Source organism: Dasypus novemcinctus, chromosome 18 (assembly GCF_030445035.2).
Source record: "Dasypus novemcinctus isolate mDasNov1 chromosome 18, mDasNov1.1.hap2, whole genome shotgun sequence".
NCBI classification, from domain to species: Eukaryota; Metazoa; Chordata; class Mammalia; order Cingulata; family Dasypodidae; genus Dasypus; species Dasypus novemcinctus.
The window spans coordinates 81,076,367-81,148,455 of NC_080690.1; the positions used below are offsets into that span (position 1 = coordinate 81,076,367).

Sequence of the window (72,089 nt, forward strand, 5' to 3'; positions counted from 1 at the left end):
CTCCCCATACTTCTGTGGAGCTTCCTCCTGTCTCGACCTCACTCCTCTTCTCAGCCATCCAAAGCGTCCTTTCTCGTCCCCTGCCCCCCTCCTTTTTTGCTTGAACCCCCATTGCGTTGCAGATTGGGCCGCCCCAGGTCAGCCCGCCCCGTTAACATCGGCCTCTCTTGCGCCCGTGGAGACTTTGGCCTTCTTATTGTCCTTGCCTATGTCTCCACCACTCCCGATGCTGCCACCACCACCGCCGCTGGTGCCCTGACGCAACTTGTCCTCACAGCTGCGATCCTCCAGACCATCACACAGTCTGCCTCGGCCACTCTTCGCCTCCAAGAAGAGATCAACTACCTGTAACGCGCTGTCATCCTGGACTTTTAACAGCAGATGGACCTTATAGCCACCGAGATCAACGAGAATTGGACATTGGCCACCCTTGCTTGCAACGGCAAGATACCGCCCCCCAAATTGTACATTTATATCCCTGTCATACTCACCTCCCTCTTCAGCCCCGCTTCCCTCATTGCTTACTGCCCTTGGGCCTCGGCTACTTGTTGCTGCTGCCATCCTGGCCCTTATTTGAAAAAAAGGGGGAAATGCAGTCACCCCCCGGGCTGAAGTGTGGTTTGCTGGCCTGGCAGGGGAGCGGCCGCAGTAGGCCTAATTCCTAGCCACTGCCCCCATAATAGGGTGGCTGGTCGGTCTCACCACCACCCCTGAAGGGAGCTCGGCATGGGTGCAGAGTGCCCTCCGGTCTCCCCTTCTCGGCAGCCATGCTTCCGCGGCCGCCCCTCCTCCCAGATAGCGCCACATGATGCCTTATGAGGCAACACCCTTCTTCTTTCTCCCTGTGCAGGCGCAGGGCGGAAAATTCCAGTCTGCCCTTTCCACCCCCCACAGCAGCAACAGCCAGGCACAAGGCAGGAAACTCAAGTCTGCCCTCTACCCCAGCAACAGCAGCCACAAATCCCTAAACCCTGCCACTTCCCCCGGCAACAGCAACAGCCAATCCCTAATCACCACCCCTCCCCCTTCCAGTACCTCCCACCGACCTTTCTCCCCAGTAACTGCTTGCAGCAACCAATCAGAACATGGCATAAGCTTCGACCAATCAGCCTTCCCCAGCCCCTATAAAACAGTAGCCACTTCCTCAATAAAGTTGGACCTGCGTGTTCACCTCGTCTCCACGGTAGTTCTTCTGCTGTGCGCCCTCCAGTCCTGAGAGCCCCCGACAAGGGCCTGGCCTCCCTTGTCCCCAGTTCGTCGCCTGCTTCTCCAGGCGACCCCTTCATCGCCGGCTTTGCCGGGCGACCCCGTCAGCCGAACCGCGCAACCCCTGTGAGACCGACCCCTCATCTGCTGCTGGACCGACCCCTCGTCCCAAGCCGGACCGACCCCTCGTCCACAGCCAGACCCCACCGCCACCGACAGAGCAAGCCGCCGCATTTCTTCATATCCATCCACACTTTCTAGCCATGGTGAGCGATCCCAGGTGACCACAGACTGGACCCAGCTGGGGTCTCCTCTGGAATGGATCAGGCTGATGACCTTCAACAACCAATTTGTTCTTAGAAAAGAAAGAGTGCTGCCTACGTCAATCTGACCTTTGGCCCTGCCACCACATCTTAGAGGCACTTTACTCTTTCAGAGATGATGCCCACGCCCATATATCCAATTATGTTGATGTTCCTCATTTTCCTTCCTCAGCAGCATTTGGTCAGTTCTCCACACTCGAAACACCTTGCTGGGCATCCCCTGCTCCCGCTGCTCCATCTTCTTTGCTCCCTCCTCTTTAGACACACAACACTTGCCCCCTAACCAGTTTCTCTTCTTCCATATCCAGAGCTGGGGTGAATTTGAGCATGAGGATTTCAGAGTTGACCGAGAAAAGATTTGACCCCTAGATGGAAGTAACACAAAAGCTATACTCAGGGCCACTGCTCCACAAGTTTGTGTGAGGGGCAAGCTCCTGCAGCCAGAAGTTCCTGGAGGCTAGCCCCACTGCAGAGAGGATGCAAGCCAGGGGAAACCCCACCCTCCAAGGGGAGAGCATAAAAGAAGGGACCTGTTGCTGTGCTGGAGACAGCCCTGTGGGGAGCAGCGGGCAGGAAGCTCTTGGCCTTAGAGGTGCTGCTCTTACCTTATCAATGGTAAATGGTTGTTGGGCAGGTGAACCCCACGGCTCAAAGTTCCTTGTCTGGGTTGTTTTTAGAGGAATGTAAATTTAGCACCAGGGGCCTTTTGAAAACTGCTGATCCCTTAGGGGGTTAGGGCTGCAGGTTATCCCTGTGAACCCACCCAGCCTCACCCTGTTGCTCTCCTCCCCATCCTCCGCAGGACCAGGGTCCTTAGCTTTACAACTCCTTGAATATGTTTTTTTTTCCCCCTAGGCTTTTCTACACACATCTTCCCCTCCTTCATCTAGCAATCTAACATTCCTTCTTGAAATCTCAGGGTAGAAATACTTCACTCACTCTCCTCACCAAACACCCCCTTGTGATCACAAGCATCAGCTTCAGGATTCTCTCCACAAGGCCCCGTATGATGTCAGGTCTTTTGGATTATGGGGGACTCTCTCTGCCCTTGGAGTCAACAGGATGCCCCTCTGACCACCAACAGCCAAAGGGGAGCAGAGAGCAGGCCCTGGTGACATCGGCCCCCAGCCTTCCTCAGTTTAGGATCCTGCTTCCTTACCTGACTTGGGGTAAGAAAGTGTAATGACATCTTCATCCTCCACCACAAATTCATCCCACAGAAGCCCCAGGTTTTCAAGAGTGCCTATATGGAAAGGAATCCCATCTACCAACATATGACCAGCATCCATCTGGAATGCATCCCGCCCAGCCTTCTGGCAGCTCCGGTGTCAGCAGTCCTGGAAGCAGCTGCTGGCCTTTCACTGGAGCTGAGGGAGCTGAGCTCTTAAGAGAGTGGGAGCTTGGCACAAACCAATCTGTACCTTGCTGAGGTTGCCTTGCTGGGCCAAGGACACGGAAATACCAAGGGGGACAGGACATGGCTCTCTAATGACAGCTTGAGTAATCATTAGCTAACAAAGTAGTTTCAGAGGATGGAGGTGTTGTGTTTAAAATAAAGCAAACAGACTAAAAAAGGGGTGCAGAACAGGTTTATTGAGCTGAAGTTGCATTCACACAGGTACAGCAGCGACAGAGCTTCCTGCTTGAAGGGGTGAGCTGGGGAGCAGCTTATATGACTCCTTGAAACAAAGGGAAAGGGGAAGGAGAAAGGGGGCATGGTTTATGGTAACTTTGGGGGCCATAGGCACTGTTTGAACGGGTGTCCTTGATCATTTATTAGCAAGCAGGATGTTGATGTAAGAGGGTGGCCATTGGGTGAGGACAAGCAGACTTTGCTGATGAAGGCTTGAAGTCTTTTCTTTTAAAGAATTATTTTTTCTTTCTTTCTGCCTCCATCCCTTGTGTGTGCTCACTGTCTGCTCTCTGTTTGTGCATTATGTGCTCATCTTCTTTTATTTAAGGAGTCTACCGGGAACCAAACCTGGGAACTTCCATGTGGAAGGAAGGCACTTAATCACCCGAACCACCTCTGCTCCCTGCTTGTTGTGTCTCTCGTTGTGTTTTCCTCCTTGTGTCTCTTCATTGCATCATCTTGTTGTGCCAGCTTGCTATCTTGCTCATCTACTTTAAGAGGCACTGGGAACCAAGCCCTGGAACTCCCATGTGGTAGGCAGGTGCCCAATTCCTTGAACCACATCCACTTCCCATCAAACTCTTTGTTACAGTTCTTTCTCCCAGGCTGGGGCAGGGATTTTTATCGGCACCACAAAGGATCATTGGTATGTCAGCCTGCTTCAGCTCACCTTTGCTCCTTCTTTATAATTTCCTGGATAAAATGGAAGCTCAAGCAAATCAAGATGGTCAGTGAAATCATTGGTCATTCCAACTTCACATTCCCTCCTTTTGGTTGAGGGAGTCTTTGAGTCCCCAAAGACCAGGTAACACTAGTTTGGGGCTTTTTGTGGACTGATTCTCTAGAGCAGGGGTTCCTCACCATTTTTGTTCCATGGACCCCTTTGCCAGTCAGGTGAAAATCTCAGACCTCTTACTAACTCCACACTGCGCTGTGTATTATGTAATAAACATATCACACCCACACCAACACGTCCCGACAAGAACAGTTTTTTGAATTTCAGTTCAAACTCATGGACCCCTGGTTAAGAACACTTGCTCTAAAGCTACAGGCGACTGGAGAAGTCTGGTGGCCTTGAGGCGCCCTGTGGTGAAACTGGTGATGATGAAAACAGGTCGAGGAGAAGGATGAGGACCAGCATCACCAAAAGCGAGAGGAGGGAACACACCAAGGGGCATTAGGCAGGACCCCCGTCCTTGATTCCACACATTCCTTGGTTGCTGGTTCAGGCTGTGGAGACATTTGGCTTGTTTCAAGATTTCCTGGATGTTCCCTGTTAACATTTTGGTTTACTTGAAGCAGGCTAGATAAGGAGTCAATAGATGGAAATGGAACCTGGAAATAGTCCACGTGGACATCGATACCCCACGATGGCTGCTGGAAGACCTCTGCAAGCTTCTGCAGTTCAGCACAAGACCTCCTAAAGAAGCCAGGAGGAGCCCTGGATCTTCTCCAGGGGCCTCTTCCTTGTGCGCTCCTGGGAGATTGGCGGGTGGGGGAATCAATCAAAATACAAAGATCTGGGACTCCTCTGTTGCCATTAGCAAAGGGGTGGAGTAATTACTGGTTTAAAAGGCAAGCACCAAGGCCTCCTACTCTCCAGCCATCACCCTGTCCTGGTGACCTATTCTGGCTTCTTTGCCCTGGACTGGATCAATACACAAGTAGCTCCGAGCATTTATAATCTGTCAGGGGAACTGCAGTCTGTAAATCGGCCTCTTTATCACTCTTCAGCCCCTTCGTCCACACCTGGGACAGACTGAGGTGGCATTCGACAGGATTTTCTGCTGCATAGTTACTTTTTGTTATTAACATCAACTCCTAGATTTCTACTAAATGTAAATTACATTTACATTGTAATCTTTCAGTTTGGAAAAAGCTGTTACCAAGCTTCCCATAACCATCCATAACCATGTAGACTAGCTACTTCATCTCAAGATAAATTTCACCTTTAAATAAGCTTACTGAATTACAGTCAGAAACAAGTGAAACTTACCTCCTCTACCTCTTCTACAACTTTCCATATCCATTCAAGTCTCGTCCTATGTATTTCCACCCTGATTTTATGAAAACCAGCCATCTTATCTTGGGAGAAAATACACTCCCTTAAACAAGCTTTCAGAAACCATCTCCTTATTTCCTATCACTTTTTAAAATATCCATACATTTTTTTAAAAAAGATACTTAGGTTACATAAATGTTACATGAATTTTAATATAGTTTTTAATTTTTGTAAAAGATACTTAGATTACATAAAAGATACATGAATTATATCCCCTTAAATCTCGTCTTATATTGCTTATTCTGTTCCGTGAAGAACTAGTCATTTCAATTTTTGCAAAACAATTTTCTAGGAGGTACTGGGGATTGAATCTTGGACCTTGTACATGCAAAGCAGGTGCTCAACCCCTGACCTACACCCACTCTGCAAAACAATTTTTTAAAAATGTTTGTACCAAAAACTTACAATTTTTATCATCTTAAAGATTTAACATACAGATGCTACATTAATTTATTAGTATCCATATAAACCTAGGGAGATTGCACCCAAGGAAAATAAAATTTAAATAACAATAGCTGACGTAAGAAATATTTCCTTTCTTCTTTTCCTCCATAGGTTAAAACTTCTTTGTTTTCATAATACCTTAAATTTCTGAACAACCTTAAAACATCCTCACTCTCAGGCTCTACAGAATGTATTATACTTGTTTTGTTTTAATCATAATTAAGAAAAAACCTTTTCATAAATTTTAAGGGTTTTTTTCTTTACATGCTGAAATTTGGCCATTGGACTATTACTTTAATCTCAAAGCTGTTTAAATTTAATTGGGGGCTTACAGGACAGACTATAGAAAATCTGGTTATTTGGTAACATTTTCTTTGTCCCCACCACTCCTAATTTCCTGGCCTCCTAGAGAGAGTTCTAAGATAAATTTACTTTCTCTTGCCCTGGGCAGGGGGAGAGGCAGGATAAGTCAAGGAGCCTAGGGAAAACCTTTTTTTCTAAAAAGATATTCAGTTTAAAAGTTACTAAACTTTATCAACACTTATTTTATTAATGTGGTTATCCAGGTTTAGTTAGATTTAACATGGACACAGAACAGAGAATATTAATGTTCTTAAATTTTTTACTATTATTCCTTGTTTTTTTTCTATATAATATAGCAAAACTGTACAAATGAAACTATGAAAACACATTTTGTACTACCAGATTCGTTGAAATACTTAAACCACTTCAGTTAATATACTTTGAAACAGTAATATGCAATATTTTAAACAAAGGTTAATGGCACATGTAGGTATGACTTTAATTTCCAAGAAAAATAATGTAATGTATACAATTTAATTCTATATGAATTCTGAAACTTATGATGGTATTTTGTCTTTACAATTTTGTTAAATGCTTTGGAATTATGTATATATAGAAATTGTACAAAGCTTGGAAAGTAGTCTTTTCCTTAAATGAATTATTTTTATTAAAGAGGATATAAATAATATGCATTTTTAAATAAGATTTATTTATTCTCTCTCCTCCACCCATCATTCCTTGCACTTGCTCTCTGTTCTCAGTGTGTTCTTCTGTATCTGCTTGTCTTCTCTTTTGGTGGACCTGGGAATGGATCCTGGGACGTTCTGGAGTGGGAGAGAGGTGCTCAATCTCCTGCACCACCTCAGCTCGCTGGTCTGCTGCATCTCTTATTGTCTGTCTTCCATGTCTCTTTTTGTTGCATCATCTTGCTGTGCCAGCTCTCCATGTGGGCCAGCACTCCTGCATGGACCAGCATTCTGCTTAGGCCAGCACTCCACATGGACCAGCTCACTGCATGGACCATCTCTCTACCTAGGCCAGTTCATGGCACAGGCCAGTTTGCCTTTCACCAGGAGGCCCCAAGAATCAAACCTCCTATATTGTAGACTGGAATCCAATGGCTTAAGCCACATCCATTTCCCAATATTATGCATTTACAATGTTTATTTTAGAGGAGCGGATGTGGCTCAAGCAGTTGGGCACCTGCCTCCCACACAGGAGGTCCTGGGTTCGGTTCCTGGTGCCTCCTAAAGAAGATAAGCAGACAATGAGCGTTCACAAGAAGCAGAAGACTGTGTGGTCAGACAAGGAGAGGCAAGGAGAGACTCATTTTGTCTACCCTTTATAGAACAGACACAATAAGGAAACAGAGTGAGCGATGAGCAGAAACAGCAAGCAGAGAGATGAGGGAGCCACCTTGAAGGGGGAATGTTATTTTAGGTTATACTCTATTTTTATTATAAGATTCTTAGATTGCAGCATATTGAAAAGCATCTTTGCTTTGCTTTTCTAAATAGTTCTGTTTATCTAAATTTCTGCATGCTGTCCTGTAAATTAATTGGCACAGGTTTGAGTATACCTGCTTATAAAACTAAATGGTAAGATTGAATTCTTTACAAGGACCACTGAATCTTCATTAGGATTTGGAAAATCTGATTAATATAGAAGGGGAGTTAAACTAAGTTAGATCCTAGAAATTGAAGACAAGAGCACCAGAGTTAAACTAAGTTAGATCCTGGAAGTTGAAGACAAGAGCACCAGAAGCTCAGATTCTCCAATTTCTGGGAATGTAAGAGTATTAATTTATCTTTAAGCTATTTGAATTCAGCTGTCTTAAGAATTTTTATTTGTTAATATAGTAGTACCATGCAGAGGTAGGAAAATATATGTTAAACAAACAGACACAAATCACAGAAACACAGAAGCACAGATATAAAAAACTTACTTTTGCCCATGACAGTAGAGAAACAGTAAAGGAACAGAAACATAGAGTGTATGTAATGCAAATGGTTGAGTACCTGATGCCTGGTACCTCCTAAAAACAAGCACACAAAGAAAAAACAACTCTTACTGGGGAGTGGATGTAGCTCAGTGGTTGAGCCCCTGCTTCCCATGTATGAGGTCCTCTGTTTTATCCCTGGTAACTCTTGAAAAAAAATCAGAAGAGAATTCTCTTACCTGACAGCTGAAAATAGAGGGGGTGACAGAGGGCCCCAACCAGATTTGAGCTCAACAGATGGATTTTGACCTCAACTGAAGCATGGCTGGAGTTCAAAGATCTGAGAGGGGCAAGCCAGGTGTAGCAGTCTAATACTATTGATGAATTCCAAAAAAATAAAGATTGAATTATGTTGGTAAACTGATCTTTTCATCTGGGTATATTAGATTATATTGGATTCATAGGTTTACTTGATTAAGTAATTATGTAAACCTCTTGTGCCAATAGGGGCCTGAGTCCCAACCCTTTGATGAGTTGGGCCTCACAGATAAAAGGCATGGCAAAATTGAGAGTTGAGGGTTTTTGATGTTGCGGTTTGATGCTGAAGCCTTAAGCTGGAGCCCTGGGAATTAAGCTCATAAAGGAAAGAGAAGCAAGACCCTGGAACAGAGGAACCCAGGAAGCCTAAGCCATCGCAGATGTCAGCAGCTAACTTGCTCCAACACATGAAAATGGACTTTGGTGAAGGAAGTTACTTATGCTTTTGGCCTGGTGTCTATAACCTCCTACCACAAATAAATACCCTTTATAAAAACCAACCAATTTCTGGTATTTTGCACCAGCATCTCTTTGACTGACTAACACAGAATTTGGTACCAGGACTGGGGTAGTGCTTTTGCAATTACTGAAATGCTAGAATGGTTTCATAAATGGGTAGTGGTATTTTTTTTAAGGAACTGTGAGGTATTTGATGGAAAAGGCCTGGATGGCTTTGAAAAACCTCTTGATAATAACATGGATGCTAAAGAGTCTTTTTATGATACCTTAGAGGTAAATGATGAAACTATTATTGGCAACTGGAGCAAAGGCAATCCATATTATAAAGTTACAGAGAATTCAGCAAGATCAACTCCTGGTGTTTTATGGAAGGCAGAATTTGAAAATGGTGAGACTGGGCATTTAGCTAAAGAAATTTCCAAAGTAAATCTGGAGAATGTGACTTGGATTCTGCTTACACCTTATAGCAAAATGCTAGATGAGTTTAATAAACTGAGGACTGAACTGTTGACCACGAAGAAACCAGAATCTGATTCTGGAAATTCCAAGCCCCTACAAAACAAATTCCAGATGAAAGTGCCCCATTGGAGGACTTAACTAAACTTGGAACTTTTAAATCAGGATGGAAAATGCAGCTATGTTGTAAAGACTTGAGGAAAGTCTTACTGTCTGATGGCTTGGACACCTGCTTCCTGCATGCTAAACCAACAGACTTTTTGAGAGAGCTGTATGAATAAAACCACTGTCAGCCTGGAATAAAAGGGACATGGAAAGGAGAGATCGAAGGAGAAATGACTTCAAGAGGAAAGCCATGGAAGCTGAGATCTGAAATTAGGATATCACTTTGGGCCAAGAGAAGAACCCTACCCAAGTGTACAGAGAGGATGAGTTTGCCCCAGCAGTTGAAGAGGGTGTATGTTCCTGCCCAATGTTCTCAGAGAGTTTTGCCACTGCAGGGACAGAGAGGATCAGCACATTCCCCAAGGTTTATGGTGGTTAAGGTCAACACCCCACAGGTGTGAGACTGTTTGAGCTGCCCCCCTTGGGTTAGGGAAGGCCAGATGGTCAACTCATTGCTCTGAGAGGGTTGAGCCTGCGTGACAAAGGTTAGGGAAGGCCAGATGGTCAACTCGTTGCTCTGAATGGGTCTGTTTGCCTAAGGTTAGGGGGAATATTGTCTTCACATCACTGTACTAGGGGGGTTAAGACTCTAACGCAAAGTTTGGGTAAGGTGTGGCAATGACCCCAACACTTCTGGAGGGTGAGGTCTGGAGCTTGGTTTACACCCAGAAGCTTAATGAGGGTGGAACCAAGAAAATGGTGTTTTGGCAAATATGTGGAAAGGGTGGGTTCCCTTAAAGCACCAAGGAGAAGATATCATCATTTTATGAATGACTCTCAGACAGAAATCAAATGGAGGATGTCCTGCAGGTTTACTGAAAAGTAGAGGGCCCATGACTCATGTTTCCCTCCCAATTTCTCCTTATTGTAATGAAAATGTTTATCCCTTGTCCACGTGTGTATTGGAAGCAGATAAATTGTTTAGTAAGTGTCAGAGGTCTATAGCAGACAGGACAATACCCCAAGATAAACTGTATTTTGTAAATTGATTGTGATATAATTTAGTACTTGCATTGTTACTGATCTAAGATTTTTTAAATATTGTAATGTCTTTTTGGAATTCAGAGCATGGAGTGTAGCAGTTTGACATGGTTATAAATTCCAAAACTAGATATTGGATTATGTTTTTAATCTGGTCTGTACTGGGCATGATTAAGCTATGATTAGGGCTTTGATTGGGTCACATTATTAGGGCATTGAGTCCCCACCACTTGGTGGGTGGAGACTCACAGATAAAAGACATGGGAAGGGACAGAGGTGAGGGTTTTTGATGTTGGAATTTTGATGTTGAATTGGATGCTGAAGCCTTAAGCTGGAGCCCTGAGAAGTAAGCTCACAGAGGAAAGAGGAGCCAGCCCCAGGAAGAGAGGAACCCTGAGCTAAAGAAGAAGCAAGCCTTGGGAAGAGAGGAACCCTGAACCCTGACAGAATGAAGACCTTGGAAGAGAGGAAGTCAGGAAGGCTGACCCCTCGCAGATGTGAGCAGCCATCTTGCTCCAACATGTGAAAATAGACTTTGGTGAGGGAAGTAACCTATACTTATGCCCTAGTATCTGTCAGTTCCTACCCTAAATAAATACTCCATATAAAAACAAATGAATTTCTGGTATTTTGCATCAGCACCCTTTTGGCTGACTAATACAGGGTAGAAGCTTAAAGTCACAAGGTCATGAAGTGTAAGTTACTTCCCTCAGCAAAGTCTGTTGCCACATGTGGGAGGAAGATGAGTGACAGTGTCTGTCTCTACCTCCTATGGCTCCATGGTCCCTGCTCCTTTGGTTCTCAGCTGTAGGCTAGCATAAGGCTTGTCTCTCTTCCTGGGCTTGGCTGCTCTGGTCTCTTCAGGAGGACAGTTGTAGACTATCAGGCTTATCTCTCTTGTCAGGGCTGCAGAATCCTGTCTAATGAGCTGTCTCTCTTTCTCAGTTCTCTTCTCTGTGTTTACTTTTGTGTGAAGTGTCAGGCTAACAAGGGGTCAGGGACTCAACGTCCTACTGACATGGTGGAATCAAAGCCCTAGTCTTAATTAAATCAAGTAAAAGTGAAACCTCTGAATCTAATACAATCTAATATGCCCAGAGGATGAGACCAGTTTACAAACAAAATCCAATATTTATTTTTGGAATTCATAAATAATATCGAACTACCACAGGGGTTATTGTCTTCACAGCTTGACACTATGGTAGGAAGTGTGAGATGGTAGGTGGGTAAATTAAAATGCCACATCATTCTCTTACTAAATTAAGCAGCTTCATTCTTCCCTAAGTGTTCCCTGGCTGTTGTATGTTCTTTATTGGATTCCAGAGATTGGAAAAAGTTGATTCTGACAGTTTTTGCCAGCTATACCATTGCTTTAGTGGAGGGACATTGTTTTGGAATTATTCTAGTCTGCCATTTGAGGTCTGCACCTGGAATTTAGCTTTGTCTGCTCTCTGACCTCCAGTGATGAATATTTCTTTTTTTAAAAAAAATTATTTATTTATTTTTAAAAATTACATTAAAAAAATATGAGGTCCCATTCAACCCCACCGCCCCCACCCCCCACTCCCCCCACAGCAACACTTTCTCCCATCATCATGACACATCCATTGCACCTGGTAAGTACATCTCTGAGCATCACTGCACCCCATAGTCAATGGTCCACATCATAGCCCACACTCTCCCACGTTCCATCCAGTGGGCCCTGGGGGGATCTACAACGTCCCGTAATTGTCCGTGAAGCACCACCCAGGACAACTCCATGTCCCGAAAACGCTTCCACATCTCATCTCTTCCTCCTATTCCCCAAACCCAGCAGCCACCATGGCTACCCTTCCCACACCCATTCCACATTTTCTCTGTGGACATTGGATTGGTTGTGTCCATTGCACATCTAGGTCAAGTGGGGGCTTAGATCCACATGGATACTGGATGCACTCCTCCTGCTTTCAGTTGTAGACACTCTAGGCTCCATGGTGTGGTGGTTGACCTTCTTCAACTCCATGTTAGCTGAGTGGGGTAAGTCCAATAAATCAAAGTGTAGGAGCTGAAGTCTGTTGAGGCTCTGGGCCTGGGTGTCATATTATCAGTCCAGAGATTCAAATCCCCTACATATATCTTAAACCCAGCACCAACTACAATTCCAATAAAGTAGCATGCAAGTCTTGTGAAAAGAGATCCCCTCTGAGTCCAATTCCATCACACAGAAACATCCAGCTCCAAAGAAGGGCCATCTGACATGGCAGTGAACCCCATCTGCCATGACCATAGAACCCGTGGGTCTCTTTATCTCTCAAAAGAACCAATACCTGCGGTTGTATCTACTTTATCTGTCTCTTAGACTCTGCTCAGTTGTGCATAAGGGCATTCCTTCTGACAACCTCCAGACTCTTTTTTAGAGACTCATAGCCTTATAATCTCATTTCTCCTTTCCATTTCCCCCTTAGGTCAAACAGCATTTTTAACTCCTGTTATTATATATAGACAGGGATATTCTGCTGGTCCATGTTGAACCTTTAATTCAAGGTCATTTTCTAGTTGCATCTTCAGCTGGTATGTGGTAGTGATCCCTCGGTGCCAGGGAGGTTCATCCCCGGGTGGAATGCACTGCATCTACATGCTGAGTTTGGCTGTGAGAATGGCCACATTTGAGTAACATGAAGGCTGTCAGGAGGAAACTCCCAGGCACAGTGCTACTCTAGGCCTTATTCTTATTGCAGGTGTATAGGCTCAAAAGCATAGCCATTAGTATCAGGAGCCCACTGTTGGGCCCTCCTTCCTTCCTGGTTCTTGCCGTTGCACCTGGGGGACTGCCGCTGCTCCCCCAGGGTCCACGACAGTGACCCCCCGGCCAGGGGCCCAGTACCCCCCCCAGCTGTTGTTTTTAATTGTTTCCACTATGAGTATATCTAGACATTACTATATACCCTGGGCATATGCCCTGTATAACTCCCTGTCAACCATATATCCTGTCAATAACATCCTATATCAGTATTCCTTCGCTGCCATTGTTGAACCACTCTGTGATCCAAAACTTCCTGTAAAGTGAATCCCAACATAATGTCAGCTTCACAAGAGTCTTAGATCACCAAAATTCACATATACAATATACAGTACTTCCCCAGATCCACCATAAAACCTTTTCTCTTCCACAGCGATAATCTTTTAACTTATTCATATCATATTTCCTGAAACTGATGTACAGATTCCGAGACAATAGCTTTCAAACAAGGTGACATCTGTGCTTACTATGCGGTCCATACTTTAGGTTGTACAGTTTTCTAAATTTTTTAGTTATCCTATGTTTTGCCTTATGGTTTACATTATTAGTCTGTCATCCCCTATATGTTTTTGGTGTAATATTACATGTTTTATATTCATCCTCGTGTACTCTCACAAAACTCCTCTCTTGCCCCCATATTTACCTTGGTTCCATCCATTCCACATCCATTTTCCCCTCCCCTTGGGGCCCACAACGCCAGCCAATCTCCATTTCCCGAGAAGCCATGTCCAGAGATACTTGCAGCAGTATTCAGGGCCTGACTTTCTCAACTGCCCTAATGCCCTGGGAGCCATCCTTTCTCATGAGAGATACAGTTCTCTCTATTTGACGGCATTAGTCCTCCCCAGGATGTGGGACCACCCCAACTCTCACTTCTTGGGTCTCTTCCCAATGGTACAACCCACCTTGGCAAAATGAGCATTCAGCTATTCCCCCGGAGTCCATCCCGCATCAGACCATACCCCCTGAGCATCCTAAAGAGGTAACCCTCCTACTTATACTTTGATACGATTTTCTCAACATTTTGTTCTCAATGAACACCTGACACTCTCCCATGTTCGTATGTTGCCCCTCCCTCCGCCCAATTTTTGGACAATATTACCCCTCTGCCCATCCGCAGCCCCCCTCAAACCCACTAAGCCCCACCAGAAGGCAACCCCTTGCCCCCATTTTGTCCCTTCTTTGTGCTCATACTTACCGCCAGCTCATCACAGATTCCACCCCTGCAGATGTTAACTCACATCCTTCCTCCACCCCCCGATTTCCTGTAAGCCTCTTTTCCAGACTCTAGCTCTCTGAGGCAGTTTGCTTATTTCATACCTTTGAGGTCATGTAGTATTTGTCCTTCAATGCCTGGGTTGCTTCACTCAACATAAGATTCTCAAGGTTCATCCATGTTATCACGTGTGATTGTAGTGTATTTGTTCTTACAGCCAAGTAGTATTCCATTGTGTGTATATACCACATTTTATTGATCCACTCGTCTGTTGATGGACATTTGGATTGATTCCAACTTTTGGCGAGAGTGAACAATGCTGCTATGAACATTGGTGTACATATATCGGTTTGTGTCCTTGTTTTCAGTTCTGCTGGGTATATACCCAGCAGTGGTATTGCTGGGTCATATGGCAAATCTATGGTTAGTTTTTTGAGAAACCGCCAAACTGTCCTCCAGAACGGTTGGATCCTTCTGCATTCCCACCAGCAGTGGATGAGTGTTCCCCTTTCTTCACATCCTCTCCAGCATTTGTATTCTTCTGTTTTTTTCATAGCTGCCAATCTTATGGGAGTAAGATAATATCTCATTGTAGTTTTGATTTGCATTTCCCTGATAGCTAGAGATCTGGAGCATTTTTTTCATGTGCTTTTTAGCCATTTGTATTTCTTCTTTGGAGAAGTGTCTGTTTAAATCTTTTTTCCCATTTTTAAAATGGGTTGTTTATCTTTTTGTTTTCAAGATATATGAGTTCTTGATATATGCGAGTTATAAGTCTCTTATCAGATATATGGTTGCCGAATATTTTCTCCCATTGTGTGGGTTCCTTTTTTACTTTCTTGACAAACGCCTTTGAGGTGCAGAAGGCTTTAATTTTGAGGAAGTCCCATTTATCTATTAGTTCTTTTGCTGCTCGTGCTTTTGGTGTGATATTCATGAAGCCATTTCCTATTACAAGGTTCTGTAGATGTTTCCCTACACTGCTTTCCAAGATCTTTATGGTCTTGGCTCTTACATTTAGGTCTTTGATCCATTTTGAGTTGATTTTTGTATAAGGTGTGAGATGGTAATCCTCTTTCATTCTTCTACATATGGATATCCAGTTCTCCAGGCACCATTTGTTGAATAGGCCATTCTCTCCCAGTTGAGAGGGTTTGGTGGCTTTATCGAATATTATATGGCTATATACATGAGGTTCTATATCTGAACTTTCAATTCAAATCCATTGGTCTGTGTGTCTCTCCTTATGCCAATACCGTGCTGTTTTCACTACTGTATTTTTGTAGTATGTTTTGAAGTCAGGAAGTGTGATTCCTCCTATTTCATTTTTCTTTTTCAATATGTCTTTGGCTATTTGAGGCCTCCTTCCTTTCCAAATAAATTTCATAGTTAATTTTTCTAGTTCCTTAAAGAAGGCTGTGTTGATTTTTATTGGGATTGCATTGAATGTGTAGATCAGTTTTGGTAGGATAGACATCCTAATAATATTCAGTCTTCCTATCCATGAACAAGGAATATTCTTCCATTTATTTAGGTCTTCTTTGATTTCCTTGAACAGTCTTGTATAGTTTTTGGTGTGTAAGTTTTTTACCTCTTTAGTTAAATTTATTCCTAAGTATTTGATTTTTTTATTTACTATTGTGAATGGTATTTGTTTCTTGATTTCCTCCTGATCTTGCTCATTATTGGTGTACAGAAATGCTACTGATTTTTGCACATTTATCTTATAACCTGTGACTTTGCTGAACTCATTTATGAGTTCTTGAAGCTTTGTTGTAGATCTCTCAAGGTTTTCTATGTATAGGATCATGTCATCAGCCAATAATGAAATTTTGACTTCCTCCCTTCCAATTTGAATGCCTTTTATATCTGGTTCTTGCCTCAGTGCTTGAGCAAGTACTTCTAAGACAATGTTAAATGGGAGCGGAGACAATGGGCATCCTTGTCTTGTTCCTGAGTTTAGAGGGAAGGATTTCAGGATTTCGCCATTGTAAACAATGTTGGCTGTAGGTTTTTCATATATTCTCTTTATCATGTTCAAAATGTTTCCTTGTATTTCGATCTTTTGGAGTGTTTTTATCAAGAAGGGGTGCTGTATTTTGTCAAATGCTTTTTCTGCATCTATAGATGCAATCATGTGATTTTTTTCCTTCAATCTGTTTATATGGTGTATCACATTGATTGATTTTCTTATGTTGAACCATCCTTGCATACCTGGAATAAATCCCACTTGGTCATGGTGTATAATTCATTTAATGTGTTGTTGAATATGATTAGCAAGTATTTTGTTAAGTATTTTTGCATCTAGGTTCATTAGAGAAATTGGTCTGTAATTTTCCTTTCTTGTGGTGTCTTTGTTTGGCTTTGGTACTAGGATAATGTTGGCATCATTGAAGGAGTCCAGCAATGTTCCTTCTGTTTCAATTTTTTGGAATAGTTTCAACAGGATTGGTGTTAGTTCTTTCCAGAATGTTTTGTAGAATTCACCTGTGAAGCCGTCTGGCCCTGGGCTCTTCTTAGTTGGGAGGTTTTTAATGACTGATTCTATCTCTTTGCTTGTGATTGGTTTGTTAAGATCATCAATTTCTTCTTTCATCAATATGAGCTGCTTATGTGCTTCTAGGAATTTGTCCATTTCCTCTAAATTGTCATATTTGTTGGAATATAGTTTTTCAAAGTATCCTCTTATGATGGTCTTTATTTCTGTGGGGTCAGTGGTGATATCACCTTTCTCATTTCTTATTTTGTGTATTTGCATCTTTTCTCTTTTTTTCTTTGTTAGTCTCACTAAAGGTTTGTCAATTTTGTTGATCTTCTCAAAAAAACCAGCTCTTGGTCTTGTTTATTTTTTCAAGTGCTTTCTTATTTTCTATTTCATTTAGTTCTGCTCTTATCTTTGTTATTTCCTTCTTTCTTCTTCCTGTTGGGTTACTTTGTTGTTGTTTTTCTAATTCCGTCAAAAGTGCAGTTAGTTCTTCAATTTTTGCTCTTTCTTCTTTTTTGATATGTGAATTTATGGCTGTAAATTTCCCTCTCAGTACTGCTTTTGCTGCATCCCATAAATTTTGGTATGTTGTGTTATCATTATCATTTGTTTCAAGGTAGTCATTGATTTCTTTTGAGATTTCCTCTTTGACCCACTGTTTTTCTAAGAGTGTGCTGTTTAATTTCCAAATTGTGGTGTGAAGTCTGGGCCTCCGTCCCTTGCAAATTTCCAGCTTCACTCCACTGTGGTCAGAGATATTGTTTTGTATGATTTCGATCTTTCTGAATTCATTCAGCCTTTCTTTGTGGCCTAGCATATGATCTATCTTGGAGAATGTTCCATGTGCGCTTGAGAAAAATGTATATCCTGCTGTGTTTGGATGTAATGATCTATATATGTCTATTAGATCCAAATCTTCTAATATACTGTTCAAATGTTTTGTTTCTTTAGTGATTCTCTTTTGAGATGTTCTGTCCAGAGTTGATAGTGGTGTATTAAAATCCCCCACTATAATTGTAGATGCATCTATTTTTTGACTTAGTTGTTCCAGCGTTTGTCTCACGTATTTAGAGGCACCCTTGTTAGAAGCATAAATATTTATGATTGTTCGATCTTCTTGACAGATTGTCCCTTTCACTAAAATGTAATATCCTTCTTTGTCTCTCACAATTGTTTTGCATTTAAAGTCTATTTTGTCTGATATTAATATAGCTACTCCTGCCTTTTTTTGGTTGTTGTTTGCTTGTATGATTGTTTTCCAGCCACTCACTTTCAACCTCCATGAGTCTCTGGGTCTAAGATGTGTCTCTTTTAGACAGCATATGGATGGGTCATATTTCCTTATCCAGTGTCCCAGTCTGAATCTTTTGATAGGTGAGTTTAATCCGTTGATATTCAGTGTTATTACGTTCAGAGAATTATTTGTGGTAGCCATATTTTGGTTGGATTTGTGTTTGTTATATTTTGTTTGTAATATTTTATTTTCCCCTTCTATTTTTGTCTTTTTTGTTGCTCTTACACTCTCCTCCATCTCTGACTGTCCTGTTTTTTCCTTTCTTCCTGCAGGACTCCCTTAAGAATTTCTTGAAGGGGTGGTTTCTTGTTGATATACTCTTTCAGTTTCTGTTTATCTGTGAATATTCTGAAATCTCCATCATTTTTAAGTGCTAGTTTAGCTGGATATAGTATTCTTGGTTTGAAATTTTTTTCCTTTAATACCTTGACTATATCATACCACTGTCTTCTTGCCTCCATCATTTCAGATGAGAAATCAGCACTTAATCTTACGGAGCTTCCCTTTTATGTTATGGTTTTCTTTTCTCTTGCTGCTTTTAAAATTTTCTCTTTGTCTTGAGCATTGGATAATTTGACAAGTATATGTCTTGGGGTGGGCCTGTTGGGGTTTATGACCAGTGGAGTGCGCTGTGCTTCTTGGATATGTACATCTGTCTCTTTCTGTAGATTTGGGTAGTTTTCAGTCATTATTTCCTGCAACACTCCTTCTGACCCCTTTCCCTTCTCTTCTCCTTCTGGAATGCCTATAATACATATGTTTGAGTGTTTTGCATTATCATTCAGGTCCCTAAGTCCTATCTGGATTTTTTCTACCTTTTTATTGACCACTTCTACTATCTGTTTGATTTCCAATGCACTGTCTTCCACATCACTAATTCTCTGCTCTGTCTCTTCTAGTCTGCTGATATTTGCTGCAAGTGTATTTTTGATTTCTTGAATTGTGGTGTTCATTTCCATCATATCTGTTATTTTTTTGTGCATGTCTGCAATTTCCCCTATGAATATTTCTTTAAATGCCACCAAGAAGATTCTCTTTCACTCTTTGCTTTAGATTGCTGATTAACAGATCAGAGCCTGTTGTTTTCTCTGCTCTATGTTTTAGTAGCACTTTTCAACAGGCACCTAATTCCATGGTCCTTATATTTACTGCTTCCCCTGTGTCTTTGAAATGACAGAGAGATTACAAATGATAGTTCATGTCATTCGAACTGTTTCTCACCTGGTTTTCTGTAGGTGAGCATCTTAGCATTTACACTGCTACACTATGCCAGGGGCTATCTATCCTCCAATACGGCAATCAACGGCTCTCAGTATAACCACAAAATTGTGCATTCATCACCATAATCCATTTTAGGACATTTTCATCACTCCAAAAAGAAAACCACCATACCCCTCACTCCCCTCCTTTTATTGACGCATTAGGACATGGAAAAAGGGTAGTATTTGAACCCTGAAATTTATATGTATCATTTGAAATCTAAAAATTTAATGAGAGATTAGGTGTGTGGAAAAGGGGTTAGGAACAGAAGATTGTGTGTCTCAATTGAGTTGAACTACTAAGGGAAGTTGAATGTTAATGTGAATGATATGGAAGGTAGAAGCTGGATCTGAGAGTGGGCTATGGGGCACTCATGACTGAAGAACATTAGGCCTTAAGAAAAGTGGGGTTTAGAGTGTGTAGCGGGAACTGAGTGGCTTACAGGGAGCATAGTTCACAAATTACCTCTCAAGGTTAGTTGCTCTATGTAAAACGTTCCTTGCCTTCTGGGTGCCTTGGGGAAGGGACACCTTTCTGGAAAGACGCCTCCTGTTTGGTTGAAATTGTCCAGGAATTTTAGACGATAGGTGACCTGGTTTTGATACCTGGACTAGGCACCAGCAAAGCATCTACTACAGAAATACACACTTTGAATTCAGAGTAATTGTTAATAGTGGGCAAAAGACAGAAAGAAATGGGACTGGTGATGGTTACAGAAAACATGGTACTGGTGTACACAAGGTTTCATTTCTTACTCTAATACACATGTCACAAATATTGCAAAGTATTTCCTTTTATTTTTTACCTGGGTAAAATGTATGCATGTTTTAAAATATTATTTTCTTTATTTTTCTCTATGTCTGAATTACTACATAAGGTTTTGAAGCCAGTATGCCATGCAATTAATGAGGCACTTGGTTGTTTTCAATTATCTGATACATAATTGATGTATGATGACAGCATCCTGAATGCACTGATTGAGGTTGTGCTTCAGCTGACCTGTTTGTGCACAGGAGAGGAAGGAGGTCAGTAGTCACGTCAGAACCAGAAACATGAGCTCATCATTCCCATGGGAAAGCCTCTCGTGGAAGCCCCGCCATCTTCTCTTCATATACTTTATCAAAAGTTTCACTCTGTGCCACTGTGAAGTGATTTTTCCAGTCCCCAGTAATTCCTGTTAAATAGGAAGAATGAGTCTTCATCACATATATAAATAGGATCTCAAGACCGCATTCTGCTGCCTGTGTGTGTCCCCGCTTGCCTTCTCTCCTGAACCCTGACCTGGAAATTACAGGCAGTACAGCAGAGTGGCTAAGAAATTCTTTCTGGGGTCAGCCGCCCATTGTTTCTAGCCCCAGACGTCTGGTTGCATAATCTATTTGAGCCTCAAGTTTGCCAAACGTTAAATAGGATTTATCCTAATACTTGCCTCCTAGCAATACTGTGAGGATTGAAAAGTTATAAGGCAACAACAAAAATAATATCTGACATGCGTTAAGTAATTCTTATATGCAACGTACTGTTGTAGGATTTTACATGTACACCTGATTAATATTCACATCTCTAAGACAGCAGCTGTTTTATTCTCCCAAACCACACTTAGGCCTGACCATCTAGGTAGAAAGGGTATTCTTGCTACTCGCTTCTGATTCCACGCCACTTTTCTTCACTCTCATTTTTTTTTAAGATTTATTTTTATCTATTTCTCACCCTCCTGCCCCATTCTCCCTGTTGTCTACTCTGTGTCCATTCACTGTGTGTTCTTCTGTGTCTGCTTGTCTTCTCATTAGGTGACCCTGGGAACCAATCCTGGGACCTTCCAGAGTGGGAGAGAGGTGATTACTCTCCTGAGCCACCTCAGCTCCCCTTCTTCTACTATGTCTTCTTATTTTCTCCCCTCTGTGTCTTTTCTTGTGTCATCTTGCTGTGCCAGCTGTCTGTGTCAGCCAGCATTCCTGCAGGGTGGCTTTTCCCATGTGAGACAGCATTCCCACACAGGGCAGCTCTCCTGCACAGGATCCAATTACCTCATGGGCCAGCTCGATGTGTGGGACAGCTCTCCCTCACCAGGAGGCCCTGGGCATCAAACCCTGGACCTCCTATATGGTAGACGGGAGCCCAGTTGGTTGAGCCACATGTTTCCCTCATTCTCACTTTTCAATCTCATAGCAACCAGCTACACTACCCAGAGAATCTCTCCAATCTAGCTTTGTACCACCATCAGATCAATCCCTCATTCCATGAAGATTCAAACTCAAGCACACTGGATTTCTGTAACAGTTATCATAGGAAGCTTGTTGATTTCAATTTCCATATAATGGTCCTTCTAACAGTCTGGTTTGCTGTTCTTTGAACTTATATCTTTGAATGAGCATGTCCTTCTCCTTGTAAGCCCCTCAGCTCAAGGCCACTTTATTCCTAAGGTCTGTTGCTGCTCAGTCATCTCAGTGCCCCATAGCCCACTGTAACATCCAGCTTCTACATTCCTCATCTTTCACATTAGCGTTCGATTTCCCCCAATAGTTCAACTCCATTGAGACACACAATCTGTTGTTCCTACCAACTTTTTCCACACACTTGAGCATTCCTTAAATTTTTAAATTTCAGATGGCTCATGCTGATTTCAGGATTCAAATACTACCCTTTTTCCATGTCCTAATCTGTCAAGAAAAGCAGGGGAGTAAGGAGTAAGGCCATTTTCTTTTTGGAGTGATGAAAATGTCCTAAAATGTATTGTGGCGATGAAATCACAATTTTGTGATTATACTGAGAACCTTTGATTTTGTACTTTGGAGGGATTGTATGGAGTATGAATATAGCTCACTAAAACCGCTTTTAAAAAGCAGGGAATTCATTGCACATTCATTTCCTGATTTGAAATCAAGAAAAATTTCTCACCTTTTCTCATCAATTGTACTTTGCTGTGATCCATTACGGTATCTGGTACTTGTGAGAAATTGCTCATTTTGTTATCCTTCATGACTTGGAAGGATACATTCTTTAGGACTGAGTTCATTTCTTCTGGGGTTAGTTTGCAGCCCAAGAACTGGCTGATCAGCTCCACAGTGCCTCTTCTGTCCTAGATTAGGAAACACAAGAAACACCATGGAGCCTAGAGTGCCTACAACTGAAAACAGGAGGATTGCATCCAATATCCATGTGGAATCTAAACCCCCTATTGGCATAGATGTGGAATGGACACAACCAAGCCAAGGTCCACAGGAAGGAGGAATACAGTAAGGATCAGAGTGGACTTAATGATATCCTATTCATGAACTATTGTGGTTAATAATTGAGAAAATGTGGAATTGGTGTGGAAAAAGTGGCCATGGTGGCTGCTGATTGCGGGTAATGGGAGGAAGAGATGAGATGTGGAAGTATTCTCGGAACTTGGAGTTGTCCTGGGTGGAGCTCCAGGGACAATTGCCGGATGTTGTATGTCCTCCCATGGCCCACTGGATGGAACGTGGGAAAGTGTGGGCTATGGTGTGGAACAATGGACATGGGGTGCAGCGATGCCCGGAGATGTACTCACCAGATGCAATGGATGTGACATGATGATGGGGGAGAGTGTTACTGTGGGGGGAGTGTTGGGGTGGGGGCGGTGGGGGTGAATGGGGACCTCATATTTTTTGAATGTAGTATCTTTTAAAAAATGAATAAATTGAGTAGAATTTGGGGAAAAAAAAGAAAGTGGAAATAAAATTTAAGAGAAAAAAACTGAAAAAAGAAGCAGAGGCACAGGGGAAAGAATACCAGAAGGAGATAAAAATGAGAAGTGGGAAGAGAATGACTAGGTTGTGCACATCTAGAAAATAATCAAAATGGGATAAGGGTAAGTTGGAGTAAAAAGAAAACCAAAGACAGTTGGAGGTGATGGAGAGATGGAAAGGAGATAACCAATGTTAAAAGACATCCAAATCGATATTTATAACCATGTACCAGGCCACAAGCATGTGTACCCTTCTCATCCTCTCACTCAATAAAACTCCAATTTTGCTTCTGCTTGGGTAGTTTCCTGGTTTTCAGAGGTCTCCTGAAGTGCACCAATTGAACAAAACTGTTAAGCTCCACTTGAGTCACCCTCTTGGATAAAAGCCAGCTCTTCCTATGAATATACTTGAATATTTACATATTTGTGCATGCTAGAATCACACATTCTCTTAATCTTGGATTATCTAAATATTTCTTGTACCAATCTCGACCTTGCCAAGTCCCATCTTTCTTTCCATCCTGACATTGCTCATTGTTTCAAGATTGCTTCAGATCTTTGGCCACAGAAATGTTGATGACACTTTTCAGCATGTGTACATCCCATCAGGTAATTCCTCAGTGCATGTCTTAGATGTTTTAAGAAGAAATGAATAAGAAAAGTAAAGAAAGAACACGTCCTACATATGAAGAACAATGAAGAAAAGGTAGACAATAACTCAACTTGATCTCCTCACTAGGATAATCTTTAACTGAGAGGATAGAATAGAAACATTAAAAATGGAGGTAAGTTAGACACTATGGAGTGGGAAAGGGAATGAAATTTTTGGAAGAAGGTTCACCTGATGCAAGTCCTCATATGCCACTACCAGGAAATTATCTTTTCCCCTCATTGACAGCCAGCCACGAATATGGTCAAACCATGATCCACATGACACTGCAAGAGAAGTGGAGAGAAAAGGTGTCATTTGGGTCACCCTTGTGTGCCAATTGCTTGTAATATTCTGGCCAATTGTAGACATGCCGTATGTATTTGAGGAGTAAATGAGTGAAGTAGTGGACATTCTTTTCCATTTCCCCAATTCTCATGAGAAATAGTGTTCTACACTTACCCCATCGATGGCAAAACACTAGTTGCTCTATATGATAAAATATTTTAAAACCAATTTCATATATGAGAGAAATAAAATTCAGAATTTGAAGGAAATTGAGATAGCGAATTAAGGAGTTAGTGTATTATGGACTGAATATAATATGGAGTGAAAGTTTTTGTTCTTTCCATTATGAATATCATTTATTTCCCCAAAACCAAAAGAAAATGTGATTAAGTGTAGCAGACACTGATCTTCCTGTTCTTCACGCACTCCATACCTTTGAAACAGCACATTTTATGAAAAGTTTTACTCACACATTTACTTTATTCAAAGGACTGTAGTTTAAGAAGTCATGCCCTAAGGTATCCCAGTACTTGAATATTGCTGATGTTTTCAGACTGGGGTTTATGATCCATGATGACCAGTGCCTCTACCTGGGACATGAAGATAAAAATAGCTGACCCTTGCTGTCTCAACAATAAAATATAGGTCCCCAATTCCAGGAATGGTGAGCTCTTTTTCAGATAATATTGACAGGAAATAATAGAAACCTATGCTGACAACAAAAACAAACAAAATTCTCAAGCAGAGATGCAGGATGTTCTGGTTGACTCCAGGGTTCCAATTGTTCCTTAGTAAGGTCGAGGTGAATTCCTATATTGGAGTCACTGATAAAGAATGACATTTTCATAATTCCCTTTTTGCTTGAGTAATTTGTGATGTTTAGTGTTGTTTGCAAGTAACAGTTTGGTCTAATTAAGTAGCACCTCTGGTTTTTTAGATGATGGCACCAGGGCTCATATGATGAGTTGAGTTTCTGGACATAGTGTAGATTATAAACTCCAAGCAAGACCTTGAAATCAGCATTCCAAAAATCAAAATGAAAGTTATTTCTTACCTTGCAATAAAGTCACCCAAATTTTTGAGTACTGACAAGTTCTAGGCACTCTATTAATACATCCCAAAGTCCTCTTTAACCAAGAAGCAAATTGGGGCTTAAAGAATTTATGCCATTTGTCCTCTGAGAAACACCTAGTAATATATTGAATAATCAAAATTTGATCACAGAGAGTAGAAACTCCTAGAAAAGAACAATATATGTAGAAACATGCAAGATCATAGCCAATTAGGGCATATTGTGCTGCTAAAGGAAAAAGGCTTGTTGTGGAGAATATGTTTACTCTGTGGGTCTGCAAGGGAGTCTCCTAAAATGTGAGCCAATTGAATAGTGTAAAAGTTATTTTGGGTATTACAACCCTTTAAAAGTATCTTTTATGGATATCCATTTGCATAAACCCAGGGTACACTTCAGAAATAATTATTTTTAATAGAAATACAGGTTGAAGTCCATACTCTTTAATACAATATCTATGGCCTTCCATGATCTTGATCAGGAAGGTATTATTAGCTTCATTTCTTGTCAAATCTCCATGGCCTTTCCAATACCCCCAGCTCCAGGTGTGTGAAACCTCTCCTTGTGTGCTTTCTGGTGCTTGTCCACCAATCTTAGGCAAGTGCTAGCATACTCTATACACTTTTCCCCACATCTTAATTGTTTTTACTTAATAATGGAATCTGGAGATCACTCTGTGGTAGGATAGAAGGAGTCATTTTTTATGTTAATTAGGATTCTGTTACATTGTTGGCAGATAATTTGTTCTAGTTTTTGTTTTTTCCTATTATAAATAAGGGTGATTTGAACAGCCTGGTACATCCCTCCTTTTTGCACTTTTTCTAATATATTCTTTCATATAAAGAAGTAAGAATCCTGCATCAAATGGAAAATGCACATCTAATTTTGTTAGATTTTGCAAAATAAGCCTTCCTAGGCTTGGACCATTTTCCATTCCCACCAGGAACAAATGATCATGCCTGTCTACCAACAGTCTCATCACCAAGGCATTTCAAAGGTTTTGAACATTTGCTGTCATAGACAGAAAGACATCCACATTAAAATCCCTGGAAACTATGACTATGTTAATGCTAGATTAAATTAGGGACCTTGAGAAGATCTTGATTATACTTGGGGCCAGTGTAACCAAAAAGGTTCTTCTAATAGGGAGGCAGGTGTCAGAGTCAGAGAAGAAGATGTGATGGTGAAAGCAGAGTTTGGAATGATGTGGCCATGAGCCAAGAAACACTGGTTACCTCTAGAAGCTCAAAAAGCCAAGAAACATATTGTCCCCCAGAACCTCCAAAGAGGAAAGCAGCTCTGCTGATAGACACCCTGAGTTTTGCCCATAAGTCTCATTTCAGACTTATGATCTCCAGAAGTATGAGATTAAAAAATTTGTTTTGTTTAAACCTCTAAGTCTGTGGTCACATGTTGAGCAGCAATAGGAAACTAGTACACTGGTCAACACAAGAGATGAGAAAAGGTACTATAGTTTAAATTCACACCTGTCTTATTTTGAGTGAGGTATAGTACCTTTGCATATGTTTATCCCTTACTATTTCCATGGTGATAGCTTAATTTTGCTTGAAAATAGTACAGGGGAATAAGACGGGTGATAAGTAGGATGATTAATAGATGATAATTAATTGAAAAGCATTGAAGCTGGGCTGTGGATACTTTAGCAGAAGGATCATTAACCCATTGTCTTTACAATTGATTATGTATTAGTCAAGGTTCTCTAGGAAAATAGAATCAACAAGAGAATCTGTCAATAGTATGTGATTTTGTAAGAGTCTCTCATGCAGCCTTGGAAATGGATAAGTCCAGGTTCTGTAGGCAGGCTGCAACCAGGGTCTCCAAAGAAAGTCCAGTGAAGTTTCTTGAGGAGTACTAGGAGCCATTGACTGTCCAAAGACAAGTTGGGAAATTCTCTCAATGCTGGAATCACTTCCCATTTTAAGGCATTCAGCTGATTGGGTTACGATTCACTCACTGCTGATGGGACTCTCCCTGATTGATGTAACTGTAATCAGCTATCTATGATTTACCACTGCAGTAAAGTCAATGGTGACTGAAGCCCATAGATGCCCTTGCATTACAGTTAGCCCAGTGCTTGCTTGACCAAACAATTTGGCACAATTACCTGACCGAGTTGACACACTAGTTTAACCATCACAATTATCTTTTATGTTTTCCATTAAAAAGCTATACATTATCATCTGAAATACTTGAAAAGATGAGAGAAAGCTAGCAATTGATTTTACTGCAGGAACCGAGTCAACAGAAGTAGTGACAGTTACACAAAGCATGGTGCATTTCTTTCTTGTTTATATCATCATAGTTTAGATTTAAAAAAATATTTAAGCCTTTTATTTTGAGATAGATTCACAAGCAGTTGTAAGAAAGACTAGAGAGGGAAGTGGATGTGGCCCAAGGGATAGGACTTCTGCCTACCATATGGGAGGGCCTGTGCTCCATCCCTGGGGCCTCCTGGGGAAAAAGAAGAGAAAGTGTGCCTGTGCAGTGAGCCAGTGCCCACGTGGTGAGCCAGTGCCCAAGTGGCAAGCCAGTGCCTGCACAAATGAGTCACGCAGCAAGATGATGGTGCAGTAAAAGAGAGAAGAAAGGGAGGGTCAAGGTGAAGCCCACTAGAAACCAGGATCTGAGGTGGTGCAGCTGACAGGCAACCTCTCTCCACATCAGATGTTCCCAGGATCAAATCCTGGTGAATCCTAGAGAAGAAAAGGTGGAAAAGAGAAGACCAAAAGAAATGGATACAGAAGATCACACTACAAATGGACACAGACAGCAAAAAAGTAGGGGAGGGGGAAATGAAGAGGATGGGGAAAATAAATAAAGTGAACCTTAAAAAAAAAAAGAAAGACTAGAGAAAGATCTGGGTACCCTTTACACAGCTTCCCCCAATGTTAACATCTTGTAAAACTATAGTATATTATCCCAGCTAGGAACTTGTATTGATACTGTCTACTGATATTATTCAGAGTCTCCCAGATTTACTCCTGTGTATGTGTTTAGATTCATGTAATTTTTTCAAATGTGCACATGCAGGTACCCACCATCACAGTTTAACTAGAGAACAGCCCCCTCAACACAGGGATCACTCAGGGTGCCCTTAAATGCCCACATTCTCCTCCCTCCCTCCAGTCCTTAGCCACCGTCATCTGTTCCTCTCTCCTGCTAAGTAGCTATCATCTGGGGTCCTCTATGAATGACATGCACAAGCTTTCAAAGGACTCAGACATATTCCTATGCTTTGTTTTCTCCAGCTGCTCATGCTGATGTGGGTAGATGTGTTCAAATGCTCCTTAAGCATGGGCAGCAGACAGTCCTCATGTGGGTTAATCTAGATAAAATCAGTTTTCATTTATTTTGGCTGAAAGAGAGATGCCTGTGCACCTAAAGGAGATAGAAGAAAAAAGGTGGAGATATTGGAGTTCTAACTGATTCTCACAGCATTGTCCTTTTGAGCAGGTGAACACTCCATGGCAGGAACTGGAATAAAATGCTCAAGAGGCGATTTATAGGATTTTTGGTAACAGTTGAGGTAAACTTCATGTTGAGGACAAAAGGAATGTGGTCTTTCTGGTGCTTAGCACATGCAGCTTGAATCAAGTGTGAACAAAGAGAAACCTGCACAAGGCAGGAATGGAGACTAGAGGGATCCGTTGTTGTATCAGAAAGTGCATTGAACGAAAAGGAAAAGATTTTCCTTGAGCAGGAGGACAAACCATGAAAAAGAGATCACCTGGAATTTGAAAAGCTGCAGGGAAGCTCCACGGAGAATCACCTGGAGGGTTCCAAAAAGAGGAGCAGGAAGGACAGGCTGCTGCATGAAGCAGGTGAGAGCTGGCTTAGTGCCACGCTTCCCACAAAAGTATGTTCTTAACCATAATCCATTCCTGTGGGCGAGAACCCATCTTAAAGAGGACCTTTAGATGAGATCACTTCAGGTAAGGTGTGGCCAGTGGATCAGAAAGGGCCTTAATCCTATTCCTGGAGTCCTTTATAAGCAGATTGTAATTCAGACACATAGAAAGTCACCTGAAAAAGCCAGAAGTCAGTGGAACCTGGAGAGGCTGCCGTGTAACAGAAAAGCCAAGGACAAGCATTGCTGGTCACCAGGCCCAGAACTCCTCCATCTTCCATGAGAAAGCATCGCCTTGATGATGATGCCTTGGTTTTGGACATCTGGCCTCAAAACTCTGAGCCAAAATATTCCCACTGTTTAAGCCAACCAGCACATGGTATTTGTTTTAGTAGCCAGGAAACAAAAATGAAGTCATAGATCACGGGATTTAACTCTAACATACTACAGATGACATGTCCATTATGTTGCATATACTCTTGCAGGTAGAAGGCACAGAGTCATGAAAACCCACAGTCTCTAGGTGGGTTCAAAGAAAAACCATTCTAGAAGAGAGAGACAAAGAGGACCAACCAATATGCTAGATGATGAAATGTGTCAAAGGAAGATAAAAGGAAGTGAAGGATTAGAGAGGAATGCTTTTGTTAGAATACTATGGAGCACTTCTCTGGTAAGAGGACATTTCTCCTGAGACAAATAAAGGTAATTAATAAAAAATATTTGGATTTATCATCAACTGATAGAGGAATGAGAAAGGTGAAAGATGAAAGAACAAACATTGAAGTCTAGCAATCAAGGGCAGAGGAGGCATAAAGAGGAAATCCAAGGATTAGCTGATATTCAGAATAAGGGATCTACAAAGAAGGTGGACTGGGAGAACATGAGTATCCATGTGTTTGAAAAGAATAATTGGAAAACCTGTGAGGGGGCAGAGAGTGTAGACTAAGGTGGGTGGCACTAGAGGCTTATCGACATCAAGGTTGGAGGGCAATGTCAGTATTTACCCTGAGACAGTGTTACTTGGATTTGAGGTGCAGGAATTCCACCATTCCGTAGAGAACCATATTTTGAGACAAACTCACCATTTCCCTGGAGGAACCATTGAAAGAACTGTTCAAATGACTCTGGAGGTTTTGCAATCTTCATTCCTCTCCAAAAGAAATAACCAGAAGTAATAATATCTCTGGGATTTCTGATTATGTAAATAGCCTAAGTGAAAAGAAAAAAAAAAGTGAGAAATAAATGGATCTCATTCCCTTGCTCCTAGATTTTAGAAAATGGCAAAAGAGTTATTCCCCATTAAAACGTGGCTACATGTCAGTCTTCTTCCATTCATTCCTTTAGTAATGTTTGCTGAGGACCTACTGTGTGCCAGGAATTTATTTAGCTACTCTAGTTGGAACAATGAATAAGACATGGGTTGTTTCTGCCCTCAAGGACATTTCAATACAAGCCAAGGGAAAGTCCTGCAGTACTTTGAAGGGAAAATGGTGTCATGCAATATTGGTGCCACTGTGTAAGCTGACCTGGGTGTGAATCAGGAGACCTGAGTTTTGCTGGGACTCTGTCACTGACTCTCTCCCTAATCAGTGCTCTTCCAGACATTGCATGTCCAGGTCCCAGCTTCTTTACCTATAAGTGTTCACTAAATCAGCATTTCACAATCACCAATCAGAGAGATGTTAATGGCTAACAGTGTAAAAATGTTCTATTTATTATAAAATTCAAAATCGTGGGGTGAACAACTTCATTATGCTGCTGTCAATTCAGAAATCTCAGAGAAAAATGGTATCAATAAACCTGAAAACAGTCTAGGATGTGCTGGATCCAGTTCTGACCACCTGCCTGCCCCAGGGCTGTACCTGGACATGCCTGGAGTCCTGAGTCTTTAGTTATGTGACTTGTTCAAGTGAGAGCCCTTCTCTGAGCCTCAGTTTCCTCTTTTGTAGTACGGTGATAACAATGTGGTAATAGGAATAATCAGGACAATATAAATAGTTACGATAACTAATAACACTACCTGAGAATGTACCCTGTATCAGCAATCAAGCACTGCAGCACTTTATCTGCAGTATAATAGTAATTTTACGAGAGGACAAGCAAGACAGCATAATATTTCATGTTAAAAATTTGCTAGAAATCAGTACATTAGGAAATGGATGAGGTGTGATTTTACCATGGGAGGATGTGCCTTACATGACAGCATTTCCCTTATGATCATATTTTAGTGAAATATAAAAAACGTGCAAAAGAAAACTTTAGTGTTTGGTGAAATGACAAACACGTCAACCTGAGCAAGAGAACATTCATGGCATCATCCTTCCTGCGTGCCTCATGATTTCCCCAGATCTTTGGCACCCCCATGTGTGACCACACTCAGAAATGTTTTATTTTTAAATTGCTTCTAAACATGTAAGTTGTTTTATAATATAAATATATCAATAAATATTATCTACTATATGTGAATACATATTTATATAGTATATATACCATATTGACATATACAGTGTTTTTCTGTTTATAGTTCAGGAAAAGTATATGAATTATGTGCACTATAAAAATATTAGTACTCATACTATTCTACATGCAAAATATATGCATGTGTCAATAGCTACATAATTATATAATTTTATATACTATATATGTATATAATATATAGTGTAGTATATGTGTAAATTGAACTACAGTACACATTACATGTGTATGTAAATATACGTGTCAAGTAAAACACAATATTGCAGTACATATATTACTATATATCTATATATTTTATGTATGTAAAATATATGAAATACCATTTATTTGTAATGCACATATTTACACATATGTAATAAACATATATGTATTCATATAAAATTTTTATATAGCACAAATAATTTTACATGTGGTTCATATATTTATATATATATACATAACTTTTATGTAATGTTACAGATAATACACAAGGTATAGGTTCTGTAAGTACATATTTATACAGTATAAATAACCATATATTTATACAATACATATATTCATACTCATGTTACAAAGCATTTATTAGCTATTTTCATGAACATACCTATATATTGTTAAAATCCCTGCAGCCTTTCTATATTTGAGTAACTGTGACCATGAAATGTGCCTAGTCCCCAGGGGCTTGCAGAGGGCATTGCAACTAGACAGCAAGCAGCCCTGAGTGATTGTTGCTGAAGGGGTGAAGGAGGGAAGGGGGGGGTCTCTCAGACTCTCTTCTCTGCTGAAGTTTTCTCTCCCTCTCTCCCCATTTCCCTCTCCCCCTTCCCCCTCTCTCTCTTCTCTCTCATGTTCTGTTTTTTTATTCAATTCATTTTTTTAAACATTACATTAAAAAAATATGAGGTCCCCATATACCCCCCACCCCCCTCACCCCACTACTCCCCCAATAGCAACATTCCCCTCCATCATCATGAGACATTCATTGCATTTGGTGAATACATCTCTGAGCACCGCTGCACCTCATGGTCAATGGTCCACATCATAGCTCACACTCTCCCACATTCCATCCAGTGGGCCATGGGAGGACATACAATGTCCAGTAATTGTCCTTGCAGCACCACCCAGGACAACTCCAAGTCCCAAAAATGCCTCCACATCTCATTTCTTCCTCCCATTCCCCACACCCAGCAGCCACCATGGCCACTTTCTCCACACCAATGCCACATTTTCTTCGACATTGACATGGAGAGGACCTGACCTACAACTAGGTTTTTGACCTTGAGCAGTTGAGAAAAGTTACCTCTCAGCATGGCTGATGGAAAGCAGAGAAGGGGAGCCTCAAGGTCCACTTGGATTTTGTCGTAATTAAGGGGAGGAAAGATTTTGCCTATTTTTGTGAAAGCATAAAGAGAGTCATTTGCATTTAAGCTTCTAGCATTAGAAGTTCCTCAAGGAATATTGTTTCCTAAATATTCCTTCTTCTTCAACTTTATTATCTTGTGATAACACCCAGGCCCTGAAATCTATGCAAATAATCAGTTTACCTCTCAGTAATCTCCTACCTCAATTCTCTCTCTTCTTCCCCTTCGAGAAATAGCAATGAAACTGGATTTCTTCTTCTGATATGATGAAGGAGCGGGTACTAAACTAATCCTCCTGCCACAGAAAACTATAAAACTAAGGATTATATTTCAGACAACAGTTTTCAAGCAGTTGCCAAGAGGCTGAGCAAGACTTGGATTCACAGGAGCAGGGAACTAAGGAATTGAGAGCCGTGGTCTCCCCATTCTCTGTTGGGGACAATTTCTCAAATGCAGTGGAGGGAGCTGCAGTGTGAGCTCAGTCATGCTGAGGCACGGGAGCAGAGGTCATGACTTGGGGATGCTGGGGTAACTGAAATGGAGAGAACGAGACCCCAGAAAGGAGGCCAGTCTAGAGAGATGGAACCTGGAACGTCTGCCAGCACACCCCATAAACTGAGGCACACAGCTGGGCTCCAGGCACAGCACAAGGTCGCTGGAGACTCACCAAGATGGCAGCTGCCCTTAGCTCATCAACACCCCTGCACCCAGGGAGGCACCCAGGCAGCCAGAGAAACATGCTAACGTTTTGTACAGTGGGAAAAAGGTGAGAATTCCCCCTGGCTTCTCATCGGAAAATATATAGGCCCAAAGAAAGTGGAAAGCTGGCTTTAAAGTGCTGGAAGGAAAACACGCTCACATGCATGCACACACAACCATTAGCCCTGAATCCTTTATCCATGAAAGCTGAGAATCTATTACCAGCAGCTCTACCCTACCCTAAAACATGCTTGGGGAGTGGGGCACATGGGGCCTCCTATATTTTTTAAGTTAACATTTTGTGTGGCCTATGTGTCTTTTAAAAATAAATTAAAAATGTATTTTTTTAAAATGCTAAAACAAGTCTCTCAGTATGAGAGAAAATGGTAATGCATCTAGGAAACTGTAAAGAGCCTCAGAAACAGTAACTAAGTGAGCAAATATTAAAGATAATATTTTTCCTCCTGTAATTCATTAAAAGGCTCTTGACAGCAAATTAACAGCACAGTAAAGCCATTTTTATGTCTATCAACTCAGGTGCCCATGGCACAGTTGCTCTGCTCCACCTTGTTCTGTCTCCAGGTTGTCCCCGTCTAGCGGATCAAAAGCTTCAGTCACACAGTTCAACACCCCAGCTTTCCCTTGCTCAGACCCTAAATGAAGGACCAAAGCCTCATCCATACTCCACCTGCAAACCCTGCCCTCCTGGGAGGTCCAATACCCTCCTTATATTTCTCTCTCTGCTTCACCCTCTTAATATATTTATGATGGTTTTAAAAATAGGTCTTATTTCTTGAGCATGCCCTGGCATCAGATACAATGCCACACAATCGCTAAGCAGTGTTATTGCTATGGAAGTAGCTAATTATAGGTCTACTCATCATCTTTTTACACCTAATCCTTTAGAAGCTGACTTGAGTTGACCTCAGTCAGCACATTTTTTTCTTTTATGGAGCCTAACACATACTAGATATATAATATCTAAAAATACACGAAGAAAAAAATGCAGGAATGCATGCATAAAAGAATAAATGAATTCAGGAATGAATAACACCTATTTGAGCTGCAAAGGCTTTGCACTATTGCTCTTAAAAGCTGGAAAGCCAAGATTCAAACCAGAATTTTCTGAAACAAAACCCCTATAATTTTCCAGACCTTGGTCTTGGGTCATTTTTGTTTTGTTTTTATTCATTCTTTTCTTCATCCAATATTTTCTAAAGTCTCTATGTTGTACCAAACATTATGCCAGGTTAGTGTAAAATAGTAAAAAAAAAAAAAAAAAAAGTACAAAATAAGCATAACTTCCATAATTTCCCTGGAGAAATCAGTGAAACAAATGAACCTGACAATAAACAAGTAGAGAGAAATATAGCACAACATTAACATAATCTAGCACACTGTGGTTTTAGAATCCTTTGATAATACTTCTACTACCATATCACATAAGATGGTTTAATGAGGGAGTTTCATGTAAGTTACTCAACATCTTTGGTGTCATATGATTTCAACAATAATCTAAGGAGAATACACATTCGCATTTATTGGCCCAAGGTCACTCAGTGTTAGAGCCATACTTAAGAACTCCTGGAATTATCCATGAGGCATGTGGAGCTTTTTTAAGGAGTGGGGGGAAGAACCAGGGATTGAACCCAGGACCTCATACGTGGGAGGCAGGCACTCAGCCACTGAGCTACATGTGGTGTTCTGATTGGGAAAGCCATGCCATGCATAGATGATATCACGCTTGGAGAAACACAGCTGGGTTCCAGATGTGAGCAGCAAGCCATATTTCCTCTGAAATATAGGTTCTGATCTATAACCTATAAATGGGCAACTCAGTGTTGGGGTGAGACAGTGATCAACTTACTAACGAAGACAATATTTTTGGGAGCCACCCCACAGAGTTTACTTAATGTCAGACACTATAGCTTGGAACAAGGTTGTCTAATATGCTCACGTTAAGAAACCACATATTAACTCGGACCCTAAAACACGGGCATTCATGATGCCCTAGAAGGTCAGAGGGCCGTTGCCCCGGTTTGCTCACCTTGGCTTTGGAACTGAAGAATGACCTGGGGAAGAGCTGAATGGGGAGGTGGGAGGAGTAGAAGCGTGGGCCTTTTTGGAGCATATGCTTCATTATGTATTCATAACCATCCACACTTTCTATCCACGGTGAGCGATCCCAGGTGACCACAGACTGGACCCAGCTGGGGTCTCCTCTGGAATGAATCAGGCCGATGATCTCCAACAACCAGTTGGTTCCTAGATAAAGAAAGAAAAAAGTGACGTCTTAAGCCAATCTGACCTTTGGCCCTGCCTCTTAAAGGCAGTTTTCTATTTCAGAGATGATGCCCACACCCATAAATCCAATTATGTTGATGTTCCTCATTTGCCTTCCTCAGCAGCATTTGGTCAGTTCTCTGCACTCAAAACACCTCCCTGGGCATCCCCTGCTCCCACTGCTCCCTCTTCTTTGCTCCCTCCTCATCAGACACACAACACTCACCCCTAACCAGTTTATCTCATTCCATATCTAGAGCTAGGGTGAGTTTGAACCTGAGGATTTCAGAATTGATGGAGAGAAAGAATTAATCACTAAATGGATGTAACACAGAATCTATACTCAGGGCTGCTGCTCCACAGGTTTGTGCAAGGGGCAAGTTCCTGCAGCCAGAAGCTCCCGGAGGCTAGCCCCACTGCAGAGAGGATGCAAGCCAGGGGAAACCCCACCCTCCAAGGGGAGAGCATAAAAGAAGGGGCCTGCTGCTGTGCTGGAGACAGCCCTGTGGGGAGCAGCTAGCAGGAAGCTCTTGGCCTTAGGCGTGCTGGTTTTACCTTATCAATGGTAGACAGATGTTGGGCAGGTGAACCCCAAGGCTCAGAATTCTTTGTCTGGGTTGTTTTTAGAGGACGGCAAATTTGGCACCAGTGGCCTTTTGAAAATTGCTGACCCCTATGGTGGTTAGGGCTGTAGGTTATCCCTGTGAACACATCCAGCTTCACCACGTTGCCCTCCTCCCCATCCTCCATGGGACAAAGGTCCCTAGCTTTGCAATTCCTTGAATATACATCTTTTTTCTCTAGGCTTTTCTACACACATCTTCCACTCCTTCATCTGGCAATCACACATTCCTTCTTGAAATCTCAGGGTAGAAATACTTCACCAACTCTCCCCCCAAATACCCCCTCGTGATCACAAGCATCGGCTTCAGGATTCTCTCCACAAGGCCCCGTATGATGTCAGGTCCTTTGGATTATGGGGGCCTCTCTCTGCCCTTGGCATCAACAGGATGCTGCTCTGATCAACAGCCAAAGGGCAGTAGAGAGCAGGCACTGGTGACATAAGCCCTCAGCCTTCCTCAGTTTAGGATCCTGCTTCCTTACCTGACTTTGGGTAAGAAAGTGTAATGACATCTTCATCCTCCACCACAAATTCATCCCGCACAAGCTCCAGGTTTTTGAGAATGCCTGTATGGAAAGGAATCCCGTCTACCCATATAAAATCAGCAGCCATCCCAAATGCTTCCTGCGGAGCCTTCTAGCAGCTCAGGTGTCAGCAGTCCTGGAAGCAGCTGCTGGCCTATTTCAGGTGCTGAGGAAGCTGAGCTTTTACGAAAGCAGGAGCTTGGACAGACCAATCTGTACTTTGCTGAGGTTGCTTTGCTGGGCCACAGCCACGGAAATGCCAAGGGTGACAGGACATGGCTCTCTAATGACAGCTTGAGTAATCATTAACTAACAAAGCAGTTTCAGAGGATGCATGTGTTGTGTTGAAAGTGAAAAAAAGGGGGGTGCAGAACAAGTTTATTGAGGTAAAGTTGCATTCACACAGGTGCAGCAGCTACAGAGCTTTCTGCTCAAAGGGGTGAGCTGGGGAGCAGCTTATATGACTTCTTGAAACAAAGGGAATGGGGAGGGAGAAAGGGGGGCATGGTTTATGGTAACTTTGGGGGCCATAGGCACTGTTTGAGCAGAGTGTCCTTGATCGTTTATTAGCAAGCAGGATGTTGATGTAAGATGGTGGCCATTGGGTGAGACCTTTGCTTATGAAGGCTTGAAGTCTTTTCTTTTAAAGAATTATTTTCTTTTTGTCTGCCCTCCTCCATTGTATGTGCTCAGTGTCTGCTCTGTTTGTTATGTGCTCGTCTTCTTTTTTTAAGTAGTTCCAGCAACCAAAGCTGGGAACTTCCATGTGGGAGGGACACACCTAATCACTCTAGCCACCTCTGCTCCCTGCTTGTTGTGTCTCTCATTGTGTTTTCTCCTTACGTCTCTTCAGTGTGTCACCTTATTGTGCCAGCTCGCTGACTTGCTCATCTTCTTTAGGAGGCACCAGTAACCAAACCCTGGACCTCCCAAGTGGTAGGAGGTCACCCAACTGCTTGAGCCAAGGCCTCCCCACTGGTCCCCTAAGGGCTAATGGGTGGGGCAAGCAAGGGGGCCAGCAGGCCACTGGGACCCCTCCCCACAGCAGGGCAGGGGAGGAGAGGGGAAGGGCTTTACAAAGGGCAGCTCCTGACCCCAAGCGCCCCTCTTCCTGGAGCAGCCCGCATCAGCATCTGGGTGAGCACTTTTCTCTAGTTTCTCAATAAACCCTTCACTGGCCTAACTAAACTGGCATGCTCTGAAACTCTTCTAGGTGCCCTAGCCAAGAGCCCAGGGGCCTCCTGCACCTTCCAACCTCAGTTTTGCTTTTTAGGAAAGTTCCCTGGGGAACTCGCCTTCTCCAGGGGTGTTGACCCAGATGCAGCAGGATGTGCAGGCAACAGCACAGACACCTCCCGCTTCTGCCAGCAGGTCACCTCCAGCTAACCCGTTATCCCTAGTCATGGCTGTGAGGCAACTGAGAAGGCTAGTTAATCCCTGCAGGGCTGCCTGTTTCTTGAGCTATGAATTCCAGGGTGGCCCTGAGGATATGGATGATGGTTCTTGGTACCTGAGACCTACCCAGGGGCTGAAAGCCCAGGTCTGAGCCCTCCTCCATCACGAATTACACACGGCAGTGTTCTGATAGACACCACAGGTACAGTACAAACCAGAGGAGCAATTACAGGAGCTCATGGACACTGGAGCTGCAGCCCAGAGGGCGGCTCTTATCTGAAAGATAAGAAGGACATTTCAGGGGAGACCAGAGATGCCGGGTGCTGGCATGCATCTGCACCTCTAACAGCCTGACTGAGCATGGCTGTTGCCACAGTGGCAGCCAGTCAAGGAAGAAGTTAGAAGAGGCCTGTGAGTCTGGAAGAGAAGCCTAAGGGCGCAAGCACAGGTGCTCAGCAGGTGCTGGAGGGAGAGGGGCAGGCTTCCTCAGGTGAGTGCTGTGACAGTGGAGCTTCCTCCACAGGCCAAGGACACTTGCTTGGAGGGCACTGACTTATAGCACCACACACGGGGACCCTCCAGAGGAGCGGGCCATAACGCCAATTGTGTTTTACCACCCCGTGTCAGTTCCTCCAGGACAGTCTTTCTGTGTAGCCATAGGGCTGCTTCTTCCTCACTTTTAGGGCTGAAAAGTGGGTCCAGTACTTAAAATATCTAGGGAGCTAATAAGTTACACACAAAGCATATAGCATCTTAGGGCTTAGAAATAAAAAACAGAGATCAGAGAGCAGGCATAAAATGACTGCCCCAAGAGGTTAGAGTCTAGGCCCTAATTTCCTTAAATGAAGCTATTTCTAGAGATTATTAACTATAACTTATAGGAGAAGTTACGTTTCATTTTACTTTTATTCTTTTAATAAGGTTATGTTAATTGACAGGCAAGATATAATAAATTTATGCCTTGCTTTTCCTTTAAAATCTCTTTTTATTTACAATAGGGTGACTGCATGTTCTTTAAGAGAAGCAACAGAGCAAAACAGTGTAACTGATAAGAGATTTTGGTTGGTTGTGTAACATCAGATTTTTCTAAATAATTAAAACTGTACCTTTTCCCCTTTTGTGGCCATCGCTGAAGCAGCAGTGGCCAAAAAGAAGTTGAATCCCGTTGTCACTTCTGATCAGAACAAGAACCGTAAAAGGTATTTGTAGCAGTTTGATATTATTGATGAATTCCAAAAAGAAATATTGGATTATGTTTATAAACTGGCCATTTCCTCTCAGCATATGTGATGTTAGCCTATGGTGTCAACTCTGCAGGTAATTGTGCCCAGTTGTTTGGTCAAGCAAGCGTTGGGCTAACGGTAATACCAGGGCATTTATGGACTTTAGTGACCATTGACTTTACTGCAGTGGTAAATACAAAGTAAATGATCGCATACCCTATTTAGGCCGACTTTTAATTGGTGTGCTTCAATGTTCCTTATTCATACAAATATAAAATAATCCCTATGCTTAAACCTCAGAGAAGTTTTAGAGGGATGACTTACAAATTTCTGGAGTTAATTTTTTTTTTATTCTTTATTTTCTTTTAAATGTTACATTCAAAAAATATGAGGTCCCCATATACCCCCCACACCACCCACCCCACCCCTCCCATGTCAACACCTCTTCCATCCTTGTGGAACATCTACTGCACCTGGCAAATACATTCTGGAGCTGGAGTTAATTATTAAGCAAATATTGTTAAAGACATTTGATATAAAGTGATTACATAAAGCTGGACGCAGTCAGCCTGGCAGTGTATGGGTTTGTATGAACTTGGCTGACGCACTTGAACTTCAGGAGCCAGTAACCCCTTCTTGGAAGGGGAGAAATTGTGCAAATTAGTGAGAGTCACATTAAAAGGATATTTAAAATATTACCAGTTCATCAACATGTGAAAATTATGTTGTTGAGGTCATGAGTTAATATGGCTTATACACTTTTTCAGACCAAATATGCAAATCTAAACTAATTTTATTAGTAGAGTCACAGTTTGGCATGAGATTTATTGTACAATTGGGTGGGACTGTTTCACAATTCAGTGAACTATAAGTTGTGTGATCTTGGTAAAAGTTACCAGAGACTGGGGGTGGTTATAGGGCAAGGAGTAAGAGAATCAAGTTGATCTTAATAATTTCTAAATCCCCTTAATTCCAAAAGTACATCTACATTTCTTTGAAATTCTGCTTGCTTAGTGATTTCATAGGGTTTCCTCATCCCATACAATTAAGTCCACGCAGTCTCAGAAAGTTACCTGAGTAAGCTGCTGTTGGCTAGAGAGCCATTCCCTGTCCCCTCCCCATTTTTATAGCAATGACCCAGAAAGCACCCTCACCTGTGGACTTTTCTCCCACAATCTCTCTGCCCTTTGTGCCCAGATCTGGTTCTTGGAAAAGATTGTCTCCCTTGGCCCAAGGACACAGAGCCAGTTGCCTCAAAGACTGCTGCCCCTGGAGCCCCCAGACCAGTGTGGCAGGCTGTTTTTCTGGATGGATACTGATTATGTGTGGCTTGAGGAGTTCCTTTCCCCAACATTGTACACAGTATCGAAAACCTGAGACCTCTGAGGGATGAGTTTGTAGTGAGGGATAGAGAAGCCACTGCACGTGCTCATTCAAAGTCAGAAAAGGCAGAAGGCTGTGAAACAATGTCACTGATCACACACTGGAGGCTCTGTGTTGGTGGCGTGAGTGAGGTCCCATTGAAGCCAGCGGTCAGAGAGGCAGGAGGGCGGTCAGTTACAATTCCAAGGGACGCAGCAAGTGGGCACTGCAGGGATGCAGAGATCCTTAGAGGACAGACAGCTGATGAAGATTCTGGTGATTATGTGGGGCACTGTTAGAGGGGCCAGGGCGAGAGCAATTTCTATACAGAAAGATGCATCTGTCCTGAGGAGTCCAGAGTGAATGTGAACACGTTCAGTGTAAAAGCCCTCAGGAAACGGATGTGGCTCAACCAGTTGGGCTCCCTTCTACCATAGGGAGGTCCAGGGTTCGGTGCCCAGGACCTCCTGCTGAGGCCATGCTGGACCACGTGGAGTGCCAGCCCATGCAGGAATGCAGCCCCATGCAGGAGTGTCCCCCTGTGTGGGAATGCTGCTCAGCATGGGAAAGCCACCCCGTGCAGGTGTGCCAGCCAAAGCTGAGAGCTGGTGCAGCAAGATGGTGCGACAAGAGACACAGAGGAAAGAAAATTGAAGACTCAGCAGAACAGGGAGCTGAGGTGGTGCAAGAGAGTAATTGCCTTTCTCCTACTCCAGAAGGTCTCAGGATCACTTCCTGGAGCAGCTTAATGAGAACATAACAGACACAGAAGGGCACACAGTGAATGGACACAGAGAGCAGGCAACGCAGGGAATGGGGAGTGGGGTGGGAGAAATAAATCTTAAAAAAAAAAAAAAAGGAAAAGACCCTGAGGTGTGTTTGAGAACCTGGAGAGATGGGCATAGGGTTTGTGTGGCATGAGGTGAGGATGGGCATGCTTCTGAAGGAATGCACACATTAATCAGGCAAATTAGTGTGGATCTTGTAACTCCAGAATTAGGGAAATATCTGAAAGGCAATGGTAGCCCACAGAAGTGATATGAGTGTGTATTTTAAGGTCCCTGGAACCACTCTATGCAGCATGAATTAGAAGGTTGAGGTTAAAAGAAGAAAAGATGGCTATCTAAGCAGATAGGGCAAGCACTGACTGTGATTAGAACTTGGCCTGTGAGAGAAGATAGCAATATTTTGACCGTAGGTTCAAAGTGCTTTGCTCACTGGATGGGGTAAGGCAGGGTTTCTCAACCTCAGCAGTATTGGCATTTGGGCACGGTGTTCCTTTGATTTGTGGAGCTGTCCTGTACACGGTGGAGTGTTTGCAACATCCCCCGCCTCTACCCACCCTCAACCCCAGTCACGATAACCCAAATGATTCCAAACATGGCCAAATGTCTTCTGGAATCACCTGATTAGGGATTGAGGGTGAGGGAAGCTCATGTACATTTCTGAGGTTGCAAACAAGGAAAGTGGGGTGAATGTTGGTGTGGGCCTTGAGGCTGGGAGACCGGAGAGAAGCATAACTGGATAGGCTGGCAGGAGGAGCAAGTGACTCCATGGCTTAGATGTCCCAGAAGCCACGTGAGTGATGGGGAGATGCGAGTGGGTTTAAGCTGGCAGCCACAGCAGAGAACACCACGACAGCACACTTGCACTGTGCACCAAGGGGATGTGTGGTGTGTTTGCTTAAGAAAATTATGGGCCAGGCATGTTTTGTTCTGCTGTCTGATTAGGACTAGTGTAACTGAACCAAGTATTTCAGTACAGGTGCAGACAGATCTGGTAGAAAACACTGGGCTAATTACATCATAAACACTTGTTTTGTGGAACCGTACTATACACGGTGGAGTGTTTGCAACATTCCCCGCCTCTACTCACCCTCAACCCCAGTCACGATAACCTAAATGACTCCAAACATGGCCAAATGTCTTCTGGAATCACCTGATTAGGGATCGAGGGTGAGGGAAGCTCTCCCACATTTCTTAGGTTGCCAACAAGGAAAGTGGGGTGAACATTGATGTGGGCCTTGAGGCTAGTAGACCAGAGAGAAGTGTAACTACAGAGGCTGGCAGGAGGAGCAAGAGACTCCATGGCTTAGATGTCCCAGAAGCCACGTGAGCAATGGGGAGATACGAGTGGGTTTAAGCTAGCAGCTACAGCAGTGACCAGCATGACAGCACACTTGCACTGTGCACCAAGGGGATGTGTACTGTGTTTGCTTAAGAAAATTATGGGCCAGGCATATTTTGTTCTGCTGCCTGATTAGGACTAGTGTAACTGAACCAAGTATTTTATTACAGGTACAGACAGATCTGGTAGAAAACACTGGGCTAATTACATCATAAACAAAGAATGAAATACCCAGAGACGGGCTCCAGAAGTTCCATGATGCAGTGCAGTAGATTTGCAGGCTCCTCTGCCTGTGCAGCTTCCTCCAGAAGGCTGCTAATGGCTGCAGAACTTGTGTGCAGTAAGTCTCTTCACAGCTCATTCAAAGTCAGGAAGCGGGTGGTCATGTGTGACAGGGCAATGCCCTCTGGTTGACTTTTTAAAAATCTGAGCAGGATCTGTCTTTCCTTTCTGAAGCCTCCCAGGACACTTTCTCTTATAGATCATTTCCAGGGATCAAGTCACATGGTCAACCCTAGCTTCGATAGCACAGGAAAGAAAAAGAATATTTGGCTCTTGTAAAGTCAGAAATGTGATACCACTTTCCTTCCCTGTTCTCTCTATAGGCAGTGCTTCAATAAGGAACACCAGCCTGGAAGATGGTAGAGCTCATTCTGATGGAACTTTGAAGATCTAGCAACTTTCTGCCTTGATGATTCTCCCTCTACTTTGCCATCTAGTAAGTAAGAGAGTTGTGCATATGCAGGAATAAGACAAATTAGTTAGGAACTTCTTTGAAAAGGAGGGAGCCAGAAGTTGAGCAGTAATAGCTAGAGAAGGAGGACAAACCAGGTAAATGTTGCCTTATGGAAGCCAAAGAACAGCATGGTTCTAGAGTGAAGAGTTCATTGAACGCCGCTAATGAAAGAGGTAAGATAGTGAATGTAAGCAGCCATTGGACTGGTGGACATACACATCACCAGTAAACAACATAATGTCTATGATGTGGCTGCAAAGGCAAAAGTCAGTTTGAAGTAGGTGGCACTCTTTTTTCCTTCCTTTTGTAGGAACCAGTGGGATGTTGGAGATCATCAGTCTGATCCTCTCCAAAGGGGATTCCCAGATGGGATCGTTCACCATGGCTGGAAAATATATATGTTGAAAATCAGAAAGAACTTACAGGCTAAATTCCATGTTTTTCATATGTCCTAATAATGCCCTTTTGAGCCCTTTCTCCTAAGTTATTAGATCCAGTCTATTATTATGTACTGTATTTAACTGTCATTATCTCTTTAGTTGCTCTTTTTTTTTAACCACATTGTGGAAACATATTACAGCATAAACTTTCCCATCTCAACCACTCCCAAGCACACCATTCATGGGATTAAATCACATTCACAGTATTGTGCTACCCTCACCACCATCAATTACCAGAACTTTGTATCAGTTCAAACAGAAACTCTACACCCATTATGCATCAACACCCCCAATGTTTAGAAAATAGATATATGATAGATAGATGATAGATAGATAGATGATAGATAGATAGATAGATGATAGATAGATGATAGATAGGTAGATAGATAGGTAGATAGATAAATAGATAGATAGATAGATAGATAGATAGATAGATACAGGCAGTGTGGTAAAATTTTAAAATTGGGAGATCTGGGGGTGGGGAGCGTTGGAGTTCACAGTATGGGTTTTGTATTATTTTTGTAATTGTCCTGACAGATTGAAATTATTTCAAAATAAACAGTTTAAAAGAAATCAGAAAAGCCCATACCTCTATACCACCCACCTCCCCATTCAACTCTTCCCTGAGTCAATCCTCAATTCCAAGGCCAAGAAGAACCAATCTGTAATGGCAACAATAGTACTGACCATTGCCCTGAACTCCCGTGCTTTAGGCATAGATATAAAATGAAGTTCATCAAAGTCACCATACTAGACAACCTTGTTCTAAACTAGAGAACCATTTACTAGATGGTCTCCTTGATGTGGCTTCAGAGAACACTGTGTTTAGTTAGTTTAATCCCTGCCACATGCCAACCTGAAGTTCCTGACGTTGGATTGTCCACGTGGAAAGCAGAAGAATTACAAATAAGCACCAACAAACAGAAGAAATATGGGCTTGGTGCTCCTCTTTGAAACCCATTTGGGCTTCTCTAACATGATATCCTCTGTGGATAGCCTGTTCTCAGTGGATAGCTCTACAGTCCTCGGACGTATAATTCCAAGAGCTCTAAAGAAAGAATGGAGCCTCGAGTATTCCTGAGGCTATTTAGCTTAGATTATCCTTATGGCACAGTATACACTATATCATATCATATCATATCATATAGTGTCATGCCTTATTTATCTCTACTTGTTTATTGTCATGTTCATTAATTTGACAGTGATCTCCATGGTTACAGAGTCCTTGTACAACACTCATATAAATAATACTTTGTTACTATTTTTAACATTTTATACCAACTTGGCATAATGATTGGCACATAATAGAAAATTAAGAAAATACTGGCTAAATAAAATAATAAATGAAATAATAAACAGAAAATAGCCAGAGGCCAGGCTCTGGAAAATCATTGATTATGTTCAAGTTCTGGTTTGGATCTTGACTCTGTAGGTTTTATTTATCGGCAAATAGTGTATTATCATTGCAGCTCGGGTACTGTGCTTAAATGGGCAGTATTCTTTCACTCCTGGTATCATTTATTCATTTATGCATGCGTTTACACATTTTTCTTCATACATTTAGGAATTATGCACCTAGTGTGTGCCAGGCTTTCTATACAAGAACTGGGAAGAATGTGATGACTATGATCAACTCAAGGTGCTTTCTGAAGGAACGTATGGATTAATTGGCTAAACAAATATTAAACAAATGATTAATTTCCATGTTGATACTATTGTTTACATACTGTGGCAGTTTGAGATTATTTATGAATTCCAAAAAGAGAGATTATGTTTGTAAACTGGTCTGTTTCCCTGGGCATGATCCCCTTTGATTGTATTAGATTCAGCTGCAAAGTCTTTGATTAGATTACGTTCAGATTAGGGCTTTGATTTGACCATGTCAGTGGAGTGTCAGTAGAGTTTGAGTCCCTGCCCCCTTAGTGGGCTATATAAATGGACACACAACCAAGGAGTCACACAGAAGTAGATACACAGAAGAAGATACACAAGAATAGAGAGCACTCCATAGACAGGGTAGAGCAGAGAACTTGATATGGGGCCCCGAGGGAGATGAGCTATTCTCCCAATAGTTTGCAGCTGGAGAGACCAGTGCCCTGAGCAGCTAAGAAAGCCTAGAAAGTAATGAGACCTCCAGCCCACAGCTGAGATCAGAAGAAGATGGGCCCACAGAGCCTTAAGAGGAAGAGGAAGGCTGAACCCTTGCAGACAACACACACCATTTGCTTCAACACGTGACAACAACAGACTTTGGTGAAGAAGAGCCTCGTATGGTATCTTGAGCTGGACTCTTTAGGGTCTTGTAAATATAAACTTTTACCCCAAATAAATACCCTTCATAAAAGCCAACAGAGTTCTGGTACTTTGCATTAGTACCCTTTGTGGCTGACTAATACACATGCTATACTGCAGTATCCTTGATATTATAAGAATATAATGTATAATATAATATATGCTATAAATACATGAAGAGGATGAAGCAGGGAGAAAAATTCAGGGAAGGTTTGGGGCTTCCCCAGGAGGTCAGTGCAGGGGTTCAGAGATGGGGTTAGGATACCAAAGACACGGTGACTTCATCAGCAACTGAAAGGTGAGAGGAAAGGCCAAGCTAGTACCTGAGTGTGAGCAGAGCTTGGGCTCTATGGGGGCAAGAACAACAGGGGAAGGAAGGGGTAGTGAACGTAACAGCTGTCATGCTGAAACCTATGAGATGCTAACTGGTAATTGGGAGGCCAGAGACTGGGAATAAAGGCCCATTGGAAAGGGAGAGGTGGGGATTTGGGTGAAATCACAAGGAGGTTGTGTTACAAAAAGAAGCTTGGGGAAAAGGCTAATTCCCTCCACTGAAACCATGAGTTAGCTGTCAAAAACTGTCAAAATTCTTTTCATGTACTCTCTGATCAAAAGCTTCCAACAACCAGAGGGACCCACAATTAAAACAAAAGCACTGGGCTTTGGTAAGAGAGCGTGGTGGCATTTGAATTACCTGCCCACCATTCCCCGACAGCTCTGAAGGTGACATCTCGCCTTCCTGGTGCAGCTCAGTGATGCCAGGGGGAAAGTATGGGTTTGGACCTGGGAGAAATGTTTTCATGTGCTCTGACTTGTCTGGTGGCTCAGGACTTTGCCTCTGTTAGTGCATCTCACTGCTTCTGCAGGACTGAGGCGGCCTCTTAGGTGGTGTGTTTCAAAAGAATTTGAAAGCACGTCTTCTCACCACCATCGCTAGAGCAGGAGATAACTGCCAAGGAGCACAGGAGACAGACCCAAAACCCAGGGAGAAAGAGTCTGGGGAAGGAGATGCTGGGAGGAATGAGGGCTTTGAAAAGGTCCTACAGAATAAAATCAATAAATATCCAAAAATAAATTAAAATAATGAAAGTCTCCAATACATCCTGAGGGTTCATAAGGCCACATACCTGGGCAGGCAGGCCAAAGGTTCAGGAGACCCGAGAAGACCTTTAGCATTCACCACTTGTTGAACTTTAGGCCCCACAAAGCAGGAGGTGAAGCTAAGTCAGAGCTGTAAGTGCTTGGCTAACTGTGGAAGGGGAGTGTATTAGAGTTCTCTAGGAAAGCAGAATCGACAAGAGATATCCGTCTGTAGTATGGGATTTTATAAGAGTTTTTCACATGACTATGGGGATGCACAAGTCCAGGTTCCACAGGCAGGCTGCAGGCAGGGGCCCAAGGAAAGTCCAATGAAGGTTCTTGATAAGTTCTGGGTGATGCTGGCTGTCCAAAGAAGAGCTGGGGAACTCTCTCTCAATGCTGGAATCACTTCCCCTTTGAAGGCATTCAGCTGATTGGGTTAAGCATCACTCATTGCTGATGGCAGTCTCCCTGATTGATGTAATTACAACCAGCTATCTATGACTGTTCATTTATTGTGGATGACTTATGGCTACTGCCATCTTGCGGCATGGGATCACACAACTGGTCGCTGCGGATAAGGTGGACTGTGAGTGACCGTGTGTACTACCCATTGCTAGAGTGGACAGTGTAAGGGACAGTCAACAGAAGCTATCCTGCCCAAATCCAGTTGGTCACATCGAGGGGATGCTGCCTCTAAAGGCATCTTCCAACCATGAAAGATGTTTCCGAGCAATGCTGTTACGTCTATGGAAGCCTGGGGAGGCCCTACTCGCCATCTCAGGCAAGCAAATACGTTGGACCTCAGTCCAGCTGCACAGGACTCGAACAACTAGGGGACTCCTGAAGCACCTCGGGGGACATTCTCCAGCTTATTGAAAAAACACCAAGTGAAATAAAACCTACCTGGCACAATGCTCACGTTCACCCACCCAATTCCACGGCTCAATCGTTGCGTGTGTGTGGTTCAAGTCATGAAAGGAAACGGAGGCTCAGAATGGTTAGTCGCTGGCCTGTTCCTGCCCAGGGACGAACGGGGACATATCGTGTAGGGATTCACGTTCCTTCACAGATGGACGCGCTGCCCCGGGTGAAAGAAGCCTGTTATGTGCCTCCACTCACACGAGACGCCGGAACAGACAAGTCCGAGAGACCGCCAGCACAGCAGTGGTTGCCAGTCCTGGGGGCAAGGAGAGCGGGGAGGAATGGCAAGCGGCACGGCGATTTCTTTCTGGTGCAAGGAAATTTTTCTGATGTTGATTGTGGTGGTGGCTGCACGATTGTGAATATACGAGAAACCCCTGGGCTGTTCCCCTCAAAAGGCTGACTCACAGTATGTTAACTGTATTTCTATAAAGTTTTAAAAAATCCTCTAAGAACTTGAATTGACAGATTTTCCCGGATATGATAACTGGAAAAGTTTGCCAAAACTTACCTCACTAATAACCTCCTTTGCAAGCAGAAAGTACCTGAAAACTGTGTATCAAAAAATAAAATCTTATTTCTGAAAGAAGGGATTGCCAGTGATATTTTCCTCCATTTTCATTTGCCATTTTTTAAAAATGAAATTGTTCCTTACAAAAATGATTAAAAAGTTATGTTGGTGAGCTTGCTGGCAAACAACATGCAGCCAGAATGGCCGCTGAGCATACACAATGGCTATCACAAAAGGCACCTCCCTTCTTCCTGGCCAGCTTCCCACCAGAGAAGCCCGCGCGTGCCAACTTCAAAACTACCTCATCCAATCAAGCAGCTGCTTCATATTATCCCAATCCCCTTAGCCCATCTGTAATTGCCACGTCACCTCAAGCCCCCACCCCTGCCTACATAAGCTGTGCCCCTTCCACAATAAACCAGACCTGCGCCACGAGCCTGCGTCTCTGGGGTGGTTACTGTGTGTTTAACCTGGCTGTGTGATACCAGGGCCCCGTCGTCACTCACAACCCGTTCGAGAAGTTCACCTCACTGAGGTCAAAGCCGTCTAGCTAACGGCCCGGCCAGCTGTATAGCTAACGGCCCCAGGGGCACGCCCACAAAGTCACATTAATGTACAATACCTAAGGGAATGCTGAAATATTCAAAGAAGTCAACATTAAAAATCAGTATAAAATAAATCTAAAATGGCTGGAAAACAAGAGAAATGACTCCAGAATAAATGTTGGGAATTTTGTAAATGTGAAGGTCGAATGTCATCCGGGTGACTGAACATCAGACAGTGCGGTTTTCAAGGAAGGAGGGGCAAGCACCCCTGGGAACTCTTTTTTTATATAAAATTGTATTTATGTTTTTCTTATTTCTCCCCCTCACCCCCCCTCCATGGTCTGCTCTCTGTGTCCGTTCACTGTGTGTTCTTCTGTGTCTGTTGTATTCTCATTAGGCAGCTCTGGGAACCGACCCTGAGGCCTTCTGGAGAGGGAGAGAGGCGACCATTCTCTTGCTCCACCTCAGCTCCCTAGTTCACTGCATCTCATGTTGTCTCTTCTCTGTGTCGCGCTTTCATTGTGTCATCTTGCTGCATCAGCTTTCCATGTGGGTGGGTGGTCTGCCCTCCTGCGTGGGGGCCACCACTTATGTGGGGGCCCCCTGTGTGGGGTGGCACTCCTTATGTGCAGCAACACTCCATGTGGGTCAGCTCGCCACAGGGGCGAGGCGGCCCTGGGCATCACACCCTGGACCTCCTATAGGGGAGACGGGTGCTTTATCCATCAAGCCATATCCACCTCCCCTGGGAACTCTCTTTTGGAGAGAAATGAGTCACAGCCTTCTCTAAAGTTAAAATGCTTATCAGGTCATATAATAATTATTCCAATACTCTGTCTACCTGAGTGGATGTGTAAGAAGCGTTGAGTGCTGTGTTTGCGAGGACGGGGTCCTGCTCTTTCCCTGCTTTGTGTTCCAGGCTTCATCTCGCATGCCTGATGCTTCTGTCCACCCTTCTGGGAAATTCTCCTCAGTGGAGAACTAGCAAAGCTGACTGCCCAGGGCTGAGCGTGCGCTGGGCCACAGCTCACAAGCAGGCAAGTTCCTGCGGCAGCCCAGGATGTGCATCTGTGAAGATGCTCTCCCCACTGCCATGCTCTTAGAAAGAGCTGTCCTCGCTAGTGGGACCTGAGCCTAATGACATTCGACCCTCACATGTCAGGCAACTGCATGGCTGGTTCCCACGTGGCCAGGTCCTGGGCCTCTCCTGAAGCAGGAGCTGCCCAGGGCTGCACACTCTTGGTGCCAGGTGCCTGCTCCTGCAGAAGGTGGAAAAGAAGGAAGGTCACCACGTGGACCAGAGGAGGCCACGGAGACAGGGCCTGGAGCAGCGTGGAGTCTCGGGGTAAGCGCGGGCCCAGCACCTCCGGCCTCTGTCCCAGCTCTGGTACCACAGGGTATCTCGTCTGCCTGCAGCAGCGGCACGTGGAGCTGCATTGTCAGGAAGCTTCCTTACTAGGAGGGCTGGGAGGACGTGGAACCCACCTGCACCAAACTGCCAGCGCAGCGCAGTGCAGCCCGACCAGGGATCCCGCGGGGAAGCTCCTCCACTTCTATTCAGGGTCTTCTCTCCCCTCGGGCAGCACAGACCCCACAATGCAGGTTCCTGGGGGCGGCCATGTCTGGATGGCTCTGAAACCCCCAAACAGCCACAGACCGTTTCCCAGGAAAGGCCCCGGTTTCTAGGATGCCTTCCAGGGGCAAAGAGCATGGACCAGCTGAGACAGAGGCCGGTTTATGTGAACATTTACTCCAAGCTTGACTCAGTGACGGGACAATCAACCAGCGGGGTCAGCGGGACCCCAGGCCCTGCCCGCAGGGTATGCGCAGAGCTGCCTTTTAGGACTGAGCACATCAATTTCTCCCTGACGTTTACACCCGCGTCCTACCCCAGACGGTCCTCCTTGGAACCGTTCACTTACTCGGCAGTCGATGAAGATTTCTGAACCCCGGCTACGCTTTCTGTTCAATGTTTCCTTGGGCACCAAACTCAGGTCCAAACTCCAGGAACCATCCACAGTGCGTGTCTCTGCACCGGTGCTTGGCCAGCAAGCAGCTTGTCGCGTCTAGACCTTGTTTCTCTCCTGAGTATAATAACAATAAAGTCAAAGTATCCTTGTCTAAAGCCTCCCCGCCAAACCCCTGCCTCCTCCACCCTTGACCCTGGCCCTTTGCTCTGTCCGACGTCCTGTGCCCAGGCTCGGGACAGGCTCCCACGCCAGCAGATGCCCGGAGCCTCAAGTGAACACCAGCCGCACTCATGCACCCACGGCCAGGTCAGGGGCCCTGAGGCCACGGCAGGAGGCAGGAGCAACCCCAGCTCCCAGCCCCCACCCTCCTCTGGCCTGGGGGAAACACACAGAAACACAGACTCTCAGAAAGCAGGGCTACATGTGACCAGACGAAGGGATTGGAAGGATCAGGCGCTACAGTGATGGGACATAGGTTTTTCAATTATTTACTGTGATCATTTCCATTTTCCAATTTATCTTCATCAATAAAATGTTACTGTTTTATGTCCAAAGGCAAAACAATGTTCTCTGAAGGCTAAAGAAAGGGGAAGCTACACATACTCACTTACCACAATTGCTATTTTAAAATGAGTATACTCTGGATGATTCCTAAAGGAAACGAGAGGACAGGGGATGTACCTGCAGGAGGCGTTTCCGCACTTCAGCACATTTGCTCCCCCAGGGCTCCCAGCCCCCGAGACCCTAATGTGCAGGCGGGTGAAGGCCGGAGCCCTGCTGCCCACCTCTTACCACAAAGGACAGACTGAGCTTTACTCTGGCGGTTCTGCCCACGTCAGGAGCCTCAGCAATGCCAGAGGACCCCGGCACCCCCGCCTGTCCCGCCCGCGCACGCCTCCCCTGAGAGTGCGTTTCCCTAAGTAGCCATGTGCACAGACCCCCAAGAAGGGCTTGGAGGAACTGGACAGCTGCCCCTGAAAGGGCGCCCCTGCTCAGCTATGTGTCCTGGTCATCTTCATTTCCCTGCTCTCCGCCCTCTGGTCCTCCAACTCGAGAGTGCACCAGAGTCACCTGGAGGGCGAGGTCCACTCCTCGTGGGCCCACCCCGGAGCTCCAGATCCAGTGGGTCTGGGTGAGACCTGGGAAGCTGCATCTCTGAGGCTTCCAAGAGGTGCAGGGGGCAGAGGCCAGGGAGTGGGGGCCACGATTTGCAAATGACCCACCAGCCTGAGGAGTTATTATTCTCAATTTGCCTGAGAGTCAGAGCTCTGACTCCAAAGATGCCCTGTCCCTGGAGCACGAGAGGCAGCCCCGTGGGAGACTCCCACATGGTGGGGCGAGGCCATCCTTCTGTAGGGAAGAATCCCTGGCAGGACAGCAGTGCAGCCCACATGGCCACCAGGCCACCCCAGGCTTGGAGGGTGCCTTCTGCCCAGGTTCAGGAACTGTCATGATCTTGCATCAAGTTGAGAAAAAAGAGGGTCCTTGGGGGACCAGGAGTTCAGGGACCCTGAGAAGGGGCTGAATGTGTATTGCTAAGTAGCCTACAGTGTGAGAGGTAGGAAAGCTAGGGGGTAACTGCAGAGGCATAGCCACATGGCTCCCCACGAGCTTGCTTTGTGAGCAGCCCAGTGAGTGAAGCCTTCTCTAGGTGGGCCTTTCCTGCTGGGGAAATGGGGGCTGCAGTAATGACTCCTGGGGTGCAGTGATGAGAGAAGAGCAAGAGCACTGCACCCTTTGGCACAAAGGGGTGCAGAGTGTAAATGCAATGCCTTCCCCCCAGCGTGGGACATGACACCTGGGGATGAGCCTCCCTGGCACTGAGGGATCACTACCAAGTACCAGCTGATGACGTAACTAGAAAATGACCTTGAATTAAAGGTTCAACGTGGACCAGCAGAATATCCCTGTCTACATATAATAACAGGAATTAAAAATGCTATTTGACCTAATGTAAGGGGAACATGGAAAGGAGAAATGAGTTTATATGGCTATGAGTCTCTAAAAAAGAGTCTGGAGGTTGTCAGAAGGATTGCCCTTATGCACACCTGAGCAGAGTCTCAGAGACACTTAAAGTAGATACAACCCCAGGTATTGGTTCTTTTGAGGGCTAAAGAGACCCACAGGTTCTATGGTCATGACAGATGGAGTTCACTGCCATGTCAGTTGGCCCTTCTTTGGAGCTGGTGTTTCTGTGTGATGGAGCTGGACTCAGATGGGATCTCTTTTCACAAGCCTTTCATGCTACTTTACTGGAATTGTAGTTGGTACTGGGGTTTAAGATATACCTAGGGGATTTGAATCTCTGGACTGACAATATGATAGCCAGGCCCTGAGCCTCAACAGACTTCAGCTTCTACACTCTGATTTATTGGACTTACCCCACTCAGCTAACATGGAGGTGAAGAAGGTCAACCACCACACCATGGAGCCTATAGTGCCTACAACTAGAAGTGGGAGGATTGCATCCAGTATCCATGTGGAATCTAAGCCTCCTCTTGACATAGAAGTGCAATGGACACAACCAATCCAAGGTCCACAGAGAAAATGTGACATTGGTGTGGGAAAAGTAGCCATGGTGGCTGCTGGGTGTGGGGGAATGGGATGAAGAGATGAGATGTGGAGGCATTTTCGGGACTTGGAGTTGTCCTGGGTGGTGCTGCAGGGACAATTACTGGACATTGTAGATCCTCCCAGGGCCCACCGGATGGAACGTGGGAGAGTATGGGCCATGATGTGGACCATTGACCATGAGGTGCAGCAATGCCCAGAGATGTACTTACCAAATGCAGTGGATGTGTCATGATGATGGGAGAGAGTGCTGCTGTGGGGGAAGTGGTGGGGTGGGGGCGGTGGGGTTGAATGGGACCTCATATTTTTTGAATGTAATATTTTTAAAAAATGAATTAAAAAAAAAGGAAAAAACAAAAACAAAACAAAACACAATCCTTCAGATCCATCCAAGACCAGCTGAGTCAACCTCTGGAGGTGTGGCCAGGCATAGAATTGTGGGAAAGGGTTGAGTTTAATTTTCACAAAGGGGCAGCTGGAGCCAGCTCTGCCGATCCAGGAGGGAGGGAAAGGGGATCCAGCAGCTTTTCACGCCAGGAATTTGAAAAGTGGCGCCAAAGCGAGATGGGAGCAAAGGTGAGTGCTGCGGGTGGAGCCAAAGCGAGAAGGGCCAATGGTGAGAAATGAGGGAGGGGCCAAATTTGAAAAACACCCCAGGAGTGAAAGCAGCCCCAAGCCCGCAGAGCCCACCAAGTGTAGGGAACACGGGAGCGATGACTGAGAGCAGGAATGGGTAGGTTCGTTAGTCCTCGCAGGTAGGATGTAACCCCCGAAGTACCAAATTAATGGGGAAAAGGGGAGGTGCCTGCGTGTTAGGTTTAGGGTATAAATGTCAGCGTTTCTTGCTCTTTCATGCACCAACCATTTTATCCAGTTTGCGCACCCGTTCTTGCAAGGTAGTTAATAAAATTCTTTTCTCCTCCACAATCAGGTGAGCTTCTGTTTCTTACAGATGCAGCTTTCTAACAGTATGCTTTCTTTCTTTTTTTAAGATTTTTTTTAACTCCCCTTTCCTGCCCCTCCCCCCTAGTTATCTGCTCTCTGTGTCCGTTTGCTGTGTGTTCTTCTGTGTACGCTTGTATTCTTGTCAATGGCAACCAGAATCTGTGTCTCGTTTTGTGGCCGCATCTTGCTTTGAATGCTCTCCGTGTGTGAGGTGCCATTACTGGACAGGCTGCACTTTTTTGTGTGCTAGACGGCTCTCCTTATAGGTTGCACTCCTTGCGCGTGTGGCTCCCCTATGTGGGGGACACCCCTGTGTGGCAAGACACTGACTCACTCCAGGGAAGAGGAGTGCCTTGTCCAAAGCCCCAGTCAAACGAGGGTGATGATGCTGAGCACAGCATCTAACATGTGAGTGGTCCTTGTGGTGCCTTAATTCTCACAACCCAGGCAGGCACTATTATCATCCTCATTTTGCATAGGGGAAACTGAGGTACAGAGCGTTTATACCTTGCATGAAACCCAGACCTACTAAGGGCAGGGCAGGGTCTCCAAAGATCACCTGACAAAAGGGGAAACTGAGGCCAGGAGATGGTGAAAGGTACCGGCACACCCTTCCCGGTGTCTGCGGCAAAGGTTGAGCGCCCCGGAGGAGGAAACGCGGCTCAAGCTTCCCTCACCCTCTCCAAATCTGCTCGCTCTCTTCCCAAGGGGAGCTATGACGTCACATAGGGACTAGGAGGGAGTGTTACCATGGAGACCAGAAATGCTTTTGGAAAGCCCCACCAGGGGTCGGTCCTGTCTGCCTCGACAACCCGCAAGGCAGCGGGTCCCACTCCTCTCGCCCTGCGCCCGCTCAGAGCAGGCGCAGACCCCGCCTCCCAGGACGTTGACAGGGGCTTGCACAAGACCCGCGAACCCCACACTGCGAGGTGGTGTGGGGACCCCGCAACGCGCACGTGCACGCCTGCCCCGCCCTTTAAAGTAGGCGTGTGTCAGCTCAGCCAATCAGAAACCTTCCTCCAGGCAGGACCCGCCCCATCCTTCGGACTTCCTGCGGCGTCTCTCAGTCTCCAAGGCAACCCCTGGGCTTCGAGCCTGGGCAGAGGGGCCAAGAGACTTCCAGGCTTTGTAGTATCCAAAGAACAGAGAAAAGGGAGGAGCACCTATTAGTAAAGTGGAAATTAAGTAAAACATCAGCGGCTTCTAGGTGCTTGTAGAGGCTTTCGCCCAGTGATGGTTGGATTCTGAGAGAAGGATGGGGCCGCAGAGCCTGCTGGGAGTTGTAGTTCAGCGCATGCGTTGGATAGAGACTGTTTCCGGAACTGCCGAGCAGAAGCGACGGGGCAGCCGGTGTGAGAGGGGGATGTCCCCAGACCAGGCGTCTCCTTCCCTGCTCCCGCCTGGTGGGGCCGCAGAGGTGGCTGAATCGTTCCGGGGTTTCGGGGCTGTTGTAGCAAGCATGACTATCGCTCAGGGACGTTTTCTGTGGGCGTCTTGGTCACCATGAGAACACCTTCCGCTATCTCTCCGCCCCTTGCGGGGTGACGTCAAGCGACTTCCGCGGAGAGGCAATGGACGCATGCGCCTGGGATGGGAGGCGGCATTGGGCGCACGCTCCTGGGTTTGGCGGAGGTGGTGGTGTTTTTCCGTGGGAAGCGTGGGTTGCTGGCGGTGGCGGGGACTGGAGGGCTTCCTGCTTGACTGATTCATCTGGTGCTGGTTGGGAAAGGCTCCGCTTAGTTCACCATAACCAACTAGCACTGTAGAAAAGCCAGTCAGCGATGGAGGCAACGTCTGCTCGCAGCCCTGCCTGTGTCCACGCTGAGTTCTTCTGACAATCCTTAACATCCCCCACACCTGACACCCCATCTAAATATTCCTCACTTCCAATAGTGAAGGCCTAGGTTTCTCAAGCAGCAGGGCCCCTATGGCTGCCCGTTACCTTAACATTTGGTAGCTGGCGTCTCCTTGACTTCAGCCTGCTTGACCCCTTTTCCTGGGACAGTCACATCAGAGCAGAGAGGCAGGCTCCAAAGAGCTTAATCCAAAGAAAGGGGCAGGGGTGTAAAGAGAGGGGGAGACAGTGGGACACAGACAAATAAAGAAAGTTAGAGGCAGAGAGTAGAGAGGATAAAAGGACGGAGAGAGCGTGTGTGAGTCTGCAGATAGAGTTATGAAGGTGAGCCAAGGACAGGCCAATGACACTTAGCAATTTCATGGTCTGCTTTTCTCATCAAACAGTTGCCTCCAAGAAAACATGCTTGTTTCTGATCTTAACTCACCGTGGGAGAGAAATATGAGGAGGTCAGTGTGTATTGAGCTTTCTAGTGGCTGGAGTTTACTCCTGAGAGTGAGTTTGAGATTCAGTAGTATCTGAAGACTTTGTCACATTCATTTCTCAAAGTTTTTCTCAGAGGGAATTCTCAGTTGTCAAATTAGGACTGAGCTCTGGCAGAAGGTTTTCCTGCATGCCTTGCATTGATAAGGTTTCTCTCTGGTGTTGGGTGATCTGCTGAAGACTTTCACACACTTGGTGCATGTTATGTAAACGAGTGAAACACGGTCCGTGTGCATTGTTTACTTGTTCAAAGCAGCCTGGGACCATACAGTCATTTCAACAAGCATACAGTTTATTATAGAAACAGTGGGGAAGGGTGTTTGATGGGGAAATCCCTACAGATGATTATCGGCTACTATCTGGGCTTATCTTCTCATGGTACAGGAGATGCTTTCCCACCCTGCCTTTGAGAAGGCAGGTGTTAGACTTCAAAGGACCCAAGTCATTACCTTCTAACTTAGCAGTCCAGGGGACAGAGCACGTATGTTTGGGGATGAAAATATCTGGGAGATGGAGGACGTTCAAAGGTTGAGCTGAGACGGAGCAAGGTCACTAAAAGGAACAGCAAGGGTCATTTCTAAGAAAGGGAAGAAGAGAGAAATTTATTTGTGCATTTGTTCACAAATTCATTCATTCTCAAACTCATTGCCTCGCCCCCCCCAGAGTCCTACATGACCTACCCTAAACCCACCTCCTCTCACTGTCCCCTCAGACCACTCTCCTCACTGATTATGCTCCACCTGCTTTGTACCTCCAGCCCTCCAACTGTTCCACCACCTGGAAGGCCATTCTCAAAGCTCACTGTGCTGGCTCCTCTTCACCTTACAGCACAAACATCTCCTTGTCAGAGGGGCACTCCTGACCCATCCACGTCCTCTCTGTCATACCACCCTGTTGGTCTCTCTATAGCACGCACCACAAGCACATCCATGTTGTGGCGTGTATCAGTATCTCATTCATTTTTATAGCTGAGTAGTATTCCATTGAATGACATGCCACATTTTGTCCACTCATCAGGCGATGTACACAGCCCATTTATTTATGTATTCTCTATGGCTGTTTCCACTACAACTGCAGAGTTGAGTAGTTAGACTGAAGTCGTATGGTCCTCAAAGCCAAAAATATTTACAATCTGTCTCTCTAGAGAGAAATTTTGCTGATACCTGGCCTAATAGATCAGACAGACACCCTCATACCAAACGTAAAATATGGTGCGACTTGTACTTAAGAATATGGCCGAGGAGAACATGAAATGCCATTCACTTCATTCATCTATCCTCCCTGTATAACAAGAGCTGGTTCTGGCTTCCCAACTAAAGCCATGCCTGGCTGGGTATTGAGGACTGAGGTGTGTCTAGGATGATAAAGGGCCCCGAAGGCTACTCAAGGCAGAGGGACCAGCTTGTGCATTGGCATAAAGGAGGGGGACAAGTGGTGCTCTCAGGGCCTCACAGGTAGTTTAATATGGACAGAGAATGGAATGTGGGTGAGAATGGAGAGGGAAAGAGATGTTGAAAAAGAGTGGATTTGATAGTGCTGACTTTGAAGATGGAGATGACCACATGAGTAGAAGAGCCAAGAGTGACGCCCCAGCCAACAACCAACAAGAAAATGGGAACCTTGGACCTACAGTTTAAGTGTTAGATGCTGCCAACAGAGTGAATGAGCTTCTAAGTGGATTCTTCCCCAAGCCTAGAGGTAAGAGGTAACCTGGCTGACACCCTGACTTCAGCCTGATGAAACCCAAAGCAAAGAACCCAGCCAAGCCCAATTCCTGACCTACACAACTGAGATAATAAATGGTGCTATCTTAGGCTGTTAAAAAATAAATTAAAAGGTGGGAGAAGAAGAAGGGTCCAGAACCTGAGAACCCTTGGGTGCCACCCATGACAAGGGGTTGAAGTTGACTGGGGGAGGTGCTTTCATATCATGCTCTATGGAACCCTGGGATCCTTCAGGGGTTCCACATAGGCATAGTTTGATTCTTGTTTGAAAACAGTCTATTTTTCAAAGCTGTGATAAAAATAGCGCATGTGCTCAACTTTTTCAATCATTGGAGAATACCCTGCTGTACCGTTTATTTGTGAGAACCTTGGAAGAACCACTATTAACTGAAAAGCTTCCTGAGATTACAAGGCAAGCTGTTCTATAACTTACCAACTGCAAATACTTACCTGTATAGATTAAGATTTTCTCTATATAGGACAATCAAAAGAAAACACTGACAGAATTTGGGGATCAAAGACTAACATAAGATGGCAAAGATCATCTGTATCCTCTGCTTGCAAATCTCATCGATTGGCTTCCTAATAAACAACTGTTGTAGAGTTGAACTTATGAAAAGTATTTAGATGATAAAAAGATACTTTAAAGTCTTTTATATTTTGATATTCCATGTAGAAAGTTGTTCTGGTTTTATTTTATTTTTTAAGTTTGAACATCACCGTAGTTAGTGAAATCCCACTGATGAGTTTTAAATGAGGGGATGGGGTGTCATATGATGGGGCCCGCCTTTTTAAAAGAGCACTCTGGCTCTGAGTGGACGGTGAAATGCAGGCAGGATAAGAGGGGGTGTAGGGAAGCCAGAGAGGAAGCTGATACTAGCCATCCAGGCAAGCGAAAACAGGTGAGAGAGCTCTCCCGTGAGTCCACTTCTCGTCCTATCATCTAGACCTTAGCTAGTCCAAGTCACCATCAGCTCTCATAAGGACTGAGTAGCCTCCTGACTGCCCTCACTGCTTTACTGCAAATCACAGGGCCATGTCCCTCTTCCATTAAAAGCCTTTCAGTAGCTTCCCATGGCTCTTGGGATCGAGTCCAAAATGCATGATGTGGTCTGCTTGTGCATATCACGTCTTCTCCTGCCACAGTGTTTCTGCACCCCTTCCTCTTCTCCAGCCACCATCATTCTTTAAGGCACTTTGCTGCTACTTTCCACCCAGGGCCTTTGTGAAAGTTGAACCCTTCACTTCGAGTCTCTTTTGCCCATTTTCTGTCTGACATCTCCTTGTTCTACACATCTTTGCTTTAATGTCACTTTCCCAGGGAGGTTTCCTTGACCTCCCACCAGTTCATGTTAGGGCTCTTCTCTTTTCTCTCTCTTAGAGCATCCTGTGCTTTTCCTCTGTAGCTCTAAGCATCAGCTGTAAGCATCTACTTATTTTTTCATTTCTGTCTCCCTTGACTGGAATGCAACCCTCATGAGGGCAGGAAGCATGTCTTCCTTGCTCACTGCTGAATCCAGCATCCAGTATACAGTAGTAGGTCCAAAAAATTTTGTTGAGTGGGTTCTTCAATAAGTTACACATAGAATTACCATATGACCCAGCAATACCACTCCTAGGTGTGTACCCCAAAGAATTGAAAACCTGTGTTCAAACAAAAACTTGTATGTGCATATTCATAGCACCACTATTCACAACAGGCAAAAGGTGGAAACAACCCAAATGTCCATCAGCATGTGTACAGATAATCAAAATATGCTCTATGCATACAATGCAACATCATTTTCTCATAAAAAGGAAGAAAATTCTGATTCATGCTACGACATAGATGAACCTTCAAAACATGCCATGTGAAGGAAGCCAGACAAAAAAGGGTCACATATTGTATGGTTCCATTTGTATGAAATATCCAGATTAGGAAAATCCATAGAGAGAGCGAGTAGACTAGTGATTTCTAGGAACTGTGAGTGTGAGGTGAAAGGGGAATAACTGTTTTGGGGGTGATGAAAAGGTGCTGGAACTAGATAGGGATGGTGGTTGCACATTATGAATGTACTAAATGTCACTAATGGTAAGTTTTATATTAGGTGTCTTTTACCACAAAAAGAGATTTTAAAAAATTTATTGAGTGAATTAATTAATGAATGCCACCATCTCTCCATGACCCCAGCATTTGTAATTCTCTTCATTGGCCTTGTCAGGTAGTGGCTTGAGGGTGGAGATGGTGACGTTATAAATAAGCCTGTGGTCCTAATTAGAGTTTCCAAAACCACCTGCGATCCCTACCTCGACACTAGGCAGCTCCCCCCAGTTAGAACAAAGCCCCTCCCCATCACAGCATACCTGACATCCAAGTCTGGGTTACAGTAGTGGCAGTAACACTTGAGAGGATGATGAAGGCGTGCACCGGGAACAGAGAAAGGAACAGTGAGGTGTGACAGGCTGGTTTCCATCCCCACCTTTTCTCCTTATTTCCTTCCCCATTGTGAAATCCTCACATGTCTATCCTGCCTTAACACTCACTGCTCCCATGCACTGCTCATCTTCCAACCCATCTCCAAGGTGTCTCTCATAGCATCCTGTGGTTTTTCCTCTAAGCACCATCTGTAATCACCTAATTATCCCTCATCTCCAGGGTGACACCATCCTCTAGCCTGGGGTTCCTCAACCTCGGCACTGTTGACATTTTGAGCTGGACCATTCTATTTTGCAGGGGCCTGTCCTCTGCAGTGTGGAGTGTTTAGCAGCATCCTTGACTTCTACCCACTGTCCACCAGTAGTACCTCCCCTCCCCAGCATGGTGGCAGCCACCAATGCTCCAGACATTGCCAAATGTTCCCTGAGGGGTAAAGTCAGCCCTGGTGGAAAACCACTGGTCTATCCAAGGGCTGATGCCAAAGCCAGGGGCTCTCCCCTTGGCCCCTCCCATTCCCCCAGCCCTACACCCACTCCATCAGCCGTTCTACTTGTAAGGTAGATCCCAACACCATCCACTTCTCCTCATCTCCACTGTCATCTCTGAATCTCCTCCCTCAAACTGTGACCTCCTTCTCTCAGTTTCCTCTGCTGCCCTGATCCAACTCACTCTCCACGTACATGAGCCAGAGAGGGCTCGCCACCATGGTCTATAAGGTGAGATCCCCCATGGGTTCACATTTGGCTTCAAAAGCATGCACTGTTTTCCTGCCTCCAGGTCTTTCCTTCACATTCACTTTGCTCACACCTGTCCCCAAGTGACTCCCAGGCACTGATCTCTCAGTGCAAATATTATACCTCCCCCCCACTGCCCTATACGCTCTGACATGCCCTGATTTAGTTCCTTCTTGGAGCTGGCTTCTTGGTTTCTTTTCTGTTCTCCTGTTCCTATTGTGTGCTTCCATGAGTTCAGGCATCTCAGGGGTTTTGTTCTCCGAGTCCCCAGCACAAAGCACAGAGCCTACTGCGCATGTAGATGAGGAATGAATGAATGACTCCCTGCCACTTTGCACCTTGCCGTTTCCTGTACCTCTGGCCCCTGCGCATGGCGTTCCCTCATCCTAGAATACTTGCCCCTTCCCTCTTCACTTGGCTTGTTCTTCCTGTCCTTAAGACTGGGTGGAGGCCCTCTCCTGCAGGAAGCCTCCCACAGGTCCACCCTTGCCTTATATGAGACAGGAATCACCACCTTCTGCCCTAGCACAGCCTCCAAGGTTCCCAACAAATTACTACCACTGGGAATTTGGTCTTTGTTGTTTTGATGCCTGTCTCCTTCACAAAATTATGACCTACTTGAAGGCTGCTTTTTCACTGGAGTCTCCAGCAACCTGGAAAGGACCTGGTCCTTCAGAACCTCCCTTAGGGGGAGCCTAGGGTTGTCACTGTCAATTGAAAGAAAACTAGAATCCAGAGGTGGATGAAGATGTGATTAACAGAACAAATACAAGAATGTTCTTCTATGAACAAATGTCATCACTGTTACAAGGTGGTAAGAATATAGTGATGCATGGAAAAATACAATGAGTGTAACTTACGGAGCATAGTTAACAATATTGTCATATACTTGCATGATTGTCAAAGGAGGTACTATGTCAATGTTAAGGGTCAATAATTCGCGGGTATGGTATTTTTTTCTTTTTGACTAAGATTTACTGTGCTGTTCGCTGCATAACTCCATAATGAAAGTGAGACCTACTGAATGTACACTTTGGATAGAATGTACAAGTCTTGGGACTGTATAACACAGTGAACCATGTGGTGGAAGATGGACTGTGGTTAGCAGTACAAATATACGAGTGTTTTCTCATAAGCTATAACAAATGTACAATACTAATACATGGTGTTAATAGTGGGGGGGAGTGTATGGAAACATACTAAGTGTAAGCTATGGACCATAGTTAGTGGTAATAGGCTGATGATATTCTTTCATAGTCTGTAACAAATGATCCACACTAATGTAAAGTGTTGGTGGAGGGGTCATTATGGGAATTCTGCACATTATGCATGATTGTGTTGAGAGCTTACAACTTCTCTCATTTAAAAAAATGAAGAAATTTAGAAAAGAACCTCCTTTACATGTTGGATGAAAGGAAAGGGGGAAGGAAAGAAGGAATGTGGGAGGAAAGGAGGGAGGAAGGAGAAAGACTGAAGGAAGGAGGGAAGGAGAAGGAAGAATCTTTTACAAGTGGGTCTCCTCTCCTACCTTTGCTAGCTTGGCACTCTCATGCTCCTCACTTCCCTCCCCCTGTGCCCTCCTCCTCTTTCTCTTGCCTTCCACTCTCACCTTCCATTTACCCTCCTTGGAACAAGGCCCTGGAGTGCTGGCTCCTTCTTACCCAGTCTCCTTTGTTGTAGGACACGAACAAGAATGTGGCAATCATGTAGGCGCATTTCAAAGTGTTCCAGTTGTTCCTTCTCTTCAGAACTGGTGTCTTGGTGGGGGTGATAGCTTGGGGAGCCTTAACTGGGGGGAGAACCCAATGGAAATGACTTAAGATGTTGGTTTTCCATTCCAGTTCTCAAACTCTGTCTTTTCCAAATCTCCATTTCCACCCCAGGACTCCATTTCCAGCATAGGTCTCCCTTCACAACTCAAAACCCGTCTCTGCCTCCTGAACTGAAGATTTGGTCTACACCCAGGGTTCCTGCCCAGTGTCCCCATCTTGATGATTTTGCCACCACACACCCACTACCCCAGACAACCAGTAATCACTTCAGCTTGCTCACTCCTCACATTCCTGACATGACTCTGTTGGACCCTTATATTTCCACCATCTCTCACAAAACCATCTCTCCTTGCCTTCCCAAGGTGCCAACCTCCAGCTCCCCTCTTGGTTATCTCATCAGCTCCCATCTGGTTCATTTCATCAACCTCCCATTCCATACTTTATCTGCCTCAATCCATCGACCACATGGGTACCAGAAGGATCTTCCCAGAACCCAGATCTGACAATGTCACTTCTTTGTTTTAAACCTAATATAGTGCACAGGTGTCGTTTCTGCCTACTCAAAAATGTTTGCACCTTAAACTTTTTATTAAAGTATTATACCCAGAAAAACTCATTTGTAACAAAGTAAACATATGTTTAAACAGATCCCCAGATGAAAAAATAGAACATTACCAGCATATCACAAGCACCCCCTAGATACCCCGTTTCCCAGTCACTACCTCTCTTCACAAGTATTTATTATGCACAACCATATTGTCTGTAAATAAAGAGGGTTTCTTTTCTTCCTTCTCAGTCATTGTACCTTTAATTCTCTTTTTATGGCCTGGATAGGACTTGCATTTGACAGTACAATATGGAATAGAAGTGGTGATAGAAAGAATTTTTGTCTCATTTATGATCATGGGGGATGTTTTAATATTTTGCTCTTAAAAGGTTGTTTTCTGTAGGTTTTGTAGCTACTCTTCATAATATTACAACCTTTCCTTCTATTTCTGGTTTTCTGAGTTTTCTTTTTAATTATGAATGACTTGAATATTATATTCTTTTTGTATCAAGATGATAATATGATTTTTCCTTTTATGTTAATAAGGTAAGAATTAGAATAACATTTACATATTATGCTATCCTTGCATTCCTGGGATAAACTCAACATGGTCTTGATTTTTTAAACTCATTGCTGGATTGGATTTGCTAACAGTTTGTCTAGGATTTTCACATCTATGTGTGGAATAGATTGACCTGAAATTTTCCTTTCTTGTACCGTCTTTGTCAGATTATTGTGTCACGTTTATGTGGCCTTTAATAATGTGCTGAAAAATGTTGACTGATTTCTAGTGTCTGGAAGATTTAGTGTAAGGTCAGTGTGATTTCTTTCTTAAATTTTGGAAGAATACGGTATTAGCGTCATCTGATCTTGGAAGGTTTTTTGTATATCTGTGAGCAAGTTAATTACAGATTAAATCTCTTTAATAGATATAGGACTGTACAGCTTTTTCATCTCTTTTTTTTTATTATTCATTTCTGGTAATGTATGTTTTCCTAGAATTTTGTCCATTTCATCTAAACTTTCAATTTTATTGGCATGGCTTTTTTCAAACTGGTCATCTTTTTAATACCTGCAGGATCTATCATGATGTTCCCCTTTTTCCTTCCTGATATTGGTGATTTGTGTCTTCTCTATTATTTTTTTTATCAGTCATGCTAGAAGCCTAAAGTTTTATTAGCCACTTTAAAGAATCAGCTGTTAGTTTTGTTGGCCTCTATTGTACATTTTGTTTCTATTTCATTTCCTTCCTTCTACTTAGTTTTATTTTGGTTTTCTTTTACAAAATTCTTCAGATGGCTACTCAAACCATTGATTTTCAGCCTTTCTAACTTCTTTGATTTTAATATAAACATTTAAGATTTCAAATTTCCTTCCAAGCAGAGCTTTGGCTGCATACTACAAGATTTGAAATATGATAGTCTCACTATCATTCAGTTCAAAATTTTTCCTAATTCTTTTGCAATTTCTTCTTTGACTTTTAGAAGTATGTTTATTAATTTATAGATTTTTGTTGATTTTATAATCTTTTTTGTGAGTCATATCCAGCCTAAATTCAGTGTATTCAAAGAACATATTTTAAATGATTTCAATATGAAATTAATTGGGGCTTGCTTTATAACCCAACATATAGCCAATTTTGGTAATATTCCATGTTACGTTGAAAAAGCTGCATTCTTTCAATTTTGAGTGTTTATATACCCAACATATAGATACATACAGACACACCCATATATATATCAACTAAGTCACATTTGTTACTTGTGTTTAAATATTCTATATTCTTAAATATCTACTTGTTCTATCATCTTGAAAACAGTAAACATTTGGGTGGTGTTTGTTTTCATCCCAGCCAAGAATCTGAGTTTTTATTTGGAATAATAAGTTCATTTAAAGTCAGTGATGGGGCAAGATGGCATCTGAGTGAGTGTACTTCATAATCTCTCCTGCAAAGAAGTGGCTGAGTAGGGTAGGAGTCCTGCTGGACCAGGCCATTTCAGGTGTTTGCCAGGCAGGAGGTGTCTGGATGTTGATTTGGTGGGACAGTGACAGAGGAGATTACTGCAAGAGGTAGAATTTTGGGTCTCTTGCATGGAGGTTGGAGGTTGTGGGTGGGACTATTCCCCCTGGGGCTGGCAGCCCAGCTGCAGTGATTCCTGAAGGCTTTGTTGAGCTGGGGTTTTCCCAAGCTCTGAGCGGGTTGTTTCGGGGGCTTGCAGGGTGGGAGGTGTCCGGATGTCATTTGGTGAGACAGTGACGGAGGTGATTCTTGCGAGAGGTGGAATTTTGGGTTTCTGACACAAAGGTCAGAAGTTGTAGGTGGAACCCCTCCCCCTAGGGCTGGCACCCTGGCCGCAGTGATCCCTGAAATCTTTCTCGTGCTGCGGTGCTCCCAAACCCAGAGCAGGCTGTTTTGGGGGCTTGCAGGGCAGGAGGTATCTGGATGTCAATTTGGTGAGACAGTGACAGAAGAGACTCTTGTGAGAGGTGGAATTTTGGGGTTCTGACATGGCGTTCAGAAGTTGTGGGCGGAACCCTCCCCCTAGGGCTGGAGGCCTGGCCGCTATCATCCCTGAAGGATTTGTTGTGCTGCAGTGTTCCAGGTCCCATGTTAACCAGATGTGTGGTTCCCAGGTCTGAGTCCCCTAAACCCTGGTGGCCCATGCTCCAGAGACTCACACACCCTGAGTCTGCAGTGTCACAGACTTCCCATCCCCAAATCCACTGCACCCTGCGGTCTGTCTGAGGACCTTGATTACCCTAGCCCTCGGCATTTGGTGTTGCTTTTCTCTCTCTCTCTCTCTCTCTCTCTCTCTCTCTCTCTCTCTCTCTCTCTCTCTCTCTCTCTCTCTCTCTCTCTCTCTCTCTCTCCCCACCCCCCCCCCTCTCTCCTTGAACTTGGAGGAGTATACCAGCTGACTTGGGGAGAGTCTAGGAAGAAAGGAGAGGTGAATCTGCTGAGAAAGCCCAATGTACCTAAACGTCCTGGGATAGGAAACTTGGTCTGGGAGAAGGTGGAGTCCAAAAATCAGTTAGACCTCCCCTAGCACACTTAAGGGTGAAGGACTGTAGGACGTGCTATCCAAGCTTCCAATAACATATTTAGTGTTTCTCGTGAAGTGTAGGTGCTCTCACTCTGGAAATACAGAATCATAGTCTTCTGTGCTGAGTTGGTTCCACAAGGACCCACTTGAATCTCCTACTGGACCTCTCAGGCAGCTTTCCTGCTCCCCTGGGAGAGAGAGAAGTGAGGAAAGGAGAAAGCGGGAAGGTAAAATCCCTAAGGGTATTATTTAACTGCAGAGAGGATTCCTAGCTTGAAATGTTGGTTCTTTTTTTTTTTCTGGCATGGTTGGTAATATTGCATTGTCTCCTGGACTTTTCTCCTGTTTTATCCCCCAAGGTCCTTTTTCATAATTTAGTTTTTTTCTCTTTTACTTTTTCTTATTTTCCCCCCTTTTCCTTGCCCCTGCCTTTTCTCTTCTTTTTTAATTTTCTCTCTTTTTATTCTTTTTCTCTTTTCTTTTCTTTATATAGTAGGTGCTACAGGGATCACTTCACACTTGCTGTGTTTCCTCATCCTCCATTTCCACTTTTCTGTGTGTATTGATTTTGGCCAACTACACTATCCCATTTCCCCCACATCTTTCTATCCTCCATCATCTGCTGTTTCTCTTACATTCTACCTCCCTTTCTTTGGCCCCCAAATTGTCTGACTTCATATTTCTAGTACCTTCATTCTATTATCTGCCTTTATAAACTCTTGATATTATTCTTTTTCTTTTCTCTTTCACTGTGCCATGAAAACACTGGCCTTTTAATTCATACTATATTCCTCCCCATATTCAGTTGACTATCTCATTCAAGGCATGCTACTTACTGCTATAACTCTACACAACTTACATGAGTCTAATATCCATTCTCCTAGGTCTCACATTGTTGCTCTGTTAACATTTATTACCAATACTACTTTATGCATTTTCTTTTCTTTCTCATTTTGCTTTCCCTGGCCCTAATATTTTCCTTCAAAGTGAACTTAGCCAGCAACAAGAAAATAGAGTAAGAAGAACAAAGTGACAAAGAGAAGACATAACACTTATGCACGAACAAAAACTAATTAATCCCCAAGACTAGACAAAGAAGCTAAGGAACTGATTACACATCAAGATAAAATGATGACCAGACAACAACAAAAAACTGCAAACCCAACCAATAATCAGGAAAACATGGCTGAATACAGTGAACAAACTGAAAACCAGGAAGCAGAACAGAACATTGGACAAGTAAATAAAGACCTCAAAACATATATTAGATTAATTAAGTAAACTTAATGAAGTAAAGGAAGAGATTAACAATATGAAGAAAACACTTGGAGAGGAAATTGCATACATACACAAAAAGATAACAGATATGATGGTGATGAACACCACAGTTCAAGAAATCAAAAATATACTCTCAGCAAATAGCAGCAGATTAGAAGAGGCAGAGGAGAGAATTAGCAATGTGGAAGACACTACATCTGAAATCAAACAGTAGAACTGATGGATAAAAAGATATAAAAAATCCAGCTAGGACTTAGGGAACTGAATGACAATTCAAAACACACAAACATATCTATTATAGGCATCCCAGAAGGAGAAGAGAAGGGAAAGGGGACAGATGGGATGTTGGAGGAAATAATGGCTGAAAACTTCCCAAATCTACTGAGAGAGATGGATGTACATGTCCAGGAATCACAACACAAACCCAAACACCATAAATCTCAACAGGCCTACCCCAAGACATATACTTGTCAAATTTTCCAATGCTCAAGACAAAGAGAAAATTCTAAAAGCAGCAAGGGAAAAGAGAACCATCACATACAAGGGAGGCTCCATAAGACTAAGTGCTGATTTCTCATCTGAAACCATGGAGGAAAGAAGACAGTGGTATGAGATAGTCAAGGTACAAAAAGAAAATAATTTCCAACCAAGAATACTCTACCCAGCTAAACTAGCATTCAAAAATGATGGAGCGTTGAAAATATTCACAGATAAACACAAATTAAAAGAATATGTCAACAATACTCCTGCCCTTCAAGAAATACTAAAGGAAATTCCCTAGGAAGAAAGAAAAAAGCAGGAGAGGCAGAGTTGGAAGAGAGTGTAACAGCAACAGAAAACAAAAAGAGAAGGAAAACAAAACAAAACAAAATATGACAAACACAACTCCAATCAAAATATGGCTAACATAAATAATTCCTTGAAAGTAATAACACTGAAGGTCAATGGATTAAACTCACCTGTCAAAAGAGTCAGACTGGGAGATTAGATAAGGAAATATGACCCATCTACATGCTGTCTACAAGAAACACATCTTAGACCCAGGGATTCATGGAGGTTGAAAGTAAATGCCTGGAAAACAATCTTACAAGCAAACAATAACCCAAATATCAGACAAAATAGACTTTAAATGTGAAATGATTGTGAGAGACAAAGATGGATACTACATATTAATGAAAGGGATAATCTTTCAAGAAGAATGAACAATCATAAATATTTATGTCCCTAACAAGGGTGCCTCCAAATACGTGAAGCAAACACTGGAAAAACTAAGTGAAATAATAGATGCATCTACAATTATAGTGGGAGACTTTAATACACTATTATCAACTTTGGACAGAACATCTCAAAAAAGAATCAGTAAAGAAAAATAACTTTGAACAGTATATTAGAGGGGCAGGACCTAATAGACATATATAGATCATTACACCCAAATACAGCAGGATATACATTTTCTCAAATGCAAATGGATCATTCTCCAAGATAGACCATATGCTAGGCCACAAAGAAAGTCTCAATGAATTCAGAAAGATCGAAATCATACAAAATAATTTCTCTGACCACAGTGGAGGGAAGCTGGAAATCCTCAAGGGCCAGAGGCCCAGATTTCACACCAAGATATGGAAATTAAACAGCACACTCTTAGAAAAACAGTGGGTCAAAGAGGGAATCTCAAAAGAAATTAATAACTACCTTGAAACTAATGAAAATGATAACAGAGCATACCAAAACTTATGCAAAAGCAGTACTGAGAGGGAAATTTATAGCCATAAATTCATACATCAGAAAAGAAGAAAGAGCAAAAATTGAAGAATTAACTACACATTTGGAGGAATTAGTAAAAGAACAAAAAATTAACCCCACAAGAAGGAGAAAGAAAGAAAGAACAAAGATAAGAACAGAACTAAATGAAATAGAAAATAAGAAAGCACTTGAAAAGATAAACAAAACCAAGAGCTGGTTCTTTGAGAAGATCAATAAAATTGACAAAACCTTAGAGAGACTAACAAAGAAAAAAGAGAAAATGAAAAATACACAAAATAAATGAAAAAGGAGATATCACCACTGACCCCACAGAAATAAAGACTATCATAACAGGATACTTTAAAAAACTATGTTCCAACTGCCTAATTCCTTCTATGATGCCAACATTACCCTAGTACCAAAGCCAAACAAAGACACCACAAGAAAGGAAAATTACAGACCAATTTCTCTAATGAACCTAGACGCAAAAATACTTAACAAAATACTTGCTAATCGTATTCAACAACACATTAAACGAATTATACACCATGACCAAGTGGGATTTATCCCAGGTATGCAAGGATGGTTCAACATAAGAAAATCAATCAATGTAATACACCATATAAACAGATTGAGAGAAAAAAACCACATGATTATATCTATAGATGCAGAAAAGGCATTTGACAAAATACAGCACCCCTTCCTGATAAAAACACTCCAAAAGATCGGAATACAAGGAAACTTTTTGAACATGATAAAGAGTATATATGAAAAACCTAAAGCCAACATTGTTTACAATGGCGAAGTCCTGAAATCCTTCCCTCTAAAATCAGGAACAAGGCAAGGATGCCCATTGTCTCCGCTCCTATTTAACATTGTCTTGGAAGTACTGGCTCGAGCACTGAGACAAGAACCAGATATAAAAGGCATTCAAATTGGAAGGGAAGAAGTCAAAATTTCATTATTTGCAGATGACATGATCCTATATATAGAAAACCCTGAGAGATCTTCAACAAAGCTCCTAGAACTCATAAATGAGTTTAGCAAAGTCGCAGGGTATAAGATCAATGCGCAAAAATCAGTAGCATTTCTATACACCAATAATGAGCAAGATCAGGAGGAAATCAAGAAACAAATACCATTCACAATAGTAAATAAAAAAATCAAATACTTAGGAATAAATTTAACTAAAGAGGTAAAAAACTTATACATCGAGAACTATACAAGATTGTTCAAGGAAATCAAAGAAGACCTAAATAAATGGAAGAATATTCCCTGTTCATGGATAGGAAGACTGAATATTATTAAGATGTCTATCCTACCAAAACTGATCTACACGTTCAATGCAATCCCAATAAAAATCAACACAGCCTTCTTTAAGGAACTAGAAAAACTAACTATGAAATTTATTTGGAATAAAAAGAGGCCCCGAATAGCCAAAGACATATTGAAAAAGAAAAACGAAATAGGAGGAATCACACTTCCTGACTTCAAAACATACTACAAAGCTACAGTAGTGA

General features: G+C 43.5%; 1 protein-coding gene and 2 long non-coding RNA genes across 6 annotated transcripts; 1 reads left to right on the plus strand and 2 right to left on the minus strand.

Moving 5' to 3' along the window:
• Positions 1–20,100: 20,100 nt before the first annotated feature.
• Positions 20,101–37,102, minus strand: LOC101414352 (sulfotransferase 2A1-like). Its single transcript, XM_058280870.2, has 6 exons — positions 36,811–37,102; positions 35,471–35,688; positions 29,992–30,118; positions 23,877–23,971; positions 22,222–22,402; positions 20,101–20,497 (listed from the first exon to the last, which is right to left on the minus strand). Exons 1-6 carry the CDS (start codon positions 36,938–36,940, stop codon positions 20,385–20,387), a joined length of 864 nt encoding a protein of 287 aa, XP_058136853.1. The 5' UTR covers positions 36,941–37,102; the 3' UTR covers positions 20,101–20,384.
• A 2,240-nt stretch (positions 37,103–39,342) lies between these two features.
• LOC131274407 (uncharacterized) lies at positions 39,343–45,076 on the plus strand. Of its 3 annotated transcripts, none has more exons than XR_009181674.2 (3): positions 39,343–39,446; positions 43,565–43,677; positions 44,006–45,076. It is a non-coding gene; the product is annotated as an uncharacterized lncRNA (long non-coding RNA). The 3 variants fall into 3 exon arrangements; XR_011646405.1 differs by lacking the exon at positions 39,343–39,446 and adding an exon at positions 42,255–42,410; XR_009181673.2 differs by lacking the exon at positions 39,343–39,446 and adding an exon at positions 42,677–43,299.
• A 2,601-nt stretch (positions 45,077–47,677) lies between these two features.
• Positions 47,678–51,731, minus strand: LOC105746966 (uncharacterized). Of its 2 annotated transcripts, none has more exons than XR_011646404.1 (3): positions 51,410–51,731; positions 48,414–48,687; positions 47,678–48,078 (listed from the first exon to the last, which is right to left on the minus strand). It is a non-coding gene; the product is annotated as an uncharacterized lncRNA (long non-coding RNA). The 2 variants fall into 2 exon arrangements; XR_009181672.2 differs by having other exon boundaries at positions 47,707–47,978; positions 51,410–51,725.
• Positions 51,732–72,089: the final 20,358 nt, after the last annotated feature.

Coding starts and splice junctions, on each gene's coding strand:
- LOC101414352 (XM_058280870.2), bottom strand. CDS start 36,940: ATGGCTGCTGATTTTATATGGGTAGACGGGATTCCTTTCCATACAGGC. Junction 30,119..35,470: donor TCTTCAGTTCCAAAGCCAAG/GTGAGCAAACCG, acceptor CTTTTCACTTAG/GCTATTTACATAATCAGAAA. Junction 22,403..23,876: donor CATATGAGGACTTGCATCAG/GTGAACCTTCTT, acceptor TTCCTAATCTAG/GACAGAAGAGGCACTGTGGA.